Below are 71,826 nucleotides of genomic sequence, written 5' to 3'. Positions count from 1 at the left end.
AAGGAAATAGATACATCAGAGCCATTTCTTTTGGATCATGTAGAAGCCATATGTCATATGAGGCTCTTAGACCGCTCTCCACTGAGAGATGGACCAGGTTCAGTCTGGCCAGCTGCTCCATGATTATAGCTAGAGCTTGTGCTTCCATGCAGAGTTTCTGGGGCCACCAAAACTTGACTTAACTCTAATAGGGATGTCTGGCTCCCCCATGAGCAAAAGAGGCTACCAAGGTTTCAATGCATTCATATATGCCTCAATGATGGTAAGTGCCATCTCTGGGAGAGAGAAGGAAAGGAAGGGAGGGAATTTGGACCACATAGCTTCAGAAAACTTATGTGGAAAATTGTTATTATAGGTAATTGGTAAAAAAATATTTTTATTAAACTTTTAAAAAATTGATATATGCCTCAAGGCTACATGAGTATAACAAATCCCAGTGTAGAGATTTCCTCCACAGACACCAGTTGCAATCTATATATTTTCTAATCTTGGAGGTCTAGAAAAATTAAGGGCCAAGAATCATACCACTATTAAGTATCAGTAGCATAATTTGAACTCTATGCCTCCTGAGCACTCTCTCCACCACACCACCCACATTAACATAGTACAAAATAAAGGATACTAAAAGGACTCCTACCTAAGCCCAGAGAGAGTCAAAAAAAAAAATTCCCTCTCTGGTGAGTCTTGACCACTTGAGAGACCTATACTTTTTTATTTTTTAATTCTTACTTTCTGTCTCAGTAACAACTCTTAAGACATAAGACAAAGGTTAAGCAAATAAGGTTAAGTGACTTGCCCAGGGTCATACAGATAAGAAATGTCTGAGGCTAGATTTGAACCCAAATCCTCCCAACTTTAGGCCTGGTGCTCTATCTATTGTACCACCTAGCCACCCAGAGACCTGTACTTCCTCTAACAGAAAACAAAGAGAAGGGGATGACCAGGAAAGGATCAGTTTGAAAAAAATAAATGGGTATTTTCATCTAAGAGCAGATAAAACATAGGAGGAACATGATAGCTAAAAAGCTCATACTACTTTTATTTAATTCTAGTTGTTATAAGGGGCAGCTAGTTGGTGCAGTAAGATAGAGCACTCATCTGGAAGTCACAAAGACCTAAATTCAAATTGGGTGTCAGATACTTACTATCTATCTGGAGTGGTTTGCCGTCTCCTTCTCTGGCTCTTTTGACAGATGAGGAAACTGAGATAAACTGGGGTAAGTGGCTTGTCCAGGATTACACAAGCTAGTAAGTATCTGAGGGCATATTTGAACTCAGGGAGATAAGTCTTCCTGAACTCAGGCCCAGCACTCTATCCACTTTACCACCTAGCTGCCCATTTCTACTTTTAGACTACACTTAAGTGTTGGAAAGTATGGCCTTCCATCAAAACAAAAATTGCTCCTCTGCACCTTCCATTCTATTCTCCTAGCTCTGCCTTCTGGGGACAAAAATAGTAAGTCTGCTCAATCTTCCTGCCCCATGATAGCCCCTAAAGTACTTGAAAACAGCCATTCCTTGCAACCTCTCAATCTTCCTTTCTCCAAGTCCAAATTGTTCAGCCTGTATTTGTTATGGCATACTCTCTAGTCTCCTTGACATTATAGTTGCCCTCCTGAACTGAAGATCCACCAGATTATCTCCTTCTCCTCCATTGCTGACATATTTTTTAAAACCCTCACCTTCTATCTCAGAATTGATATTAAATATTTGTTGCAAGGCAAAAGAGCGATAAAGGGCTAGGCAACTGGGGTTAAGTGACTTGCCCAGGCTTACTCAGCTTGGCAATGTTGTGAACTTTAAATTACTCCACCCTAGATAAAGTTGTAATCTCCTGATTGAACAATGAAGGTACTTAGTTCTCACCTTATAGTGAAGCTAGAACTTTAAGCTAAATCTGCTTTTAGATCTTAATACAAAAAGATGTTAAGTAACTATAGAGGTTAAATTAATCACAAAAAGATCAAGTAACTAACAAAAGGTGAATTTAACAAAGAAGTAACTCAAAAGATATAATCTAATCAAAGAAGATGAGAACTAAAAGTATGGGCAGTCCTGGAGAAAGCCTTTGATGTGATTGGTAGATGTGAAAATTTAGAGGAGGAGATACAAGGGTGAAAGGTCTATAATATATTTGGGATTTTTCTTCTCTCAGCAAACTCTCTTTCCCTGATTGATGGTGGAGAGTTTGCTGAGAGCAGCATGCTGAGCTTTCAGCATCTTAGTGTGGCTACAAGCTATTGTCCCTTTCGGTGGTGAGTTTCTGGCTGACTTTCCTCCTTTACTTTCCAGCTTTATCCTCTTAGAAGTCTCTAATCTTCTTCAGAGACCTAGAGGTGGGGATTTTAAACTCCCCCTGGCACAAGCCAGGCAGGAGAAATCCTATATCCTCTTCCCTCCTTCTCCTTAAATTCCTTCCCTCTATATTAATTAAATTACCTTAAATTTCCAAACTGACTTGGGTATTTTATTTGGTGACCAATTAAATCTATATTTTTAAGTCACAACCCTAAAATCATTTTTACAATATTTAATTCCAGATTTGGACCCAGGATCTCCTATCTCCAGGAATGGCTCTCTACCCACTGAGTCTACCTAGCTGCCCCTCCACTTATTGCTAAAATTCAGGGATGAGGTCAGTTCATCACCCAAGGACTCAGCTCCCACAGTGGCCAGAGCAACACTCTACTTAGCCTTGTATTCATGCATTACAAAAGGAAAAGAAGAAACTGTCCTTGCCCTGAGGAGGTTTCCTGCTAGATAGAACATGCACATTATCTGGGGAGGCCAAATTTAGATATTTTGACTGAAGAACATTTACAATGTAATAGGAAGACATGCCAGTAAGCATAGAACAAGCTGAGGGCCTCAATGATAAAATGGCTCTGAGAGAAGGAAAACACATGTAGCTTATCACAGCTTTGCTGCTGTCAACTGTATTTTTGGAACCCCAAGTTTGCCCCTGTCCCTCCCTTGAGAATTTGCCTTAAGGGAAGTCCCAGGCTGACCTGTTCTCTGACTGAACAATAAACCTTAAAGTACTTAGTAATCCCAGTTTAGGTGGGATTAGTAGATAATCAAATCTTAAAATACCCTATTTTTCTTAGAAGTCCTCTCCCAGAGTGGAAATACCGAGGAAAAGCAACTGCCTGAATACAGAGGTTGAGGGGACATGACAGAGGAGAGACTCTAAATGAACACTCTAATGCAAATACTATCAACAAAGCAATGGGTTCAAATCAAGAAAACATCTAATGCCCAGTGGATTTACGCGTCGGCTATGGGGGGTGGGGGGGAGGAAAAGAAAATGATCTATGTCTTTAACGAATAATGCTTGGAAATGATCAAATAAAATATATTTTTAAAAAAATAAAAAAAAAGAAGTCCTCTCCCAGGTAGCCCAGCTCCTGACTGGAATCTTCCTTTTTGTATCCATTGTAAAGCATCAGCCTCTCCCTAATAATCCAGCCCAGGACTCCTCATTCACTCGTGGCCATTGGAAAGCTAATCAATCATACTTCCCTACCCTTAATTACCCAAAAGGTATATAAGACCCTTGTGTTCTACTATTCTTTGGAAAATCATCTTTGGTGGTGCATTTTCCCAGTGACACTGTTGCCAGAGTCCCAGAGCTTGCTTGACACTGTGTGGCAGTCAAATATTGAGCATTATCTTGTCCTAATTAAAGATTTGGTCTTGCTGACTATGTTAGTGGTTCCCTGTTTTTCCAAGTTGACACCATTTACTATCAGTCTAACCTTGGATCAATCATTTTATCCATTTACTTCACCGGGCCTCAGTTTCCTAATCTGTAAAATAATAAGAATGGACTAGAAAGTATATGAAGTCTCTTACAGCTTTAGTGCTATAATCTTCAATTTTCAATCCCTGAGGTACCTTGAACCTGTCAGCTGGGTTTTTTTGCACAATTTGAGTTTGCCTTCATCCCTACCTAAGCCCCCTGAGAACTCATCTCCAGAGAAATCCCAGACTCACCTGTTTTTGACTGAACAATAGACCTTGAAATGCTTGATAGACCCCAGTTTGGGTGGGACTAGTGGACATGGTCAAATGTTACATACCCTTTTTTGTCTTAGTAGCTTTTCCCATTGTATTAAAGTCCTCTCCCAGGTAGCCCAGCCTTTGGCTTGACCCTTTCCTTTTGTATTCATTGTAGTAGATCATTCCCTGATACCCCCAGCTGCTGGCTCCAGCCTCTTTTCCAAGTCTGCTTTCAACTTGTTAATGTATGTTGGCTGTACCAAGTTCCCCGAATGTAAAAAAAGATCCCCAAGTTCTGTTATTCTTGGGAGAATCATCTCATAGGTGATCCTCCCAGAGATACTGTCCCCAGAGCCCCAGGATTCCAACTCTATAGATTTTGGCACTTGGCTCTGTGATAGCGGCTGATATTTGGACCTATCTCTTTCCTGATTTTGCTGACTACTTAAGTAGTTCTGTTATTTCCAAGTTAACAAACCTCAGTTTCCTCAAGTGTAAAATGAGGGTGTTTAAACTGCATGGTTTCTAAGATCCCTTCCATCTAGAGATCTATGGTTTTATAAGCCTTCTGGTTGACCTTTGGCAAATCACTTGACTTCTCTGAGCCTCAGTTTCCTCATCTTTAACAATGAGATTGAACTAGAGAACCTCCAAGATCCTTTCTTAGCTCTAAGTAGATAAACCCATAAACCTATAGATATAAGATGCTGCTTGTCTCCCTTCTCTCTTCAGCCTCCTAGCTTGCTTCCTAGGGTTTAGTACGCCTAAGCAGAAAAATCATTTGACTAGGAATCCAAGGACTGGGTTCAAATCCTTTCTTTGGTGCTTCCTACAAGTCACTCCTTGCTGAGCCTCCAGTTCCTTAGGGCTGGAAAAGCCCTTCAAGGGCATCTAGATCCACCCAACCACAGCCACCTCACTTTAGAAAAGAGGAAATTCACGAATGCCCAGGGAGGCTAAATCTGTGTGCTACAGGCTGGGCTTCCCACAGAACTCCAAACCAGAGCTGTGTGCATGATGAGATCCAGGAAGGCAAGTTACTTTGTAACCTGAGCTCCATAAGCATGAATTGTTATTGTTATTCCTGATATTCCCTGAAGGGATGTTTCAAAGATACTCAGCAAGAAGCTACTTTTCTCAGCTCTTCCCCTCCCCATCCCAGGTGTAGAGATTCTTTTAGTTTAGCCCCACCCCAGCCTCCCTCCCTTCTTCTTCCTCCATCCAAGTACCTGTGGAGACACAGCCTGGCCTTCCACCCACTCACAAGGCAGCCTCAGAGTAGACTTAAATCCAGAAACTGCAATTGTAACAAATTCTGGTAGCAGAGATTAGCATAGTGGAGAGAAAGTCAAAGCAACAACCATTTATTAAGTGTTTACTTGGTGGCTCAGTGGAGACCTCAGAAGGTAGTGGGTTCAAATCTAGCCTCAAGTACTTACCTCTATGATTTTGGGCAAGACACTTAACTCTTTCCTCTTGGAACTGATACTTAGTATCTATTATAAGGCAGATTATATATATAAAAATTATTATAAAACAGATTATATATATATATAAATTTTAACATGTTATATAGTATAGCATAATACATTTTATATAATAATATGTTATATATGTCATAGTACAAAACTTATACCATAGTATATTTATATTATATAATAACATTACATATATTATAGAATAGTCATCCCTCACTATATCACAGTTTACTTATCACAGATTTTAAAAACATATATCTAATTCTGTATCGCAGAGTTTTTGATATATAGTGGGATTTTGCAGATGAATACCATATTGTACACAATGGAAATGCCCTACCTCATTACCACTTGCACAAGTTTGCCAGTGTAAGATTGTACATGGCACACTATTGGTTGAAAGGCAACCAATCACAGCACTATGTTCTGTATCCTGGGCACTGATTGGCTCACTGTTTATAAGCATGTAAGAAAGGTTTATCAATGTGGAAAAGGTTTATAGGAGAGTGGGAAGAGTTTATAAAGCCGTAAAATATATATACATAATAAAATAAATATAACACCACTACTTCTTGGATTTTCACCTATTGTGAGGCTCTCTAGAATGTAACTCCCTCAATAGGTGAAGGATAATTGTAGTAGTGGTAGTCTCTCGGTGACCGAGAATGACAATTGTCTTTGTGCATTATCATCTATTGATGTACCCTCATATGGCTTTGGAGTCCAAAGGCTGAGGCGCAGAGTTTGTGGCACATGGGGCATGGTGTAAACCTTAAAATTTCACAGACTTAAGAATGTTAAAAATTTTACTCCACATTGAGGAATCCTCAAATTCCCTACTGAGAAACATTCCCCATTTTGATGTGAGAACTCACCAGGATCAGAAATGGGAGGACCTCTATTCCACACGTACTTAAGAATGCTTTAAGGCAGAAAATTCCTTGCTAAACAAAGAAAGTACTTGGATCCATGCTTATGGTGGGGCAAGGAGTTCTTTGAGCCAGGCCTGTTTTTAGAATTGATACAATGGGATGCTAGGTACCTAAAAGGGTCAAGCAAGTTTTCTCTTAATGAGATTAGTTGACTCAGCTGTGTTTTCTCTAGTTCAGACTTATTGAGGAGATTGGTTGACACAGCAGCATTTTTTCTGATTCAGACTTACTGAGGAGATTGGTCGACTTAGCAGGAATTTAGATGGGCAGTCCTTTGGAAAGTAGGGACTTGGGGGAGGTGACATGGGAGAAAAAACCCTATATAAGAAAAAGCAGAATCTCTTGAGAGATATCCTTTTGGAGGAATTCCTTTTGGAGGATCTCTGATGAGGACCGCTTGGGAAGAATCTCTTGAGAGAGGCTCTGGAGAAGGGAAGCTCTTGGAGGACAATCTCTAAGGAGGTCTCGCTGGAGCTCTCTCTGGTGAAGTCAGCTGAGATGGAGCTGGCCTGGTGTCACTAGAATCCTTGTTTAGGCAGACCTTGTGGTGAGTGTTAAAAGAGTGACTGACTGATTCTCTCTCTTAAGACTCAGGTCTAGACCATATTGGCTTGAGGCCCTTCATAATTATTCCTTTCCTACTCTTTCTCTCTTTCTCTAATTCCTCATTATATTATTAATTAAAAATCTCTATAAAACCCAGTTGACTTGGGTATTTGAATAATTGGGAATATTTCCCTGGCGACCACCTTATATTTGATTTAAAAACCAAGACACTGTAGTGAAACATATTCCTGCGGTCAAATTTACTCACCCTCCCTTATATCTATCACAATTTATATCTTCCACCATTTTAATTCACTACAGTTTATGGGCTTCACTATTTTAAATCTCACAATGGAACGCCAGTTGTTACGGGAGGTGCTGTTGTGGCCTGGTGTCGGTGTTCATGCACAGCGGCAAGACATAGACATCGCTCATCCTCAAAGGTGGTGATGACATGGTGAATGTGGGTTCACTGCTTCTGTCAGAGGCAGCAAGTTCTAGTTGCTTTGGTGTAATGCCAGCCAACTTCAAGTTTGACTTTAGCTGATCCTTGTATCTTTTCTTTGGTCGGCCTTGTTTCCCAAGTCCAGCTGACAGTTCACCATAGAATACCTGTCTTGGTATTTGCTGTGGGTCCATGCGGATGATGTGTCCAGACCATCATAGCTGGGTTTTGAGAACCATGACTTCGATGCTGGTGGAGTTGGCTCTGTCAAGGACTTCCTGGTTGGTGATTCGGTCCTGCCATCGGATCCTCATGATTGACCAGAGAGAGCGTTGGTGGAATTGCTCCAACTGCTTCATGTGCTTCCGGTACAATGTCCATGTCTCACAACCATACAGGAGCGAGCTGAGGACCACTGTGTTATACACTTTGAGCTTCATCGCAGTGCTTACACCTCTGTGTTGGAGGACTTTGCAGCGCAGCCGCCCAAGTGCCTGGCTGGCCTTTTGGATCCTGGCATTAATCTCGTGGTCTAGGGACCCGTCGTTGGCGATGGTGCTGCCCAGGTACTTGAAAGTGTTGACATTAGAAATCTGCGTGCCGTCAATAGTTATGCACGGCTGGTTAGCTGGCCTCCCTGGTGCAGGTTGGAACAGCACCTCTGTTTTGCTGAGGCTGATAGTCAGGCCAAACAGTTTTGTTGTGGTGGAGAACCTGTCCACAATGGTTTGGAGATGATTTTCTTGGTGGGCCATGAGAGCACAGTCATCTGTGAAGAGAGCTTCCAGGATGAGTCTCTCTGTTGTCTTTGTTTTTGCAGTCAGGCGGCGAAGGTCGAATAGTGAGCCATCCAGCCGGTATTTGATGTAGACGCCCAGGTCTAGATCCATCACAGCATGTTGTAATACTTGGGTGAAGTATAGGTTGAATAGTACCGGAGTGAGGACACAGCCTTGTTTCACGCCATTGGAGCTGTTGAAGCGATCGGAAGTCTCTCCACCAGATAGGAGTTCCCCTGTCATGTCGACATGAAAGAGCTGGATCAGTTTGACAAATTTTGCTGGGCAACCGAGCTTGCTGAGGATCACCCACAATGCGTCCCTGTTCACTATGTCGAACGCCTTTGTCAGGTCTGTGAAGACAATATAGAGACTTAGGTTCTGCTCAAGGCATTTTTCCTGCATTTGCCTCACCATGAAGACCATGCCGATGGTGCTGCAATCTGGTCAGAAGCCACATTGTGATTCAGGCAGGTTCTGCTCTGAAACAGATGACAGGAGTCTGTTGAGTATAACATGGGCGAGGATCTTTCCAGCAGTGGAGAGTAGTGAGATGCCTCTGTAGTTGTCACAGGCTGCTCGTGAGCCTTTGTTCTTGTATAGGGCTATGATGGAGGCATCTCTGAGTTCTGGGGGCATGTCTTCCTCTTCCCATATGCTGGTCAGCACTATATGGAATGCCTGGAGCACCTTTCCATTTAAGGCCTTGTACACTCGGTTGGGATCCTGTCTTTACCAGGTGCCTTGCCTGCACTCATTTGTTGAATGGCTTTTTGGACTTCCTGAGTGATCCCTCTTCTGGTAAGCGTGTTTTGCTTAAGGCTGCGATGTCGATGTTATATCGTGCCAGTTCTTTACCGATTAGAGCTATTCTTCTCTCAGGTCTTGGGGTATTCTCTCTATCAAGTAATGTCTTGATGTTCCGTGCTCCTAGTAGGAGTTTCTTTGTACATTTGTATTTGTATACATTTGTATATAATACATTTGTATTATATAATAATATATTACATGTATTATAATATAATATACTTATATGATAATATAGTATATTTATATTATATGATATTAGATATATTATAGTATAATACATTTATATTATATATTATAACATATTTATATTATATGTTACATATATTGTAGTATAATACATTTATATTACATAATATATTACATATATTATATAACATACTTATATCATATATATTTATATCATATAATATATATTGACATTTATATTACATACTATATATATATAAATTTTTAAGATTAAGAAAGTCTTCTTGAAGAAGGTAGGATTTTAGTGAAGACTTAAAGGAAGCCAAGAGGTCAAAATAAGAAGGGAAGCATAATGAAAGCCAGGGAAGGAAATGCACAACTAGCAGAGGGAAGGTTGTGTCCCAGGAACAGAGAAGCAACCAGTATCTCTTGATCAAAGAACACATAGTGGAGGGGAGGGTAGAGTAGGATTAAGGTATAAGAAGTCTGGAAAAGTAGAAAGAGGCCAGGCTAAAAAGGGCTTTAACAACCAGAGAATTTTAGGTTTGGGAGTTAGTCTCAATAGCCCATGAAGCCCTGAGTTCAAGTCTCTCCTCTGAGAAACTGGTTGTATAACTTTAGAGCTAGGCTTTTAACTTCTCCATGATCTAGATCAGTGATGGTAAATCTTTTAGAACCTTTTAGACATTGTGTGCTGTGCCCTACCCCCTCACCCCCAACTGCATACTGTGCTCCTCTCCCCCAGACTAAGTCCCTTCCCCCCACCTTACCCCAGACAAGGGAGGGGAAAAGGGAGGGGAATGGCCTGGGCACTCTGCTCAAGGGAGTGAATAAGTGCTTTCATTGGGCTGTTGGGCAGAGGGGTGTGGAGGCATGGTGGAGAGAGAGAAGGAAGCAGCTCCAGTAGGTGACAGCTCACATGCCCACAGAGAGGTCACTGCATGCCATCTTTGGCACACATGCCATAGGTTTGCCATCATGGGTTTAGACCAAGAGTATCAAATTTAAATTGAAATACAGGCCACTAATTCCTATGTGAGGATCCTGAGGGCCACATATTGCTTTAATTTTAAAATATATGGCTATCTATATTTTATTATATTTTTAGTTTGTTAACTATTTCCCAATTATATATTAATTTGGTTTACCTGTACTCAGGAGTGTTGCCCTGTAGCCAGCATAGTTTGACCTTTCTGCTCTAAATAACTCTATAAGAATAGAAATAATAGAGAAGATACTGAGTTGTATTAGTAGGAATTTTCTCAGCCAAAAGGGAAAAGTTCAGACTTTCTGTACCTAGAATATACTCAGGAATACCTATTTTCAGAATAGTCAAAATTTCTTTCTTCTTTTTCCTCCTCTTCTTCTTCCTCTTCTTCTCCTCTTCTTCCTCTTTCTCTTCTTCATCTTCTCTTCCCCTCCTTTTCTTCCTCTTCTCCCTCCCTTTCCCTCCTCCTCCTTCTCTTTTTCCTTCTTCCTCTTCTTCTTCCTTGTCTATTTCTTCTACTTTTATTTCTTCTTCCTTCTCTCTCTATGCGTCTCTGTATCTTTGTCTCTATATTGTCTCTACCTTTGTCTCTATCTCTTTGTTTCTCAATCTCTCCATTGTCCAACTCTGCCTCTGTCTTTGTCTCTCACTCTTTCTCTCTTTCCCCATTCTACTCTCATGTGTTCTCAAATGTTAGAGATTGAGAGTTTGAGGAAGAAGTGGGGTGTGTTGTTCTGAAATGGGAAGCGGAGACTAAAAAGAAATCAAATTCCCTTTTCTGCTTTGAATAATGCATTTGCAGTGCTATTAGTTGTGCAATTTAATACAAAAAAAAGGACTTTTGCCGGAAGCTTTAATAAAATGATATTTTAAAGAGAAAGTTGCTGGTAACGAATTAATAAGGAGGGAGAAATGAATACATTAGCAGTACCAGGAAAGGCTGGTACAACATCTCCTGTAGCTAGAAGCAGTGCCTGCCTGACGTGCCACTCTCTGGGGTGGTAGGAGCCCAAATAAATGATTAGCATGGCATTGGGAAACTTCAATCAAAGCCCAAGATGTGAACATTGAGTTTGAATGCCCTGGGGCACTGGAGACAAGTGAACACAAAGCATAAAGGTAACAAATATTTTAATTACCATTTAAGGTCTATCATTGATTAATGATATAGAGTAAGAGTGACCCAACGTAAGAATGGTAGATAGTTGCTATTGGAAGAGAGGTAGGAATGCCATTTAGAAACAGTCTGCTGTTCAGTTGAAGAAGACACAAACACCACTTTCTGCTAGGATTGAGTTTCCACTTGCAGGGTCCATCAGCCTAAGGAGCTGAATGAGAGGAGTTTCCTAATTAACTCAGTGAGCTTATGGGGTGGTAAGACCTTATATGGAATGTTGACCGTAACTCGATTAGAGATATATTGATGGAATGTATACAAAGGAGGGTCACAAAAGTAATGAGGGACATTCAGACAACTCCATATTGAAATGGTGAAAAGAACTGAGAAACAGAAGACAGTTGGCATGTGGAAGAGAGATTAGACTTGTTCTTCTTAGTTCTAGAGGGCAGAATGAAGACCGAAGGGTGGAAATCACAAAAAGCCACTAGCTCAAGGCTGAGGCTTACTATAAAGAAAAACATCATAAAAATTTTAGCTGCCAAAAGGGGAATGATCTATGTCCCAGCCTCTCCCTGGGTTGGGGACTTAATGGAGTTTTTCACAAATAAGCCAGTTATGTGGAAAGTAATAGGTCTTTAACTCACACGAGGGAAGACCAGGGACCAAAACTGACACTTGGGAGCAGGGGGGTGGAAAGACGGAGAGGGGGGAGAAGAAAAGAGGGTTTCAGCTTAACAGGTCTCAGTGGCCAGATGGAGGAGACACCAGGGCCTCTTTGGAAGAAGACTTGAGTTCAAATTCACCCTGAGATAAGGTTGCTCACCTGTATGATCCTAGATAAGTCATCTTACCTTTTTGAGCCTCAATTTTCTGTTAAATGAGGGAGAAAGGGAAAGAACATGACCTCTAAAGTTCCTTCTATTTATAGAACTATGATCCAATGAGTCCAAAGATATCTAGGTGCTTTTCTCCTCCATGCCAACTCAAAGCCATGGCTTTCACGGAGACAGGGATGAATTCTTGCTAAGATATATCTAATCGGTTCCCCAGTATGACATAAAGGTACAAGGTACTAGGGAGAGGGACTACATTATACAAGCATGGAGCATGGAAGGTTCCAATATGGGATAAGCACATGATAGGGGCATGAGACCAAAGGACTCAGGTGAATTCAGAGCAGGGGCAGCCTTTTGCAATGAATTCTATGGATTGTGAGTATCTTACATCCTAAGCTACGGACATTGGATTTTACTGTAGGCACTGAAGAATCACAGCTTTTTAAATGGGGGAATTCCATGATGAAAGCCATGCATCAGTACTTGGCAAAGTTGTTGTTCAGTCATTTCAGTCCTATCTGACTTTCTGACCCAATTTTGGATCTTCTTTGCAAAGATACTGGGGCAATTTGCCATTTCCTTCTCCAGCTCATTCTATAAACAAGAAAACTGAGGCAGAGTGGATGAAGTAACTTGCCCAGAGTCATAGAGCTAGTATGTGTCTGAGGCCAAATTTGAACTCATGAAGATGAGTCTCCCCGATTCTAAGCCCAGCACTTTCTGATCTGTGGTGAAACCTAGCTGTCCCTGCCTGGTACAGAGTGATAGAATGCCTTTTTTTTTTAATAACTCTTACCTTCTGTCTTAAAAATACACAGTTCCAAGGCAGAAGAGAAGCAATTAAGGTTAAGTGACTTGCCCAGGGCCACACAGCTAGGAAGTGTCTGAGGCCAGATTTAAATTTAGATATTCCCATCTCCAGTCCTGGCTCTCTATCCACTGTGCTATCTAGTTGCTTCTTAGCTATACTTTCTCTCCTTATTCCACAGGGGTTTCACCCTACATTCTAGAGACTGCCTTTGAGGTCTCTTGACATCATGTGGATATGCATGCAGCACCCAGGCTATGATCACTCATCCATCTCTCTTACTATGGACCAGTTTTTTCTGATGGTCCATCTCTTGGATGACATCTCATATATTGCTTTTTGCATACAGTTCACTGTTGGCAAAAAGTTGTCAATGAGGGAGGCCAAATTGACCAGCCTTGAAAGTTCAAGAAGACCTGAACAGGGAGCTGGCTAGCCTTGGGAGTTTGTCAGAACCATAAATATGCCAAAGACCCCAGCTGCAGTGGGTACCAGATAAAGGCCAAGAAGACCCCAATAACATAAAATTGTCAAGGTCCCAAGAATAGTATGTAACCGATAAGGGCTGAGGGGAGCCATACACGCCGGCAACGTGTATGTAGCAACAATGGTATGTAGCAGATAAGGGGCTGGAAGGGGGACCATACATGCTGAAAAGTACTTAAGGCCCAGCCTTTCAGAAGCAAACTCAGAACTCTGATGGTAGAGGTTCCTACTGGTGTGTGTACCAGTTCCATAATAAGTGGCCTTTTTCCTTGACTGATTGCATTGTCCGCGGTCTTCCTTGGTGGTGGGTGAAATCCCGGACCTTAACATCACCTTCTTACATTCATCATGCATCACTTTGTTCCCCTTTAGACAACCTTAAATGCTGGTTCCTCAGAGAGGGTGGCATACCATCTAGTGGCATCACCAGGAAAATATTGGTGTCAAAAGGATGATTTTGTTCTGGATGGAAATATGGCAATGTAGCACTGCACTGAATGTAAGAAGGAACCTTATATAATGTGGATAATTCAGAGAGGGGCAATCAGAGCCTTTGCTGATAAGTTAATATATGTGACAGATTTACCCTATAAACATCTGCTTAAGATCTTCAGAAGGAAGGATATGTGTATATATGTGTATATACATGGATATATATTTTAATCTAAATATGTATATTTTTCTATATAATAGATATGTGCATTATATATTTATATATTATATTTATGTATTATTAATTCTTTTTATTATTTATATTATGCATATCTGTGTGTAATTATAATTATTGATATAATATTATATACCATTATAATAATTAAAATATTCTATGAATAATTACTAATTATTAACTGAATATATTTGTATTCTATGTAATTATATGTATCTATACATAATTATAATAATAATGCCTAGATATGCATAATATAAATAATAAAAATGAATTAATATTAATAATATATAATATACATATCTATCTAGAAAAGATAGATAGATTAAAATATATATCCATATATAATATATGCACAAATATGTACATATCCTTCTGAAGATCCTAAACAGATGTTTATAGGGTAAACCTGTCACTGATATATATATATCAGCTAGATAGCTTAGAATCAGGCCTAGAGATGAGAGGTCTTGAGTTCAAAAATGTGACCTCAGACACTTTCTCACTATATGCTCCTAGGCAAATCATTTAATCTGAATTGCCTAACCCTTACTACTCTTTTGCCTTGGAACCAATACTTTGTATTGACTCTAAAATGGAAGGTGAGGACTTTAATTAAATATATATATATTGTGAAGATTGGATTTAGCTATCTCCTAACTGTAACAATGAAGATACTTAGCTCTTCCTTTATTGGGAAGATTGAATTGTAATCCGCAATCTATTTTTAGATTTTAATCCCCAAAAGTGTTAATTCAGTATTTAAAGTAGATCTACCCATTTTAATCTACAAAAAAGTAACTAACCACTAAAGGTGCTAACTAACTACAAAAGATGTGATATAACCAAAAAAAGGTATAATCTAACCAAAAAAGGTGTGAACTAAAGAGTGGGCAGTCCTGGAGAGAGCATCTGCTATGATTGGTAGACATAAAATTTATGGGAGGTGACACAAGAGAAAAATATCTTTAAATAGAGAACCACAGAGGCCAGAAGAGAGAGATCGAAAAACTTTGACTTGGAGTTGGACTGGAATATCAGTCTCTCGAGCTTGGAGTGAAGAAAAGTCAATCTGAGGAGAGACTGGAAGACAGACATTTGAGGAGTCCTGGGAGCCATCAGGCCACGATGCCTTGACAGAGTCATGTGTAGAAGCTAAGGAGACCACAGAGTGGTCCTTGGCAAGATGTGATTGCCCACTCTATCCCTTTTACATGACTTCTCTCATCAATACCCCTTACCTATGAATTGGCATGATTATTATTCCCCCTGGTCTCAAAAGAAAGAATGCAAGAGCAAAACACCTGTACCCTAATTCCCCAAAACATCACCAAAAAGATCAGACCCTTAAACCCAATCCCAAAAAGACTATCATGGATTAACTTTTACTTAGGTACATAATTCCCAGCAAAACCACAGCTACAGGCCAAGCCCAAAACTTTCCCACTCACAGAAACCTAGTCTCATGAAGCCAGCACACAAATCAATCATAGAGTCCCATACAATAAGTACAAGTACATCAAGTTTCAATATGCCTCAGTGACTCGATTTCACAAATCAGTAACTCAGGAACTCCCTAGTAAGAACCCTGAGAAATGGCCAGTCTAATGTTAAATTTGAATTGTGTTCCCAGTACCCCTCAACCTCAATGATATGATTGTTGAATTGTCTTTTAAGAACTGCTGATTAATTATTCCATTTTATTAAAAGCAATAAGTAATTTTCCTTGACTGTTTGTAAACTCAAAACTTCTCACAGGGTAATGAGAAAATTAAGCCACCTGTGACAAAATCATTTATCTTGTGTGCAACCTTTATTCTGTCTTTAATCACAATATAAAAATATAGAATGTTAATCAAGTTAATCAATTTGTTAAAAGTTAATGTATCACTTCTCCAACTATCCCTCTTTGATTATGTGTATTTGAGTGCCAAGAAAATGGGCATAAAAATAAAAACCAAGCCTGGGCATGGTGGAGCAGCTATCAGATGCAAAGCAGTCCCATGGCCGTAATGATTAAGCTGTCTTCCGTTTGTTATTTTTTTGACTGATCATTCATCACCTGTCAGGAAACCCTAGAGTCATGAGTAAGGCTGGACCCCACCCGTGACATTTCTGGCACCAGAACAGGACCATTCCCAGCTAGGTAAGTCCCCTTCCCCTAACCCTAAAAGTTTCAAACAGATCAGGTTCTCTCCGCCCCCCCACCTGGGACCCCCTGTGGATGGAGCAGGATTTGGGGGGAAGTAATCCAGGGCTCCCAATATAAGAGGAGCGGTTCAGAACAGGTAAAGGTAGGAGAAGAAAAGGGCTGCCATAGGACACAGTGAATTGAAAGAAAGCAAACTATTCACTGAAATAATTAAACACAGTTTTCAGAAAAGGAGAGTAAAAGGGAGAAAAGTGAGCAAGTCACAGCTGACTAAGCTCTTGGAGTTTATTCAAAATTGCAGTCCATGGTTCCCCAATGTAAGGATGGTAGATTTAGACACAAAAGAAAAAGTTAGACCCAACTTAAAATTTTATAACATTCACATTCAGGCTAGACAACCACTGACAACCCCCCCACCTGAGGGAAGGAGAATGAGGAGAATGGTCAGGAATGAGGGGTCCCCCTTCTCCTCTTCCTCTACCTCCATGACCCCCAGATCCTCGGCTCTAGCAGAGGAAGAGCCCATTTTTCAATCCCTTGTCACCTGACTTTTCAAATGTTTACACATAAGGCTTCTGGAGCCAAAAACTTTTTTCACCTCTCACAATTTTAAAGGGACAGTACTTTAGAAACAGCAAGATGGATTTTTTCATTCTTTCTTCTTCCTTTTTCTTTCTTCCTCAAGATCTTGAGTAAACACCTTAACTCTTAAAAGCATGCTTCCTTTAGTACATGTTTAATGTTTCTACCTGGCTCAGAGGAAGCCAAAGTTTTTTCTCTCTCTCTCATTCCTTAATATCTTCCCTCTATCGTAAATAAACTACCATAAATTCCATTTACTTTAATAATTCATTTTGGGATTTAGAAATAAAATCCCTGGCGACCACCCAATTTAATATTCAAGTCCAACCAATAAATCTAACTATGTATATATATATATATATATATATATATATATATATATATATGCATGGGTGTATATAGGGTCATTAGATGGCATAGTGTATAGAGCAACAAACCCAGAGTCGAGAAGACCTGAATTCAAATCCAGCCTCAGATCCTTACTAGTTGTGTGTGTCTTTGGGTAAGTCATTTCACCCTGTTTGCCTCAATTTCATCATCTACAAAATGAACTAGAGGAGGAAATGGTAAATCACTCCAATACTTTTGCCAAGAAAGCCCCAAATGGGATCATGAAGAGTCAGACACAATTGAACAACAATATTTTGTATGTATGTATGTATATCTTCAGAAAGGAATACTCTTATAGCTCTCTTTTTTCCAGGGCCAGGATTTCTAGCCTCCCTAGAATTAGGAGGTTAACATATCCCAATGACTTAAAAACCAGAGGCTAAAGACTATGCCATATGGAGGCTGGAGATGAACTTAGAGAGATATAGAGGGAAACATAATAATTCTCTTTAAGTGTAAAAAGGGATGTCAAGTGCTAAAGTGATTACACTTCTGCTTGGCCCTAGAAGGCAGAACTAGAAGCATTAAGGGGAAGAAAGGCAGGGAAGATGGTCAGTTGATTGATTGATTGATTGACTGACTGACTGACTTAAAAGTTATATGCATATTTTAGCTGGATATAAGAAAAAATATCCCAATGATCAATTTTCCAAAAGCAGATGCTGCTCCAGGGACTAGTGAGTTCCCTATCACTGATGATCTACCAGAAGAAGCTAGATTTATCAGGTGATGCTATAAAGGGAGATTCCTATTCAGGTATAGATTAGACTAGATCATAAATTCTTAACCTGGGGACTATAAACTTGGGTTTGAGTTGTGTTTTTTTTAATATTTTGATAACTATTTCAATAAAACTGATTTTCTTTGTGACAATGTATTTTATTTTATGCATTTAAAAATATGACTTCTGAGAAGGGAGTCTATATATAGGCTTCTCCAAACTGCCATTGGGGTTCAGGGTTAAAAACTCCTAGACTAGATAGCTTTGTGGTCCTGGGAGATTCTGTAATTCTGTAAATGTCCATAGGAGGCACTTGGGCTGGATACAGAAGGGGATGGTTATTTAATGTTGAAAAAGGTTACTAAGCAAGATTGTAAAATTCCCTCCTGTCGAATTCTTGAAAAATATGGCCCCGTCCATTTTGGATGGCCCAAACACAGGCTCTTGAAGGAGACAAAAGCCTCAAGGTCTTTCTAGCCCCTCTGCCTCCACATGGCTAAAGTCCGTTGTTTTCCAGGTTCTTTCACTGACTTTGTGATGGATAAGGATCAGGCCATGGGTGTGGTTAGAGACTGGTCACCTAGGCTGGCTTGGAGTTAATGTCAAAGGAAAATTTTCCTTTGAGGAAAATGTGAGAAACCTTTACTCCCAATCTGAAAATCTGCTGGTATCCTGGATGCCCATTCCCCATTTCTGGGGGCTGATGCTGACAAATGGGGATCACCCACCCTCAAAGGTGAGAGACAACAGATGAAAGCTCACCTTCCTTTAGCTCAGGGCTGATGCTCTATGCAACATACCCCAAGCAAGTGCATAAAGATTTGGGTGACTGGGCCTTGTGCACTGGGGCTTTGCAAAATATCTGTGTGGCATGGCTGGGAGCCAACACAGATTAAATGCCCTCCTTCCAGCACTTACAATAAGGGGATTGCATTGCCGATCTTTCAGGATACTGGCCGTAACAAAACAGCACCCAAATGGTGGAAAATTCCACCCCCTGGCTGATCTGGCTTGGGTTGGATTTGTTCCACGCTCCACAGGGTACCTCAGGTTCTGCCATCAGATTTGTTCAGCATGAAAGCAGTATTGGGCTACTGCTTGGGAGCTGGTTAAAAAGGAGAAAACAAAAAAAAAAGATAAAAATAACCACAAAAAAAATAAAGTATATTTAAAAAAAAAAGGAGAAAACAAAAAACACTCCAGCAATCAGTTCTCCAAAAATGGAAGGGACTGCTGCTTCAGGGAGTAGTGAACTCCCCATCACTGGTTATCTTGCAGCTAACACTAAAGCATTTCAGCCTTGAGAGAGAAGCTAAAGAATCTGTCTTGAAGGTGGATCCCAGGAGCTAGACAGCAGCAAAATGGAAAGCCAAGAAGGGCATCAAACACTCACAAAGGGAGAAATTGATCATCACGGCACAAATGGTCCAAAGGGGCACATTGGCCAAAGTTGATCTGATCTAAGAAACCTTCAAAGAAAGATCAGAAATTAAGGACTCAGGGAGGGAGAAGAAAGAGACTCCTATAAAAGGTGGCTTCCACAACTGCTCAGGGGCTTCTGTGCTTTTGTCAGCTAATCTCTGTCTCCCTAGCAGACCCACCCTTGCATCTGAAAATAAATAAACCTTTCTGGGTTCTGGGCCAAGGAATCATGAGAGCTCACATTTAAATAGTACTTTAAAATCTACAGAGTGCTTTTTCCTCCAACAACCTTGTCATAGTATATAAGTAATAGGTGTATTTTTTTTTTACATTCTTACCTTCTGTTTTGGAATTAATGCCAGTGCAGAAAAGCAGTAAGAGGTAGGCAAGGGGGGTTAAGTGACTTGCCCAGGGTCACACAGCTAGGAAGTATCTGGACAGACTTGAACCCAGGGTCTCCCAGTCTCCAGACCTGATGTTCTATCCACTGAGTCACCTGGCTGTTCTAAAGCTAGCTCCTTTTTTTTTTTTAATAATCTCTTCATCAAGTAAGTTTATCAAGTAAATTCACATAGTTTGAAAAGTCAAAAACACACTTTCTCCCTGACTCCTCAGAGAAATACAAACATGGTGCAAATTCTTCATAAATACTCATGGATCACAGATTCACAAACCTTCTGCCTAACTTCATAGGGAGAAATATTACACATAATCCCAAATTTTTCCCAAATGATACTTTAGATTCTCTATACAAAGGATATCTCTTCTTATATTTTAATTCTTAAAACTATAGTAACAATCTCTGAGCTCCTAAAGAGATAGATAGTAAGGATCACCATGCCATGGGCATAGAAAAGAAGGGTGATGTGAATAAGCATATATAAAATAATTAAATACCATGAAACTGGGGTGGCAGTGGGGATCAGTTCCTAGAAGGTAACAGGATCAGGAAAGGCTTCAAGTATAAGTTGACACTTGAACTGAGTTTTGAAAGAAACAAGGGATTGCCATTTTGTTGTTGTTGTTGTTATTCAGTCTTTTCCAACTATTCATGACTCCATTTGGGGTTTTCTTGGCAAAGATACTGGAGTAGTTGGCCACTTTCTTCTCCAACTCATTTTACAGATGAGGAAACTGAGGCAAACAAGGCTAAGTGACACTCGGCTAGTGAGTGTCAAAGGTTGGATTTGAACTCAGGTCTTTGGACTCCAGACCCAGTGCTCTATCCATTGAGCCACCTCACTGTCAGAAAGGAAAAGGTACATTCTAAGAATACTTCACCAGCACAGAAATGGAAAATAGAGTATTATATGTAAGAACTAATAAAAAATTAAGTTTGAATGGACTATAGAGGGTAGGAAAAGGAGTAATATAAAATATGGCTGGAAAAGTATTATAATGAAATATTTTCAATTGTATTGCTCTCACCGAAATATTAATATTTTAAAAGCAAAAAGGATTTGTAAAATTTATAAAATGAAATTTAAAATTATTTTAAATTTATTTTATTTTTATTTCTATTATGTGTATTTTAAAATATATTAGTATAGTCATATATTTCAGATGCTTTCCTTTATTGCACTTCAAAAAGAGTGCATTTTTTCCAAATTGAAGGTTTATGACAAGTCTCCCACAAGTCTATCGAGTCATTTTTTCCAATAGCAAATGCTTATATCAGGTCCTTGTGTCACATCTGGGGGATTCTCAAAATATTTCGAGTGTTTTCATTACAACTCTCCCTGTTAAGGTGATTTGTGATTGGTGATCTTTGATGTTCTTATTGTAATTCTCCTGCCTAGCTCCCTTTCCTGGAGCCACCCTAGCCCCTTGGAAATCGGGCCAATGAATAACACTTCCATGGTCTCTAAGTAGTCAAAGGAAAGGAAGAATTATTCGATGCAGCAAATTTCATTGGTGTCTTACGTTAAGAAATTGTCACAGACACTTCAAACTTCAGCAATCAGCCAGTAGCCATCAGCAATGAGACCAGCAAAAAGATTATGACTCACTGAAGGCTTAGGTGATGGTTAGCATTTTTTAGCACATTGCATTACAGTATATACATTGTTTTTTTAGACATATACTAGTGCACACTTAAGAGGCTACGGAATAGTATAAATAGAACTTTTATATGCATTGGGGAGCCAAAAACTTCATTGAGGTGGTCTGTAACTGAACCCACAACATCTCTAAAGTATGTCTACATCATGTTTATATAAATAAATGTGCGTATATTGAAGGGGTTTTGGTTTTTTAGTCATTTTTCAGTTGTGTTCAATTCTTCATGATCTCTTTTGGGTTTTCTTGGCAGACGTGCTGGAATGGTTTGCCATTTTCTTCTCTAGCTCGTAGGACAAAAAACCTGAGGCAAACAGGGTTAAGTGACTTGCCTGGTGAGTGTCTGTGGCTGGATTTGAACTCAGAAAGAGGAGACTTCCTGACTCCCAGCCATGTACTCTATCTACTTCACTGCCTAGCTGCTCACATATTGGGGGTACATCATCACATTTTTTAAATCATTTTAGGAATACTGTTTTAGATGATCAGGGAACAATAGCCTCCCAACTGTCTTCCCAGCATTCAAATGCCAAATTAATATTTATAAAATGCAGGTCTGACTAGGTCACCGTCCTACCTAAGGAGTTTTGGTAGCTCCCTATAATCACTAATATGAAATGCAAATTCCTCCATTTTTCATTTAAAACTCTTCAAAATCTTACCTTTCTGGGCTGGTTACACGTTACTCCTCTGTCCTACTTAGTATAACCCAAACACGACCATCTACCTCCCGTCTCTCCCTTGGCACAGGCTGTCTGACTCCAGTACCTGGATTTCTCTTCTTCCTCACTTCCTCTCAAAGCTCAGTACAGGTGCTACTTCCTGGAGAAATCTTTCATGATTTCCCCAAGTATTAATTCCTGGTCTAGTTATTTGATATTTATGGGAAATGACTTTTCACAATTCTCCTAATTATTCATTCCCCCATCTTTATTTGGTATTTATTTTGGATGTAGTAATGAGGGAGAGGAATAATTAGATTAGGGTATTTCTACCACTTCTATTTCTTGTATAAGCCTACTGACTCTTTGTTCAGATGGGTTTCCTCATATAAACCCACCGCTCTACTCTGGGAAGTTAAGGGAAAAGGAGATGCAGAATTGTAGCCTTGGGGTGGTGGGTAATAAAGCATCTGTCCTGACATTCCCTGTGTCCCATCAGACCCACGTAGCTTCATCCCATGATCCCAGCCACTCAATATTAAGCATTGGCTCCAAGGCAGAAGAGCAGTAAAGGCTAGACAACAGAGTTAAGTGACTTGCCCAGGGTCACACAAACGGGGAGTGTCTAAAGTCACATTTTAACCCAGGTATTCCCATCTTTAGGCTTTAAACTTCTCTAAACATTAGATTAGCTTTCCAGCGGGCAGTATCACACTGTTGATTCAAATTGACTTTTCAGTCCACTAAAACCTGCCAGCTACATCCATGGACCGCAAACCATGGAAGAGTGGAGACCTCAGAAGCCACTGATCCCATCCAGGCTTGCGCAGGAGTTTCTTCTGTATAACCTGGGTCATATCTTGAAAAGCATAACATCATGGCTAGAGGACTAAATGTGGAGTCAGGGAGACTCGGCGTCCAGTCTCTCAGATGCTTACCAGCTATGGAACCCCAGTCAAAGCACCTCTCTGAACTTCAATTTACTCCTTTAGGAAATGGAGACCATAATCGTCCCTACCTCCCCAGGTGGTCATGAAGACCAAATGAGATAACTTGCACTGAGTCATTTGGAAACTCTAGAAGTTTCTCAATATCAGAACATCACAGGCACAGGGCTGAAAAGAAGTTAGGAACCACCTGGCTCAACCCTCTCATTGTACACATAAGGAAACCAAGTCATAATGAGGTCAAGTGACTTGCCCAGGGTCACATACAATGAGGGAGCATCCAAGGTGGGATCTGAACTCAGGCCCCTCTCACTTCAAGCCCAGCACATACACTCTCCCACCTTACTGTGTTGCTTCTATTATTGTGATGAGGCATAGCAGAGTGAATAGAGGTCTGCTCTTGAAATTAGGAAGTCCGGGTTCAAGTCTGCCATCTATTGCTGTGTGACATTTGGCAAATCAATTAACTTTTCAGTGCTTTAGGCAATTCTTTAAGACTGTAAGTTGCAGAGGTGGTTTGCGGAGTAGGGGAGGAGAGATGAAAAGAGACAGATAGATAAACAGATAAAGAGAGATAGAAGAATAGGTAGATAAGTAGAGATAGATGGAGAGAGAGAAAGAGAGATGATAGATAGGTAGACATAAATAGATAAATGGATGGATGGATAGATGAGAGATAAATAGATCAATAGATAGAGATGGATGGATGGATGGAGATATATGTATATATTATATATACACACATATTTTTACATTAAGACTTTAGGGACACCCTGGATTTGGAAATTAAGGTAATATAAAAATAAAGCCATTTAAAATTACCTTTTTACATTTAAATGTAAAATTATGGAACATATTTCCTCAGTTGGGAGTTTCCTATACCAATTAAGTCAGAGTTTCAGTCCATGAACTATTATTATTAATACTTTATTCAGGGACAGCTAGGGAGCCTAATGGATGGGGAGCTAGGCCCAGAGATGGGCAATCCTGGGTTCAAATTTGGCCTCAGACCCTGGGCAAGTCACTTAACCCCCATTGCTTAGCCCTTACCAGTCTTATGCCTTGGAATCAATACACAGTATTGATTCTATGTTTTGCATGATAATCTGTGTATAAGCCAGATCAAATTGCTTGCTAGTTCTGGGAGAGGGAGCAAAGGGAGGGAGGGAAACAATATGGTTTCGATAATTTCAGAAAACTTAAGAGGAAATTTGTTATTACATGTAATTGGCAAAATAATATGTCTTTATAATAAAACAATATTGATTCTAAGACAGAAAGTAAGGGTTTAAAAAAAATAGTTCAGGATCCTATCTATGTGACCCTGGGCAAGTCACTTAGCCCCCACTGCCCAGCCCTTATCTCTCTTCTGCCTTGGAACCAATACACAGTATTGAGTCTCAGATGGAAGGGGAGGGTTTTATATAAATATCTGGGCAACCTGCCCCCAACTTATCTCTGTCTTGTTGGTTATCACTCACACACTATTCAGCCAAATTGCCCTTCCTCTTTCTTGACTCCCTAACACTTAGCGAGGTTCATGGCTCTGTTAACAACAGTTACTGTAGCTGTTATTTCATTATGAGAGCAAAAAAGAACATTTTAATTAATAAAATGAATACTTAGCATTATTATTATCTTGGCAGTGTCTTCCCAACCCTGTGAGAAGTTGATACAAAGCAAGTTCACATTCCACAACAATCCTAAGAACATCTCAATTTAGGAAGTCATCTGGCAGTTCGCTTGAGACTTAGAGTCACACTGGCATGGATTCCCTATGCTAAAAGAAAGGAGTCCAGAGCTTTAGACTAGATTTCACCAGACTATGCTTCTGAGCTGGAAAGGGACATAATCATGTGGTCTTTGACGCCACCTGCTGGCACGAAGGGGGTAGCTCAAGCCAAGAGCAGATGTGGTGGTGCTGGAACTGTCAGATTTGGGGAAGTCCAGGGCTTGGGCTGGACCTTTACAAGACACATGGCTTTATCTTGTTTGCTACGTACAGACATCAGCCAATGAGAAGTGGTTTTAGGAAATCATTTCTGAAACCACAAGAGCATCATTGGGGAAAAAGAAAAATATTCTCCTTGCAATTGCCTAAAATTGATGACAAAAATCTCCCATCGAGGTTTGTCTTCTAGTTAAGTACAGTGGAAAGTATACTGAATTTGGAATCAGAGGATCTGCCTTTCAATCCAAGAGATGAACTTGGGCATTTTCCAATCCCTCGACTAGACTCTTTTTTCCCTGTAAAATGAGAACTGAACGATATCATTTTGGAGGTCTCTCTGACTTTAACTTATATGTATGACTTTGGTCAAGTGGCTTAATCTCTCTGGGACTCAATTACCCTATTTGTAAAATGAAGAGTCTTGATTGGAATAAAATATAAATGCCTGGGGGCATCTAGGTGGCTAGCTTTATATAAATGTCTATGCAACCTGCCACCAACCTATCTCTATCTTGTTGGATATCATTCATCCACCAATCAGCCAAATTGCTTTTCCTCTTTCTTCCTAACCTGACTAGTGTAAAAATAAAAGGCAGAAACTATAAAACTAATGGGCAATGAATTGATTATTGGTTATAAATTGATTTGATACTCTGCTTGCTGTGCTTACAAAAGTATCTTCTGTTTATATCAGTGAAGTGAACTCTTCAGGGCCAGGCACAAGGACACTAAGGAGACTCTTGTTATATAAAAATAAACTTTTTATTGAAAATATAAGGATAAAAAAGGATTTCTAACTCTAAGGGATTCTAAATCCACCCAAATAAAACTCCCTGGTTCCGCAAGGAACCTCTTCTCCTGTTCCCACAGGCTACACTGATCCTTCCTGATCTAACCCAAATTTTCCCTATTCTACACAGACTAACACTCTTATCCTTATAATTCTTAACTTTGTCTCCAAGTTATAAAAATAACAAAGGCCAGCTAGCTGGCTGAGCCTTAACAAGAACCAAGTTAGGACTCTGAGCCTTAACAGACTCGAGTCCAAGCCAAAAACCAGGTCTTTCTTTGGTCTTCTCAGAGATAAAACAACCTTTGAACACAGCAATAGATAATCACTAGTGTTTCCCAAGTTGGGAAAAGGAAAACCATTTCGCTCCTTCAGGTCTTTCCCTCCTTTCCTTCTACCTCAGACAGTGAGAGAGAGCGAGATAAGAAAAAGGCCTTCTCCAAGCCCTCAGAGGGAGAGAGTGACTCTGCCAACTGCCAGAGACCAGCTGCCACAGAAAAACCATTAGATTTGAAACTGACAGTCTCAGCTCTGTTCGAAACGCCAATTCTTTCTCAAGCCAGCTTCTCTACTTCTTATCTCTAAACTAATGCAAGAGTTATTTTCTAATATCATCCTTATAATTGCAATACTCCTATCTTGTGTTTCTCTGTTTTTATACTGACTATCCACCCCCCTGGCCAGGATTGCGTTCTCTCCTTCCCTCCTCCAGATGAGTTCCTTTCCCTTAATACACAATGCAGACACCATTTTTCTTTATGAAGCTCCTCACCATCTCCTCCACATCCAGTGCCTTCCCATAATATCTTAGATGGACTTAATTATCTTATGTGTATGTGTCTATGTATCTTTATTAATTTTCCATTTATGTTGTACATGTTTCCATGTTCTTATCTCTCCATTAGAATGCAAGATCATTATAAATAAGGATCACTTCACTCTGAACTTGTCTCCCTAACACCTAGCAAATTGCTTACTCCTGTCAGGACCCTTAGGCCAAAGCAGAGAAGCAGAAAAGGGTCACAGGATCAAGAACTAGAAAGAACCTTAAAGATCTAGTCCAATCCCAGCATTTGTCAATGAAGAAACTGAAGCTTAAGGAGATTGAGTACATTGTCCAAGATTTAACGATTATAAAAGGGAGTAATGTTAGCTGCCTCCTGAGAGGAAATGGGCTAGAAATCAGGGATGAATTCTGTTTTGGCCAATGTGTGAATTTGTCTTGCTTGGCTATTTTGTTGAAAGAAAGGACTTACGGTTTAGGTTGGGGAGAACATTGTTTTTGTTTTTAATTTGTAACAAGAGGTTTGAGAAGAGGGTTAGTGATTGTGATGCCCAAAAAATGTTTTAAACAAAGTCACTTAAGTATTCTTTTAAAATGGCACAAAGAAAAAGAAATTTGAAGGAAAACACTAACCAGAAGGATAGTTTTAAAACTAACTTATTGAATTTCTCATTTATTTTAAACCCTTACCTTCTGTCTTAGAATCATTATTGTATATTGGTTCTAAGGCAGAAGAGCAGTAAGAGCTGGACAATGGGGGATTGTGACTTACCCAGAGTCACACAGCTAGGAAGTGTCTGAGGCCAGATTTGAACCTAGGACTTCCCATCTCTAGATCTGGCTCTCAATCCACTGAGTTACCCAGCTGCCCCCTGACCAGCACTTTTAAGAGGCAAGATTAACTTCTTGACAGAGAACAGACCTTGTCATCACTTGTAGAAAGCTCTAGCTCAATGCTTCACAGGGACTGAAAGGATCATTTAGCTAAGTTAATGAAAAGTTTGTTTAATTGACCACAACAGGCAAACGTCTTGAAACGTTAGTTCCCGAGACCTTTAAAAAAAGATTTATATCTCAATGAAGAACTGGGAAATATCTTAGCTGTTTCATGGGATAATCCAATTCTACAAAATGGAAACAGAAAAAGTAAATCCTCGGTTGGGAAAACTTAGATTTAAAACTTCCCTATAGACTAGACTATAAGCCTGGATAAGTTATGGCCCAGGAAACTCTCCATATATTGGCAGCTGCTAATATATATTAATAGAAGAAATTTCCTTGTTAGGAGTTCTCTACACCAAGGAAAACACAAAGTCCAGTTTTTAAAAAGTGCACTCTGGATAAAGAGAAAAAAAAGCCAGTCCCTGCCTGAGACAACTAAAAGACCCGAGTTCAAATCCAGCCTCAAATATTTACTATGTGAGCAAGTCACCTAACTTGACTGTCTCAATTTACTCAACAGTAAAATGGGGATAACAATAGTACTGTGAATTTTAAAATCTCCATCTTGCTTGGTCTAGCACCCACACTACACGGGCATGCGCTAGTCAATGACAAATCAGAAATAACTAACTGCCCACCTGGGCTGTCCTAAACCAAGCTTGAGCCACCATTGGCACTTGTGAGGCACAGGAAGTGAGGTAGGGAACAGCCTCTGGAATTCGCTCACTTCCTGTGGACAGGGCTAGGCGCCAGTTCGTGCTAGGAGCTAGAGCAGGGAGGAGGCCCACAGACAGCTTTCCTTCAAATTGGTCATGTGAGTCAAGGTCTGATTCTCTTTACCTTGGCTTTTGGGCCTAAAACTCCCTCTGGCTCTGCCAGGAGGTTGAGTTAACCTTTTTCCCCTTTCTCCTTTCTCCTTCTTCTTACTCCTGTTGTGATTAAACCACCATAAACTCCATTCTGACTTGAGTGTTTCATTTTAGGAATTTCATAAGTAAATTCCTTGGTGACCATAAATTAATATTATAACAATCTTTAAAGGTGATTTTCACCATAACAGTACCTACCTCTCAAGATTGTTAAGGATCAAATGACAATATTTGTAAAATATTCAGTACAATGCCTGGACCATATTCCTTCCTTTAAATAGCTTACATTCTATCAATGAGTAACAGAGATGCGTTTAAGTAAATGAGATTAAATAATCAGAAAAATATTAATGTTCATAGGTAGAGTCAATATAATTAAAATAACAATCCTACATAGTCTACTTATTCTATGCCATCCCAATTAAATTACAAAAAAATATTTTATTGAGCTAGAAAAACAATTTTTTTTTAACCCTTACCTTCCATCTTAGAATCAATACTGGGTATTGGTTCTAAGGCAGAAGAGTGGTAAGGGCTAGGTAATGGGGGTCAAGTGACTTGCCCAGGGTCACACAGCTGGGAAGTATCTGAGGCCATATTTGAACCCAGGACCTCCCATCTCTGGGCCTGGCTCTCAATTCACTGAGCCACCCAGCTGCCCCCAAAAAATATTTGGAAGAACAAAAGGTCAAGAACACCAAAGGAATTTTTTTAAATGTAAAGGAAGTCTAGCAGTACCAGATATTAAACTGTATAACAGTAACTATCAGAACTATCTGATACTGGTTAAGAAATATGAAGTTGGATCAGTACAATAGAACATAGAAGAAATAATAGTAAAATATTATAAAAATTTTGTATCTGACAAAAGTATAGATTCAAGTTTTGGGGTATAAAAATTTACTGTTTCACAAAAATTGGGAAATTTGGAAAGCAGTTTGGCAGAAACTAGGTATAGAACAATATCTTATATCATTTACTAAGATGGAATCAAAATGAATGTGACCTAGACATAAAAGGAGATATCATAAGCGAATTAGAATAGAAGAATAGGGATCACATTATCAGACTTATGGATATGAGAAGAATTTAAGAATAAACAATGAATAGAAAGCATTGTGAGATATAAAATGGATAATTTTGATTATACCAAATTATAAAGGTTTTGTACAAATAAAACTAAGGTAGTCTAGATTAAAAGAGCAAGAAAATGGTGAAGGATTTGTAGGCAGTTTCCCAGATAAAAGTCTCATCTCTAAAATACGTAGAAAAACTTTGTCAAAATTGTAAGAATATAAGCCATTCCCCAATTGATAAATGGTCAAAAGATATGACAAGACAGTTTTTGGATGAAGAAATCAAAGCCATATATACATAGGCATATAAAAAAATGGTATAAATCATTACTGATTAGAGAATTGCAAATCAAAACAATTCTGAGACATCATATCATGCCTATTGATTGACTAAAATGATAAAAGGGCAAAATAACATGTTGGAGGGATATATGAAAAAGTGAGGCTATGTACAATTTTCGTAGAACTGTGAACTGATCCAACCATTTAGGAGAACAACTTGGAATTATGCCAAGTTATAAAACTGTGTTTGCCCTCAGCAATAACACTGTTTGGTCTGTATTCCAAAGTGATCAGGGAAAAAGGAAAAAGAACCTATATGTTCTAATATATTTATAGTAGGGAGTAGAAACACTGAAGAAAAACAACTACTTGATTACATGGGTCAATGGGAATATGATTGGGAATGGAGACTCTAAATGATCATCCTAGTGCAAACATCAACAACATGGAAATGGGTTCTGATCAAGGACACATGTAAAACCCAGTGGAATTGCATGTCACCTACAGGAAGGGATGGGGGAGGGGATGGAGGGAAAGAATATGATTCTTGTAACCAAGGAAAAATGTTCTAAATTAACTAAATAAAATTTTCAAAAAAATAAAATATTTATAGTAGCTCTCTTTGTGGTGACAAAGAACTAGAAATTGAGAGGATGTCCATTAATTTGGGAATGGCTGAACAAGTTGTGATATATGATTGTGATGGAATACTACTGCACCAAAAGAAATGACGAGGTTAGTTTTTTTAAATCATGTAAAGTGGATGGAAAGCCAGGCCTAGAGGGAAGGTCCTGTGTTCAAATCTAACCTCAGACACTTCCTAGCTGTATAACCCTGGAGAAGTTGCTTAACCCCCATGCCTAGCCCTTATTACTCTTCTGCCTAGGAACCAATTCAAACTATTGACTCTAAGATTGAAGGGAAAATTGTTTTTAAAAGAGAGAAAATGAGAGAGAGAGAGAGCACAAGTGCAACCTAATAAGAGGGATCAGGAAGGCTGTCCCTTAAAGATATGGGCACAGTAGAAAAAGCATCAGCTCTGGAATTGGAGAACATGGGATCAAAATCCATTCCTGATACTTATCTGATGACCTTGGGAAAAACATCCTCCCAGGGCCTCAGTTTCTCCTTTAAAATGAGGTTGAACTTCTCAAGTCCCTTTTAGTCCTAAATCTGATGCCTTTACTAGGAAAATTCAGCAAGAGCTGAATTTTGACAAAAACAGAAATCTAAGAGGTATAGATAAGATGAAGAAAGCATGTGCAAAGGAAAGAAACGGAATGTCAAGTTCAGGGAATACCAAGTAATCCAGTCAGCCTGGAACAGACTGTATAAGGGGGAATAATATGAAATGCATGGAAGGAAAGGCTGGAACCAGACTGCAGAAGGCTCTAAATGCCAAGTGTAGTTTTTTCTTTTTTCCTGGTGCCAACAGAGAGCAGCCACTAAAGGGTTCTCAAACATGGGAATGATGCACCCTTAGGAAGGTCATTTTATAAGTTGTATTGAAGATGGTTTGGAGAAAGGCACCGTAAATCTAATTAGAAAGCAGCTGTAGGAATTTAGATGGTGTGGTCATAAGAGATAAAGGCACGACTGATTTACCACCGAATTACTGTACTGGACATTAGGGGAACAAAAATAGCCCCTACCCTCCAAGGCCCCTATATTCTAACATTTTTAAATATTAAAGAGATACATACAAAATAATAAAAGGTTTTGGGGGAGACTTCCAAAGAGCTTCATGTAGAAAGTGGTATCTGAGCCAAGTTTGGAAGGAAGCTGGGGAATCTATGAGGCAGAAGGAAGGACTTTCATACCATTCTCAATAAAAGTCAATAGCTAATTAAACACTGACATCCCTGTTCCTCTAAGAACAGCAGAAACCAGCAATCAGGTCACTGACTTCACAAAGTCCTCCCTCCCCTACTCTCTTTCTGATCAACAGCATCAGAACAATGACATGAAAAAGCAGCAGGGCTGGTAAATCTCCAAACTTTTACTTTAAAATGTGAAGAGGGAGGCATAGGAAAGCCATGAGCCCAAGATGGTTCAGATGCAGTCAATTAAAGAGTGGTATTAATAAAAGCAACATTCTGATTTTTCAACTTTTATTTAAGAAAAAAAAAAATCACCCTCCAGGATCCTCCCCCACTCCAATATCACAGAACCCACCCTTTGTTGCAGGCAAGATTGTGCCAACAAAACCCAAAAGAAAACTGGAGAGAAAGGCTTTCCCTTCTTAAACACAACAGTCTGTGAAAAATGCAGCAGCTTCCAGAATCTGTCCCAACACCTTTCCCCAGTGTGAGAACCCACCTCACAAGCGGGCACGAGGGAATGTGATAGACAGGAAGAAGGTCAAGGGGAGCCCCATGGCCCAGCCCACAAGGCAGGAAAGCATCCTGAAGTTTCTGATCAGTCTTCAGCATCATCAAACTGCCCGGTCTCAAAGACCATTTTGGAATAGTGGGGAGTCAAGGGGGCTGGGTGGTGCCAGCTTGGATCATAAATCAAGTCTCCTTGCTGGGCCCGAGGTGCCCAGAGACAGAAGTCTTGAATGCTGGCACGGTGGATATCTTCGGCACCTGAAGAAAGTTCCAAAAAATAAATTAAAGGAGAAGAGCCCTCAAGGATGAAAGGTGACTAGAGCATCCCAAGCTTGCTCCCAATACATTGGAGGTGCTGGGAAAGCTAACACCAACCCCAAAAAAGCACTATACCTACCATACGGATTCCCTTGATCCAATATCAGCTCAGTGTCCCAGTCCTCCTTGACAGGAGGCTCAGCCCTTGGCTCTGGAGGGAGGCTGTTCTCCACTCTATCTTCTAGCTCCCAGTTCAAGTCTTCCTCAGAGTCCCCATAGTCCTGCACCTCATCCTCATCAGGATGGTCAACTTCTCCTAAGATGGGCACATTCTGGGCCCCACAGGCTAAAAAGAGGGGAGGAAAAGGTCAATTAAACATTGAGCAGACACAAAAGTGGCCACCAGGATGTTCTGAATTCTTTAAATAAAAGCAAAATTCCAATGCAAAGGACAGCAAATTCCCAAATAAAAGCACTGAGAAGAGTAATGATATGGATAATATAAAAAATTTATTTCTACCAACAACATGGAAATGGATTCGAATCAAGAACACATGTGAAACCCAGTGGAATTGTGCGTCAGCTATGGGAGAGGTGGTGGGAGGTGGGCGGGGGGAGGAAAAGAAAATGATCATTGTTTCCAATGAATAATGTTTGTAAATGACCAAATAAAATAATGTTTAAAAAAAAATTATTTCTATTTTGCTTTGGAAGATGGTCTGATATTTTCCCCAAAAAAAGTGTTAAATGTAGATATCTCTACACATAAATCACCCATCATCACTAGTTTTCCACCTATAAAAAAGGAGGTCAGACAAAATCAGCAGTTCCCTACCTTCATTATAGACCTGAAGGAGCAAGGGACTTGTGAATGCCCCACCCAACACAAGATCCAAATATACATCATGACTTGCTATTAAGTAGACAAATAAGCTTCTGTAGACTAGACAGCATCTCAGACTTTTAAATATTATTAATTTTTCAAACCTATATAGATGCTGTTGTAGAACTAACCTCTTTAAAAGTATTACTGAATTCAGAGTAGGCTTTTTGTCATTAAAGGATACAAAGAGCAGGGGGGTAGCACATCACAACACAAGAGGCATGGGTTAGGCACACAGGAGAAACCATCAGTGTTACTCTAATTCAAAAAGGCTTTATGGAGAAAGTAGGAATTTAGGAGCCATTTAAATGATGAAAAGAAATAGTCACGGGAAAGATAATAGAGTTCCAGGCATCTGACACTGCTCTGGCAGATAATCCTAGGGAGCACTAATTAATACACAAAAAGAAAGAAGCAAAGCTCAACAAAGGCAGGGCTAGATAGGACACTGGAGAAAAAAAGTCAGGGCAGAGATACCCAGGTTCTACCCAGGATCTCAGCTCAGATCCCAAGAGGGACCTGTAACTTCAGGAGCACCTTTAATCAGGCACCCTCTAGGAACCACCAAGTATAGGAAGTGATCTCACCATGGCACTCAGCAGCAGCTCTCCAGGTCAACTCCTACCCCCCACAGCACACCCAACATTGGGGTCATCCAGCTGTTGCTTGGAAGCTACCAGAGGGTAGCCCGTTCCCCTTCTGGGAAGTTTATCATTTTTGCAGACGTCAAACCTCCATCTTCATAGTTTCCATTCACTGTCCCTGGTTCTGGTCTCTAGGGCCACACTGAACACACAGAGCAAAGCACAGTGATTGGAGGACCACTCTCTCCACTACTTAACACCAAGCTTCAGACCCTCAACATCCACCCAGAGATGGTTACTTGCCTAGTTTGGGTCTCCATTTCATGACCTCATCCTCATCTCCTTCCTTCTTTTGATAGAAATGGTCAGACATGGCCAAGTTGACCTGCACAAGGAAAAACAATTTGGAACTTTGGCACCTCCACATTTCCTCTTAGCTGAAAGAAAATAATCATCACTTAACACTTTCATAAAATGTTGTAATTTAGATAGGGGCAGATAGGCGGCTCAGTGGATAGAACTAGGCCTGGAAATAGGAGGTCCTGGATTCAACTCTAACCTTAGACACTTCCTAGTTATATGACCTTAGACAAGTCACTTCCCCTCTTTGGGTCTCCATTTGCTCATCTGTAATAGGAGATTGAATTAGTTGTCTCCTGAGATCCCATTTATCTCTACATGCTACAAGCCTCTACACACATTTCTCCCTGCCCAGTCTGGCCATAGAATGATGATAAAAATCTGCTCTAGTCTCCTCCCATTCCCAATTTATCCTTCCTCTTCAAAAAGGTTTCTCAACTTAGGGGTTATACACTTGTTTTTATAATAGTTTAATCACTAAATTTCAATGAGTTTCTTGTTAATATACTTTATTTTGAACAACATGATTCTGAGAAGAGGAAGCCCTGATTTCACCAGACTGTCATAGTAATGGTGAAGAACATTTGTTCTGGAATGCACTTATTCTCCCCCCCCCAAATATTCACTTAGAACACAAAAGAATACAGATTAAATATAATAGCCAGGGATGAAACAGCCCTCCTCTCTACAGGGAGGTAAGAAGACACCAGCCCAAAATGTTGTTGCATGTGCTCTCATATGACATGAGAATGATGTGAAAAGGATCAATGAATAATTTAAAATATACAAATAAGAAAAAAGGATTCCCTTGACTCCTTCATTACTCAGCTCAAATTTAGCCTTCAGCAGAAGTCTCCCCAGCTGCTTCCCCTGGAAATTACTTCGATCCTTTCTGCATATATGTTTTACTTAGATATTTACATTGTCTCCTCCAGTGGCTGGCACAGTACACAATAATTGCATAAACCACCGTATCTTGTTTACTACTCTGGGATAGGAGGCAGAGTTTCCACACATTCATTGCCATTCTCTCACTAGGGCCAAAAGAACAAGCCCTCAATAGCCTTTCAAGGACTGAAGAATCTTGATAAGGAGCCTTTACAAAAGCCCACTAAACCTGGCACAAAGTTAGTTAGGCCTAGGGCATACAAAGCCAATGTTTTGTTTTCTGAATATTCTGCAAGTAACCAGATAATGAGAGTCTCTTGAGTTATAGAAGCAGGGTCCCCCTGAGGTCAGGATCTGATCTAGGACTGAATAGTTTCCTACCACCAGTAGGGGCTTTCAAAGACTTTAAAAAAAAACAAAACCTTACTTTCTGACCTAGTAACAACTCCCAAGACAGAAGAGCAAGGGCTAGGAAAAGTGATTTGCCCAGGCTCACACAGCTAGAAAGTGTCTGAGGCCATATTTGAACCCAGGTACACCCAATTCCAGGCCTGGCCCTCTATCCACAGACCCACCTTTTTTAATATTTTCTTTAAACCCATACCTTCCATCTTGGAATCAATATTGGGTATTGGTTCTAAGGCAGGAGAGTGGTAAGGGCTAGGCAATGGGGGTTAAGTGACTTGCCCAGGGTCACACAGCCAGGAAGTGTCTGAGGCCACATTTGAACCCAGGACCTCCCATATCTGGGCCTGACTCTCAATCCACTGAGCCACCCAGCTGCCCTCATTCACTTTCAAGGAATGAAATGAACTCTTGGAATCCAGTAGTGGGCTACTTGCTTTGATAAGGATAAAAACATCCCAGCCAAAGGGTGGATTCCCCAAAGCAGTTCTTAAATCTTTTTGGTGCTCTGCATTGTCTTTGGTAGCCTATGAACCCTTTTGAGAATCATGCTTTTAAATGCATAAAAATATGTAAATTACAAAGCAAATCAATTATACTGAAGTAAAGATGTAGTTTTTCCTCATCCAAGTTCAGACCCCTGAGATCTATCTACAGACCAATAGAACTCAGGTTAAGAATGCCTGTCCTAAAAAAGCCTTAACAAAATAAGTCCTCTCATTTCTTCCCCCTGAGCATATTAGACCAGTGAACCTCCCAGGGGCCGGGCTTCAGCCTTCTGGCCTGGCACCCACTCCACTCATTACCAGCCTTTGGGAATCCCAAGATCCCTGGCCCTCTTTAGCGAAACCCGAGGCCTGGGACTAGTGGGCTTAATAAATGCCAGGTGACAGACAGTTGCTTAACACTCCAATAGCGTAAGCCTCTTGAAGGTAAGGCCAGCCTTCTTACAACCCCTCCCAGTTCTGCCATGGGGCAGAGGGTCTCCTAGGGCCATAAGCAAATGGGGTCGCCAGCAGAGACTACATTAGGGAGAGAAGGATTGGCTGGGGGAGAGCGGTGACGGGTGACCTGAAGGGGGGGAAGTGAAAGAAAGGGTTAGGAGGAGACTGAGAAGGGACACGCAGGAGGCCCGTGGGGGGTTGGGGAGGGAGGAGAGGGGTTGTCTCCAGGAGAGCGGCCCGCGGGAGAAGTCTCCGGGAGAGGGGCCCGCAAGAGGAATTGAGGGGCGGGGAGGATGGCGGCCGCGGAAGGGGTCGGGTCAGCGGCCCTCGGGGCCACCTCCCGCCCATGGATGGGGCCACACCTCCCAACCCAGCTCCGGCCCGGAGGCGCCGCTCCCGGAAGGCCCGTGCGGAGATGTGGCGGTCCCGCGCCGGTCTCGATCTCGTCTCGCCTCGGTCTCGGGTGGGCGCGGGGTGGGGGGGGGAGAGAGGGAGGCTTCCGGCCTTACCGCCGCTGCCCTGGGCGGCTCCTCTTGCGGTTGAGGCTCCGGCTCGGGCTCGGACGGCGCCTCTTCTTCTAGGGCCCGTGCGGCTAGCGGCAACTGTGACTCTCCCTCCGAGGCTGCTGGCCTCCAGCCACCCCCGGTCCCTGCAGCCCGCGGCTCCATGCCCGCCAGTCCCTGAGGCGCCGGGGCCGCCGCCGCCGCCGCCCCCACGTGACGACCTCCCCATGCTGCCGGCCGAAAGGCAACACGGAACGGCCAATGAGAGGCAAGGGGCAGGGTTCTGGTCACGTGACCTGTCCTGGGCGGGGCCTGCCTGCCGCATCGGCCCATTGGTGGGAATCCTCCGTTAATGTCGGGGCCTAGTGGTCCCGAAGTACGCGAAAGGGCTCAGCAGGTGGTCGGCCTCTGCCCGGAGGAATTTTGCTCACGCCAAAGCCGGACTCCTCATAGTCCGGTAAAGGGGCGATTTCAGGGGAAGTCGTCGGTAAAGAGGATGGACCCATTCACGGCTCGAAGGGGTCTCGGCGGTTCTAGCGACGTGCCCCAAACGTCTGCACTGCCTCCAGGCGAAGCAAGAAGCCCGGCTTGATATTTAAATCCTTGGCTAGCCGGCCCCAGCTAGTCTGTCTTTTCGTGCATCACCTGGATCCGGCCAAACTGAACGACCAGGCTGGGCTGCTTTTTCTGCCCCTGACTCCTTCCTCTTCAGCAACCTAAGCCCGCCCAAAGCTCAACTACTGCCTTCTGCGGGAAGCCGGGCCCAAATGCAATCTACGGGGGCCCTTCTCCCCTACCATCGTATTTTTGTTACATTCAGGTCATAAGTTGTCTTCCCCAACACAAGGCCTGTGCCCTCGGAGCTTGGCATCCAGGGGTGCCTGCCCAATTCTGGTCATTTGCTGAATCTAGTGGCTTTGTCCTTAGTTTCCAAACACAAGAGGCTTTCCCTCCACCTCAGCCTCTGTCAAGGTGAGGACTTGGGCAGAAGTGAGAGAGCCTGTAAAAGCTTCATTAATCCCAAAACCAGAAGGAAGAGAGCCTTGGAAATCTAGTCGGGTCCCTTTCACTTTAAGAGAACATCGTTCCAAGCTGGGGAATTGCCAGGGGTTTATTCTGTGGCAGCTGCAAGACTATAAACCAACCTACAAGCATTAATTGTCTCCTTTTTTTAGGCAGACATTAAGTGACTTGCTCTGTGATATGCCAGGCACCATGCTAAGTGCTGAGGATAGAAATAGAATAAAACAATCCAGATTCTCCTGGAGCTTCCATTTTAATGGGAGGAACATCAAATTCATAGATGAACCTATAAAAATAAGAATAAATGTCAAGCACTTAAATAATAGTTCTAGGTAAATTTGGGAGGTAGAACCTGGAAGATGAGAGAGCCCATCTGAAGTCCAAGTGAGAAGACAGTGCCTGTAGAGGGAAAGGCCAAAACAAAGACATTCAGATGGGAGATTTTGCATCACTGTGAGGCTGAGGCCCAGCTCAAGGTCTGGAGCAGAGTAGGAGTAATGTCCAGTGGGCTTGGAAAGATAGGCTAGAGCCAAGAGATAAAGAGCCTTAAAAGTGACACATAGTTTATATTTTCTCATAGAGGCAGCAGGGGGGAAGAGTGACCCAGTCAGATCTACTTTCATATATGGTCCCTCTAAAGGGGTGGAGGTGGAGGCAGGGAGCCCAACAGTTCCCAAATATTTTAACAATTATATGATCCTATAATATTCTATTCTCACCTGCAACATTGTTAATCCCTTTGGAAGTGTCTCATTGGTACCTTCTATGGAGTTCAGTTCAAGCAGTCCCTTTTTTCCTTAAACCCACACTTTTCCCACCACTATGTACCCTACAGTAGACTGGGCTAGCCCAGCCACAAGACATCTCTGGGGGATATTCCTTATTTGTTTTTTCCCATCCTGACCCAGGCTTTCAATCATGATCTTCAGCTGCCACTAGATCCAAAGGATGAGGGTAAATGAGAAGAATCACACTGTAGGTAATACTTGGACAATGGCTCTCTCCATGGAGCTGCTAGGTCCTGGATTGAGTCCTGGATTGAGAGCCAGGACTGGAGACAGGAGGTCTTGGTTCAAATGTGGCTTCTTCAGATGCTTCCTAGCTGTGTGATCCTGCACAAGTCACTTAACCTCAGTTGCCTAAGTTACTCTTACCACTCTTCTGCCTAAGAACAATTCTAAGTCAGGAGGTAAGGGTTTAAAGATTTTTTTAGAGAAAGAAAAGAAAAACTTAGGACACACTTCTAGGCAAGTCACTTGACCCCATCTGCCTAAAAAAGAAAAATTTCCAAACAACTTTGCCCTAGACATAACAGGCTTGTGGCTTTAGTTAACTGTGACCCAAATTCCATCTACACTCTCATTCCTTCCCACAGCATGTATTTCCACCTATGTCCACTTTAAATCTCTCCCTGGAGAGGCATTTATAAATGTCTATTAGATATCTCTACCTTGATGTCCCACAGACATCCCCACTAGCATCCCCAAAATATCCTCTTCCTCTCTAAACCCTTTCCTAAAAGCTCCCTGTTTCAGAATTAGAGCCAAAAACATAATCTAATACAATCTTGACCTGAAGCAAGAATACCCTCCCCAACATTTCTAACAATTGGTTACATATTTGGGATTGAAGATTATAATAATGGGGAGTTCACTACCTCTTGACAACTTTAGGAATGGACAGATAGCTCTATAATCTTTAAGAAAATTCTCTCTAGGGGGCAGCTGGGTGGCTCAGTGGATTGAGAGTCAGAACTAGAGACAGGAGGTCCTAGGTTCAAATCTGGCCTCAGACATTTCCCAGCTGTGTGACCCTGGGCAAGTCACTTGACCCCCATTGCCTAGCCCTTACCACTGTTCTGCCTTGGAGCCAATACACAGTATTGACTCCAAGACGGAAGGTAAGGGCTTTAAAAAAAAAATTCTCTCCAAAAGTAAAAAATCTACCTTCTGTAAATTCCTAACATTATTGATTAGTTCTGCCCTCTGGGGACAGGCAAAAGAAGTCCAATCCCTATCCTACATGACAGCCCTCCAGATACTTGGAGGTTGTTGTTTCACCCCACTACCCATACAAGTCTTCTCTTCTTCAGGTTAAACATCCTTAACACCACCATTTTCCCAGGCTGCAAACTTCAGGTTCACCTCCCTTAGGCCTAGTTCCAAACCTCAATCATTTTTTCCATGCCTAGATCTCTGAAATGTTTTGCAACATTCTTTTGTATACAATCTGCCCTTGGTAAGAAGCCATACTCTTATTATGGCCACAAAGCATTCCTCTGCTGCTCTTCAAGTAACTCCTAATCTTGATACTTCAGGGATGGGTATTTCATTGGCTTATGGCCATATATAACATAAATGGGTAATATTTGCTAAACTGAAGTTTCCTAAAGTATGAGGATCGCCTGCCCCAAAATCATGCCTTCCTCTAGACCTATAATATTTCATGATCTCCTAAGTGTTTTCCAAAGATAGGACAGACAAATATGCCTTTCCCTCCTTCCTCCAGCAAACTACACAAGCTCAAATACATCGTAGGGGCTTTTCAGAAAATTAATTTTCTTGTTTTTCAAAACAGAAACAAACAAAATGCAGAAAGGTCAGGACTGAGGAAACGAGAACAAAATTTATTCCCTCAGCTCCCAATGACCCCTGACCTAAATCTGGAAGGGAAGAAGAATGATATTACAATTTTATCAGTTCTGGAAGTCTGTGGGGCAGAAGAGGTTTGCTTTTGCTCTGGACAGACAACAGCATTTCACTAATTCTCTGCTCCAGATTGAAGATACAAATGGGAAACACAGATCAAGTGAGCCTCCAGATCAGGAGTGAGCCAGCAGAGTTCAGTATTTATTAGGAACCAAAGATAAACATCTGTACAAAAAATAGATTCTACCAAAAGGATTTATAAAAAGAGTTCATGAGTTTGGCTGTGCAGCTCCTCCTACAGCTGGCCAATCTGGAGTAGGCTGTACTTGGCCACAAACTCCTCCACCAGCTCCCCTTGCAGCATCTTCATGGCTCTCCAGTGGATTTGCCCACAGTTCTCTGGTTTGCCAAAAGGGTGGCTCAATTCTTCCTTGATGTAATCCAGCCAAAGGTCTTCAAAGAAGAAAAATCAGTTACATAAGTGCATGTACCTCTGGCCTGCTGTCCCAGCACTAAGCAAACCTTTGGCCCCAAGAGTTCTGGAGGCCAAAAGAGTTTTTATCAACTCCCCCAAAATGATGCTCTAGGCCAGAATCCTTCTTTCTCATATAAGTATGTTCTGATTCACTGCACAGCATTACAACTGGTTTCCTTTGAAATCCAATGTATTTTAGGCATTTTATAAATGTGACACCAAGAAAGAGCTGAAGGCTTCACCAGACAGACAGTCCAAGGGGCTCAGGACACAGGTAGATTAAGAATGACTCCACCCCTCTCCAAAGATAAGGTCCCAGAGGCCCAGATTCCAAAAATGTGTTTACAGGAAAGTCCTACCCACATGTACCCACCACCACATACACACTTCCAGTGAAGAAAAGACTCCTTACCAGAATTCACAGAACCAAACTCCCGCAAGGCTCTCTCATAGTATTCTCTCAAGTTCAACATTTTGCAGGTTTCCTAACAAAAGAAGCAAAGAGAAGACCTCAGGATACAGAGCAACCCTTCTCCAAGGGCCTAATTCAGCTCTTTTAGCTACTCTAAATCCAAACTATTCCATCTCAGATTCATTTCCTTCTCATATTCTCAAGAGAAGTTGATACAAGCAAAAATGAATAATATGGAAATAGGTATCAAGTGACATTTGTACAACCCAGTGGAATTGCTTCTTGGCTCTGGAAGGGGGGAGGGAAAGAAAATGAAACATGGAAAAATGTTTAAAAAAAATAAAATGTTGAGATTAAAAAAAAGAAACTGATATATATTACCTATGCCTTCATATAACAGAAGCCTGTCCTTCTCTGGTGCCTATCTCTGCTCTGGGGCTGTTTTCTATATGTAGGTAGGGAAAGTCTGCTTTCCTAGCATGGTGATCCTAGTATCTTTTGGAACTTTTATTTTATTTTGAATTGAAAATTTTTATTTAAGAATATTTTTCCATAGTTATATGATTCATATTTTTCCCTCCTCTCCTCCACCCTCCTGTAGCGGACATGCAATTCCACTGGTTTTTACATGTCATTGATCAAGCCCTATTTCCACATTATTGATAATTGCACTAGGATGATCCTTTAGAGTCTATATCCCTAATCATATCCCCATCAACCCATGTGATCAAGCAGGTGTTTTTCTTCTGTGTTTCTGCTCCCACAGTTCTTCCTCTGGATGTGGATAGTGTTCTTCCTTATAAGTCCCTCAAAATTGTCCTGGATCATTGCATTGCTGCTAGTAGAGAGAATGTGGCACATTCGATTGTGTCACAGTATATCAGTCTCTGTCTTTAATGTTCTCCTGGTTCTGCTCCTCTCACTCTGCATCAATTCCTGGAGGTCTTTCCAGTTCACATGGAATTCCTCCAGTTCACTATTCTTTTGAGCACAATAGTATTCCATCATTTTGGTGCTTTTACATGGAAATTCAATTAGCCTTGAGACACAAAATCCTGGGTTCAAATCTGGCTTCAGACACTTCCTAGCTATGTGACCCTGGGTAAGTCACTTATTCCTTAATGTCTAGCCCTTATCAAAGTCTTAGATTCTGTCTTAGAACCTATATACAATACTGTATATGTACTCTAGGATGGAAGGATAAGGGGATTTTTTAAATTGCATTTGAGATTCACCAGAGAAATTTCTACAATGCAAATGGAGGAGGCTATTTAATTTATGGACAAGTGAAGTCTGAACTTTCAGCCAGGCTCAAACTCCCTTGTTTTCCTCCTATGTGTTCTAGTTTCTGATTCTTCTCTTCTCTTTTCTTTGGTCTACACTGCAGAAAGACAGAGCCAAGGGACTTCCTAGACAAGCTTTAGCCAAGTCTCTTTCTTATCGTCCCCCACCCCCAACCCAGGCACGGAGCTGGAGCACTCTCAAAATAACTAGGAGGCAGGGAGGCAGTGTGATCAAAGGGCCCCATTCACATACCTGCTCCTTTTCGATCTGAATCATCCTTCTAAAGAACTGAACAGAAAATGGGCGGTTTTCATGCAAACTAGAGAAAAGAAACATGCTTATTTCTTCTATGTGTCATCACTGTGGAAGAACATGGCCTATAGCAAGGAAAGCCCACACAACAAGCAGCAGTGAACCAGACCTGATGGACCAGCTCAGGGGCTCAGGCCTGACAACCAGCAACTGATCACCAGGGTTTTCAATTTGCAATGACTTCCTCTTTGTCCTCACCCTATTTCCCATTCCATCCCCATTCTTTCTGGTATCCCTCATGTCTCAATTTCAAGAATCAACTTAAAAATCCCTCATTCTAGACATAGACTTGCTGTTTTGGTTTTATTTAGCAAAATGTTATGAAATGCCAAGTCTCTCATTAACTGTCAGTTAGAAGCCTATTGCATCTGCCTGCAGACACCAGGGCTCCAGTGCATCCCTACTACATATTGTATAATGGGGCCCAAAAGGTCACAAACCACTTTTTCTGAAAGCAGACATGAAAGAGTATTGCAGAGTTCAGCTATGAGGAGAAGGCCAAAGCAGGGCATCTGTAGGGGCAGTCTACCTGATAAAGACTTTTTTTGCCTTCTTGTGGCCGCCAGTCCGATAAGCCCAATCCAAGTATTTCTCTTTCATGATAACAGAGTCAGCAGGGACAGTAGCAAGGAGAGATTTCTGCCATGTGAAAGAAACCATACACAATCTACATAAGGAGAATGCACCAAAATGTCACCCCAAAGCTAACCCACTAGAGAGCTAGAGGATTCAGACTACAAAGAGACTAAACTGGCAGCCATAGAAACAGCCTATTTGCCAATGACTGCCTGAATGAAAAAAATCATTTGTTGGAACAGCTAGTTGGCTCAGAAAGCCAGGTCTGGCAGCAGGAGGTCCTGAGTTCAAATCTGACTTCAGATACTTGCTAGCTTTGTGAACCTAAGCAAGTTACTTAACCCCCATTGCCTAGCCCTTACTGCTCTTCTGCCTTGGAACCAATACATAGTAGTGATCCTAAAATGGAAGACAAGGGTTTAAAAATAATCATTGATTCGAGGATCATACCTTTTGAGCTTAAGGAGACCTCAGATGGCACAGGAGAATGAAAACAGGGAGATATGTATCAGAGATGGGATTAGAACCTGGAGCCAGCCAAGGCTCTTCCTTCTCACACCCTGCCTTGTTTTTAGTCTCCATTGAGGATTACTAAGTTTATTACAAATGCAAAAAAAAGCAAAAGAAGAGAAGAAATAGCAAGTTGGATGCCTAAAGCTCAACCATCCACTACTGACTTCCCCCACATGGGCCCACACCTGAAAGAGGGCTTCAGTGTCTTCTTCACTGTGGGCACTTTCACTCCACTCCACCCACAAACTCCACAACGGCAAACAATCCTGCAAACAAAACACAAACTGAGAAAGAGCTCATGCCTGTAAGCTCCAAATTACAGGCACTCTGGGACCACCCATGAGTAACCCCCTGTGTCTCAGGCAAAAACTAACAGAATAGTCCCTGAACTGGAGGAAAAGTATGTGATCCCGCCCCCAAGGTGATGGCTGGTTTTCTCAGGAAGAGACAGCTTTAGGGAAACCTCCACCCATCTGCCCCCTGTGGATACCAGGTCACTGCCCAGACAGAAACCAGCTCAACCAGCTGGGTGCCTGTCAGGGGACACTGCCCTATGACCTCTCGGGCTGAAAGCAGCCAAGACTCCCAGACCTTGGCTTTCAGATGCTGAAAGGCTTCCTCAAAACGCTTGTGGACCTCGCTGTTCTCCAATCTGATCAGCAGCTGTAGCTGTAGTTGCCACATTGTGATGGAGTCTCCACAGCAGTCTGTCATGCCCAGGGCCACTCCCAGAGCCACCTCAGTGAGGCCCAGGCCCATTAACAAGTCAAACTACAGAACAGAAAAGAGGTGTAATCAGTCAGCTACTCTATGGCCATGGATAAGGGAAGGAGATCAAAGTCTCCAGAAGAGCCAGAACAGTCAGATGGGAGGGCCTCCTTCTTTCAGCTCTGGTCTATTCTTTGTGGGAGGGGAATAAACATAACCCAAAAAAAGGAAAGAGACCATGAGAAAGGAACAGGAGACAGAGAGTCATGATAATTTAGGCTTGGATAACTGATTTGTTGAAGAATAGGCTGGACTAGAACCATGGATCCATCCTTTCCTCCTCAAAAAGAAAAAAAAAAGATAAGCCTGAGAAGCTGCCTCGTGGAGTAATCGCAGTGCTGAATTTAGGAGTCAAGAAAACCCAGGGGCACAACCCCAGACAGGGATCTAGTAGAAAAGAGGTGTGATACCTACAGCACTGTTCCCGCCCACCTCCCATCCAGGGCTGCAGTGAAGCTCCAACAAGAAGATGTTTAAGTAAAGCAGCTGGCAAATGTAGAGGGACCTAAGATCTGGCAAGGCTGTGCAGATAGACTGCTTGGTCAGGACTCAAAGGACATGGGCTCCAATCCAACTGAGCTGCTAACTGCAGGTCCTTGGGGGAATCCCTCTATATCTCTGGGTCCAAGACTCCTCAGCTATAAAACTCAAGGGCAGCTGAGATGACTTCAAAGGCTCCTGCTACCCAGATCTCTTCCAATGCCAGGAGGGTCAATTATGATTCTAATATACACATCTACTCCAACCAAGGTAAACCCTATCAACGTCTTGTTTTTGTTTTTTAAACCTTACTGGCTTAGATCAGTTCCAAAGCAAAAGAGCGGTAAGGGCTAGACAATGAGTATTAAGTGACATGTCCAGGGTCACATAGCTAGGAACTATCTGAGGCCACATTTGAACCCAAAACCTACTGTCTAGGCCTGGCTCTCTATCCATTGAACCCCCTAGCTTCCCTGAATGTCTTGTTAATACTGTTCACATACCATTGCTTCAAAAGAAATATGAAGCAATATATCAATAAATTAGGATGACCCCACAGAGGGTGTGTAAGCAGACCTCTGTCACAGGACCTCAGGAGCTGGTCTTTGAGAAGTGTTGTCATCCCCCTAGGCCTTGATTCCCCCCACAAGAGATCACAAAATGAGGAAAGAGACCCAAGCACACAAGAGTATTCACAGCAACCCTCTTTTGTAGTGGCAGAGGAATGAAAACTAGGGGAGTTTCCACCTTTTGGGGAATGGATAAATAAACGATGGCATATGTATGCACTGGAATACAACTGTGCTGGAGGAAACGATAAAAGGGATGAGTTCAGAAAAGCCTGCTAAGACTTGTATGAACTGAGGAAGAGCAAAGGGAAGAAGAAAACCAGAAAAATCACACTGTGAAAGACAAAGTACTGAAGAGTTAAGACCCCTGACTGATGCCATGTCCAACTAGGACCCCAGAGGACCAAGGCTGAAGCCTGGCTGCCCATCTCCTGGGGGAGCTGAGGGACTTGAGAGACAGGAGACATACTCCCGGCTGTGGCCAGAGAGAATGTGTTTGCTTGACTGCATAACTGTTACAAAAGGAGGAAGACAAAAGAAATCTTTGTAAATGGGAAAAAAAATGAAAGAAAATTTTTTTCAAAGTAACAAGTGTTGTGGGCAAAATCGTTACCATCCTGTGATACAGCTGGCGAGGAGTCTCTTATGAACACAAGTCCCGGGGTTACAGCTGTCTGGTTCTTCACCAGGCCCAGCACAAGGCACAGCCTGGCAGGAGCCGAGGAGCTTGTCTGCACCTCCCCCCAGAACCCTCAAGAGCTCAGCACCACTTCTGTTTAGCAAGAAAGCATCCACAGAGGGCTGGAGTGGAGCACAATTCATTCAAGTGGCTGCCAAAGACAACACTGTTACCCACTTCCTTACCCACGGCTGGTACAGGTCTTCAGACAGCAGTCTGGCTTCATGGGCCCTCTGGAATACTGCCACCACCCTCTCTTGCCTCTGAAATCACAAAGGAAGGGTTCAGAGTCCTTTCCACAGAACTCGTCAAAGAGCCTGAAAACTTGAATAGGAGCGGTTTGGCAATATTCCTAACAATGCAGAAAGGGAAGCTACTGCTCCCCAGTGGTGAAACTGCAGTGGAAACAGAGGGGGAATATAACATAGTTGGATGGATGGACAGACAGATAAATGGCTGGATGGGCAGGTAGATAAACAGAGAGATAGATAGATAGATAGAAAGATATATGGTTATAGACAGACATCTATTAAGACCTCATTACGTGCCAGGCACTTTGCTAAAAGCTGGAAATAAAAATAAAAACAAGAAAAACAATTCTGCCGGCCCTTGGGGCATCTACATCCTAACAGGAAGAGACATGTAAAAAAAGAGCTGGAAAGCAGGGGGATGGACACCTGTGTTGGCAAGGCATGAAAAATAGCCTAGAAATGTGGTAGGATCCTGGAACTAGGGAAGTAAAAGCCAAAGATGACCCCATGATTTGGTGGGGAAGAGGCAGAGACTATGACAGGCTATCACAGGATCGATCACTGGAGGGAAGGCCCAGGGCCAGCACTTCAAGGGGTCTTAGAGACCTTCTGCCAATGCCTTCATAACCCTAACCCTAGATTCAAGGAGAAAAATGAGGTCTAGAAAAGCTGTAGGATTTACCCAGGGAAGTAAGTGACAAAGCCATTGTGGAAGCCAATTTGGAACTGTGCCCCTAACACCAATATCCTTCATTAATGTGCAGACCTTGACCCAAGCAACACCACTACTAAGGCATTTACCCCTAAGAAGTCAAAGAGAGGAAAAGAACATATGTATATAAGCATATCTATAGTTGCTATATTTGTGGCACAAAGACCCAAAACCAAGGGCTCCTCTCATGTTCTGGTAATGTCACAAAATTATTATTATCCTGTAAGAAATGGTGAAGGGGATGGTTTCAGAAAAACCAGGAAGATTTATACAAGCAAAGGGAAATAAGCAAAACCAGGAGAATAACCGGTAAAATAACATTGTGAAAACAAACAACTTTGAAAGCCTTAGATTCATGAAACATCCAAACCCACCTTCTGACACAGAGGAATGGGGCATACTGTTTGAACATCACCAAAATACAAACATTTTATTTGACTGTATATCTTGGTTACAAGGGTTTTATTTTCCTTTATTTTTCCTTAATGGGAGAGGACAGAAAAGAAAGATGGATTTAATGTGTACAATCTGACCCAAATGACAATGGTTTTAAAATTTTGTTGGTCTGCAGAAAATCACATCTTATTTAAGGCAACAAGGCTCTGAAAACAGGATTATGAAATGAGCTGCCCATTTTCAGAGAGGTGGTTGGTTTTCCCTGGGTATCAATAGGTGGGTCCAACCAAGTGATATGACTTAAGTCTTACCTTCTCTTTTAGCTCCTTGCTATTTGTTTTCCTATTAAATCGCTCCAAGCAAAAGGTGATGTAACACTTCCACATGGCCTCTATAAAGACAGAAAGATCACACATTGATGATAACTATATTTGGAGTTCTGTTTTGTTTTGAAACCCTTAGTTTCTATCTTAGAATCAATACTATCTGTTCCAAGGCAGGAAGGACTAGGCAAAGGAGGTTAAGTGACTTGCCCAGGATCTCACAGTTAGGCAATGTCAGAGGCCAGATTTGAACCCAGAACCTCCATCTACAGGCCTGCTTCTCTATCCAATGAACCACCTAGTTCCACCATTACTTCTTGGCAGAGGAGAATTTAAGTTACCCCTCTCTATGTGGTGCACTGTAGTTATTGAAAAAGTAGTTTATTACCCCAGGTTTCTCGAAAGGAAAACAAGGAATCCCAGTGATTTTGCAGAGCCAGGGACGAAGAAATACCATAAGGGTAAGAAATTCTACTCAATATATATCTTAGAACATTATCAAAAAGGAAGGATAAATGAAAGGTCTTTTAAAACATATTCTAAAATAAAATAACTATGGCAAAAAGGAGAACTCTACCCATAATTCCTCCCTCTTACATTCTCAAGCAAACCTACTACAATTATAGTTATTGCTTCCACATTGTGGCCTATGGGGCACAATACCCCTGAGATCTGGAAAATCTGAATAAAATTTTTTGGCCCTCCCTTCATACAAGAGAAGAATTTTTCTTTTTCTTTTATAGGGTGTTTATAGTACCTATTGTAAATTTTGGGTAAAGAATGCATTTCTAAACACTCTTCTATATCATTTGCTGGTCTTTGCCTTTCATCTGCAGCTTCTGCAAAACTCCCCCAAAATTTCCATTTAATTTCTTATGGCAACCTGCAATATATCGAAACCACAATGGGGAAGGTCACAATGTGGAAGAGATACCTGTACTACTATCAACGTTACTCTAGGAACAAAATTTCAGTAACTATACAAAAATCATTGAGAATAGTCTGGATGGAGAGAAAGGAGAACAGAAGAGAGAGGATTAAGCTAGAAAAGAGAAAGAAGCAGGTCTGGAAAAGAACCCAGAATATAAAGGTTTTCTTTACTTGTTTGCTGCTTGCTAATTCATTTGGTTCTAGTTTGTTAAATGTCGTGTTTTATAGAAAAGTTTATCCCTTGCTGTATTATATGCATTTTATTATTTTTGTTGAATTAATTACTCCTCCTAACATATGTACTATGAGAGTTTAGACCTGGGGTCAGGCCCTGCCTTGACATAACGGTGGTTGGACCCTAGGCAGGTCACCTAATCTCAGTGACTCGGACAACTCCCTAAGGCTCTAAGTTTCCTAGGAGTCACTGGTCTGCAGGTCTGAATTGAGAATTTGAAGGTCTGACTTGGCAAAAGAGATTCACAGGATGAAGTTAGGTAGTACAATGGATAGAGTGCCAGCTCTGGAGTAGGAAGGACTTGGGTTCAAATCTGATCTCAGACATGTCCTAGCTCTGTGTCCCTGGACAAGTCACTTAACCTCTAATGCCTAGCCCTTACTGCTCTTCCGTCTTAAAATACTAAGACAGAAGGTAAGGTTTTTTGGGTTGGCTTTTTTTTAAATGAGATTCCTAGGTGTCTAGGTCAGGGATGGGTGATTACAAATTTAAAACCCATCCTTACCTTGTAAGTTGTACAACCAAGAGATAGACAGGCCAGAGCCTGCCTGGTCTAGACAAAAAAAAAATGTCCTGCACAGTGCTAGTCATTGAGAGAAATGGAAAATCATAAGGTTTGTAGACATCATAGTCACAGAATGACAAATCTGAAGCCAAAGTTCCAAGAGTATCCAGTCCAACACACTCACTTTATAGATGGGGAAGCTAAGGCCCATTTAGGGAGAAGTGACTTGGCCAAGATGACCCAGGCAGGATGCAAGTGGCAGCGCAGGATTCACACTTGGGTCCTCAGACTCCCACAGCTTATGCCTCCACATAAGAGCTACCCCTTAAATCTTCTGGTGGAGGGCAGGGTTGGCACCACTCACCATGGGAGCTCAAACCCATTTCAAGCATAGAGCCCAGGGTTTATTTCTTCACTGGGGCCAGAACAAACCTGTAGCCAGAGAGTCAATGGCCTCCTCGTAGACAGCACATGAGCGCTCCTCCCTCCGGGCCACCTCTGTGGCCTTCATAACTTTCCCTTGTGTGGATGCTTCAGGAAGCTGGGAATCAAGCTCCAGCTCTCGCCGGGCTACAAAATCCCAGGTGAGAGGGTCCCCTCCATGCAGAACCTGCAGGCTGGAACACACAGACAGCTTTCTCCTGATTGGCCTGGCCTAAGAAGTTGAACTCCACTGAGAAGGAAACAATGGCACAAGGCTCCAGCTGACCTTTTAATAACTTCAAACCCATCACTATAAATGGGGAATATGGAAACATATTGCATGAAAGCACTGATCTAACCAATATCAGATTATTCAGCATGGGAAGGGGGTAATGGGGGGGGGGGGGGGGGGCAAAATGCAAAATGTCACAAATCATCAAAAATTGTTTCAACAACTAATTGAAAAACAAATTCAATTAAAGATTCCCTGAAAATTTCAAGCAATGTTGTCCATTTGGGCTCCTTTAATGCAGGGGTCCCCAAACTTTTTTACACAGGGGGTCAGTTCACTATCCCTCAGACCATTGGAGGGCCAGACCTAACCCTAACCTTATACCTCATGCAGTATATACACAGTGCGGAATCCCCTCCCCCAGATAGCCGCTCACTATGCTGACATTTTCCATTGTGCAACCACATAATCCTTTGCACTTTGCAAGGCGCCTCATTCTCAGAACAAAGCACCATGCCAAGTATTATGTCACCAGAAGTAGTACTACACATGAGCAAGGCCACGCTTGGTGGCACCACCACAAACAGTGCTCCTCTAACCGACCATCAATGAAAGGAGGTGCCCATTCTGGAAGTGCGGTGGGGGTCGGATACATGGCCTCAGGGGGCCACATGTGACCCAAAGGCTGTAGTTCAGGGACCCCTGATTTAATGTCAATGGACCGGAGCAGGAAAAGGGAGGGGAGAGAAGAGAATAAGCATTTATGTGGCACCTACTATGTGCCAAGTATTATGCTAAGCACTTTACAAGTATTATCTCATTTGATGCTCACAAATGTCCCCATTTTACTGTTGAAGAATCTGAGACAGAAAGGTGTGAAATGATTTGTCCAGGGTCACACAGCTAGCATATTTTCACTTCCTGACTACAAGCCAAGTGCTCTATCCACTACACACTAGAATTGAAAGCCCTGGGCTTCAATCCCAGTTCTGGCCCTTACAGCTATGTAACTTAGGGAAAGCAGAACCTCTGTGCCTCAGTTTCCTCCTCTGTAAAGGCTGTCCACTGCCCAATGTGGCAGGAGCAGTACACAGGGCACTGCTACCCCTCCACATGCCTGTCAATCACTGCCCTGGAACCATGCTGCCCGGCTGGAGCACCTCTCCCAATGGCAGGTGGCCTCTCCCAAGCAGCTGCTCATCTCCCCCATCTTCATGATTATCTTGTGTTCTTACATCCACTCCAGGCCTAACACCACCCTCCCCCACTTGTGTCTTAGAACAGCCCCAGCACTGCAGGCCAGGGTGGCAGTGTCTAGAGCATCAGAGGGTCCAAGCTGACTAGGAAGGCAGGGCAGGGCCTTCCCCAACCGCCCTCTGCAGTCACACTTGGTCATTCCATTTTCCCAGCACTCAGCCCCGCTTGTTTGGTTGCTGCCTGTCCATTCTACATGGTGGTAGTCACGGCCTTTAGGTGATTCAGTGGCTATAGTAAATCTGAACTCTGGTGTTCCTGGGTGGAGCACTTGGAGTCAGGGAGACCAGAGCAGGAATGCTGCCTTGGATTCTTTCTAGCTTTGTGACTCTGGACAAGCCATTTAACCTCTCTGTGCCTCCACTACTTTGCATGTAAAACGGAGAGAACAGTGCCTACCCTGAAGTATGACTGTGAGCAACGAATGAAACAAGTTAGGAGAAGCACTGCTTGAGCCTGCAGACCTTCAAGCTCTTTCTAAATGCTGAGGATGAGGATGAAGATGAGGATAACACTTGCTTTCCCTTCCTCAAGTTCTCCCTAGCTTAAACTTGCTTTGTTAGATGTCGGGTAATGGCATTTCCCCACCTCCTCCCTTAACTTACTGATCATAAATCTCTTTCTGAAGATCTTGTGCAAAAATAAATAATTTTGCAATTGAAAGTAATGAGAGATGAAATTCAGCCCCTAAAAATAAAGATAACAGAGGAAGAATTGATGTCAGTAAGTCTACAGAGCAAGGAATGGCCTTTCTGTGCTGGGCTTTGATTTCCTGTTGACTTTCAACTTATCTGTATCTTCAGTCCTTTAGTGGCATCCCACATCAGGCCCAAACTTCATCCAAATCTCCCTTGCTTTGCCTGGCACAATACTAGGCACCAGGCACTAGCTAAATACCAGTTGAATGTGTAAGTAGGTGCCAATGAAACCAGGCATTTTCCAAGGATAATCTCATCTCAGGACAGACCCTGGCTCTTGGCCTGCTTCCACCTAGCCTGTGTGTGATTCCTACCAAGGGATCCCCGCTCCCCACTACAGTAGGAGGCATACCTTTGATTTTACTCACAGCTTCTTTATAAATAATTCGGGCCAAACCACCATTCAGAATTTCCTCTGGATAATCCAACTCATCCTAGAGAGTGTTACAAACACAAACTGCTTGAGAGGTAGCAAAACACAGCAGAAAAAACAGAGTTGCAACAGCTGGCTTGGAAGAGCAAAGTTCTTGGTCTGTTTCCTCAGCTATAAAAGAAGACTAAACTAAACAGTCCCTAAAACTCCTCTTTAAAATGATTCCTATCATGGCAGCTAGGTAGCACAGTAGATAGTATGCCAGGCCCCGAGTCAGGAGGACCTGGATTCAAATCTGAACTTAGATGTTTCCCAGCTATGTGACCCTGGGCAAGTGACTTAACCCTGACTGCCTAGCTCTTTTACTGCACTTCTGTCTTAGAAAAGTGTTTAACAAAAATAAAAATAAAATAAAATTATTTCTGTCTCTGATCTGCTCATTATGAGGACAGGGGAAAAGAAACAGTGAAGGATTGGCAGAGTATGTTTTAATCCACATCATATCAACCCTTCAATTCTTTAAAAATAAAAGGAAATTAAAACAAGTTTTAGGGAACTTTAGTCATTCTTTACCCAGTGATTTTATTTTTTGTTTGGCCCTTTGTAAAAAATCTCAAAAGTTTCACCTAAAAAATTTCACCTTTCTCCTAGTTCTATTTTCCAATCAGCTCTGCCTCACACCCACATGGAATCCCTCGTCCCCTTTTCAGACCACTTCAATGAGTACCTTTTGGTGAAGCACCTATAGGTTTTCCTGTCACAGCTGTTACTAAAACCAAATTTGTGGAGGACTCTCTTCCATATCTGTCACTTTCCAAGTAAATTAACAATCTTAGTTTTATAAGGACAAGCAGGGCAGGTACATCAATGAACAGGGGCCCCTGCAACCACCACATGGACTTCCACAGACATTTCTGACAAAGGCCCCACCCAGTTGCCCAAGTTAAAGATCTTACCAAATCTATTTTGGCTCGTTCAAATTCCTGTTTCTCTTTCCTCTGTTTCTCAGCATTCATTAGCTCCATCCTAAAATACTAAAGATGGGAATGAGAAATAACTTTGAGGAGAAAAAACACTTCCCCCACCCCGAAAACCAAGCAAAACTAGCACCTACATGACAGCCCAGGTGTCATATGGGTAAACAAAGAATCAAAGCAACAAGTTTCCTAGAAGCTGCTGAACCTGAACCAAGTACTGAACCTGATTTGGCCTACCTATCAGTAGTGTGTCCCTGGAAGTCACTTACTCTTAGACTCAGTCATCTAAAAAGTGGGGCGATAGCCATGAAACAACCTACCTCACAAGGTGTGTAAGGATCAGATGAAAGGAGGTACGTAAAGTGCTCTGCAATCTTTGGCCAATTATTATATTATTAATGACAATCATATGGTTAAAATTACACATTATTTCAAACAAAATATTTACATTTGTCTTCTGCACCTTGGTTTTCAAGATAATACTACAGCTTAACATGACTGCTAATTTCCTAGAGAAATACTGTTTTTCAACAGCATAAAGAAAATAAAGGTGGATGTAGACCTTCAGAAAGGCCTAGAAAGGGCCAAAGTACAAATGCTCAGGATTTTTTCTTTGTTTGTTCTGCTTTAAGTGCTATGGGTTTAGTGCAACAGTTCTTCCATATTTCATAAGTGTATTTGATGATATGATTTCATTCAGAATTAAGTTTGTAACTAACAGGTGTGTTAATAATAAGAATCATTGATTGATTCTAAGACAGAAATTAAGGGTTTTTTAAAAAGAAAAGGAAAAAAATGAAGAAAAGTCATTGATAAACTGAGCCCTGCTGCCTGGATTATATACATGCTCAGTGTCTAAGACAGCCTGAATTCCTGCTCTAGTTGGCCTAATACCCCAACATGGGAGAAATTCCCCTGTAAACACTGACATTCATTTATCCAGAGAGGGACTGGCCAACCACATCCTATGGACCCCAAGGAGGGAATCATAAGCAAAGCATGGTATTGTCCCAAGAAGAGGAAAGAGGAAAAGAAGGAGAAAAGGCAAAAAGGAAACAGCTCAAGAAGGAAGGAGGAAAGGAGCAGGAAGAGACCAGGGAGGGAGAAGTAAGAAGAAAGGATGACTGACCACCATGCTCACTTTCCTCCTAGGGGGCTGGGCTCAAGCTGTACAGCAAGAAGGCTCCCATCTCTAACCTGGCCTGAGGTCAGCACCCACCTAAGGAACAAACAGCACAGCAGGAACCAATTCAGCCCCAATGCCAGGGCTCTACTGAGATCTTTTTTGTTTTTTACAACCTCACTGGGTGTAGTATAAAGAAGTCTTTAACCTAGGGTCCAGGAACTTGGTTTTGTTTTTTATAAGATATTTTGATCAGTGGGCTTCCTTTGTAATCTCATATAGTGTCCTGCTACGCCTTGGGCTTTTTTCCCTTTAGAAGAGGCTGCACTTTTAAGGTGTGGCTATATCCAGAGTAATACAACTCACCTATTAACAGGCACCATTAAATAAGCACAGGGGCTTTACCATTACCAGATCCCAAGTTGAAGCATACTCACTTCTTGAAAAAGTTTGGGAGACTCTGGGTGAAAACGCAGTGCCCGAAGAAAGAGATGCCTGGCACTTTCTGAAGAGAGGCAATCCTCCATCTCCCATTTGGCTGCCATGATCCACAATGCTATCCAGTTGAGGGGGAAAAAGCAAACCATCTTCCACCACTGACAGTCAATAGCATCCCCCCATCCACAGCAAGAAATCCATTAAATCTTTTTATCCCTCATAGCCGTAATAGCAGAGTTCAATACTAAATAACTCAACCAGCAAGTTGGAAAATAAATAAATAAATTGTTTTTAATTTATTTGTAAAGGACAAAATGCTGTCCTTTAAAATCTAGGTCAGTCGTTTTCCCTGCTCCTTAAATCCTACTTTCTCAAGGAGAAACATGGATTCCTTCAAAATCCAGCCACTTACACTCATCTACATCTGTTAAAGTAAGGTCTTTGGAGGTGATCCAGGCAGGCTGGGTGAACCTCCTTCCTTCCTATTGTTGCTGGGCCACAGAGATCCATCATGCCCTCTAGCCAGGAGTCACTTCTAAATGTATATTTCAAATAGCTAAGTCTTTACAAACCAACACATAAAAAGAGCCCTGATCCACCATACCTGGTTTGTTTGGATGAATGGCCAACAAGGAAGAGAATATCTTACTAATTTGAGTTTTGTTATTCTGAAAGAGAAAAACAATTCTGCTTTAAGTGCAAAGAATTATCACTATCCACACCCCACCCATCTTTCTCTGATTGGCCACACCATTTACTCCGGCCCCTTGACATTGGAGATGCTCACAATGAGGCTCCAGATCAATTTTCTTCTGCTGGACATCAGGAGGTCAAGATTCCCAAGAAACCACACATAAATTTTAACCAAGATGATTTCTAAACACTCCAATTCCATTGACAATGTAAATAGAAACAATGCCATAAATAATAACTGCCATTTACAAAGCCCTTTACACATACAGAATGTCGTCAAAGTGTTAAGTCATGCTTTAAAGCTATCAAAGCTTTAAAACTCCACTAAGGTTTTTAGGATAGGTCATATTATCTCCTCTCCTCCTCTAAACAACTCTAAGAGTTGGAAGGGCTAGTTGGCAAGCAGCTAGATGGCTAAAGATTGAGAGTGAGGCCTGTAGATGGGAGGTCCTAAATCCAAATATGGCCTCAGATATTTCCAGGCTAGGTGACCCTGGGTAAATCACGTAACTCCCATTGCCTAGCCCATACCACTTGGAACAAATACACAGTATTAAGTCTAAGATGGAAGGTTAGGGTTTTAACAACAAAAACAAAAAAAGGGATATGGGCTATTATTCCTTTCATTTTACAGAGGGGGTTGAGAGGATAAATGACTTCCCCAAGGTCACAAAGAAAGTTGGGGTCTGAAATGGAGTCAGATTGTTCCCTATGTTCCAATCTTCCTAGAGCAAATGAAAGCTACATTTGAGTTTCCAGGCCTTCGCTTGTAAGAGTGGTTCTTGACCATTTTTGCACCATGAATTCCTCTGGCAACAGTTTGGGGAAATGTAGAGACCTCTTCTTAGAGTCATGTTTTTAAATGCACAGAATTAAAAAGAGAGCCAATGATATTGAAATATAGTGATCAAATTATTTTTAAAACCCAAGTTCACAAACCCCAAGGTAAAACCACTGATTTATATTTTTAAAAGAGAGATTTTTATGACTCAAAAAGAATTAGGGTCCAATTTAAGATGGCAGAAGATAGGCATTTTTCTCTTCTTTAAGTCTAATCACAAATTGTGTCTACCTTTTAATGTATGAGGCAGGGGAAAGCATAGCAACATGGTCAGAAGACTAAACGGCCAGACACTGTTGGGCAAGTCACTTTTCTCTCTGCATGGAAGCTTCCTCTTTTGTAAAATGGGGATAATTATACTTCTTACCACCTACCTCTGTAAGAATTGAAATAATATTTCTACCCAGATATATATTTTATAAAGTTTATTAGAAAGGGTAGACAATTATTCCTTTAAGTAACCTGACCATGTGTTGCCTAGGCTGCAAGTCTCTTCCTCCTTCTCTCTCATCTGCTTGCTCTGTTCCAACTTCTTTCTTCTTCCTTCTCTTCTTGCTTCTCCCTCTCCTCAAGCCCAAAGCCTTAACTTTTATTGACGTACAGCACATACAGGGATGCGAACCTGGCACAACTATTTTTGATGGACAGGTCAAGCTACTCAGGAGGGGAAGGGAATGAACTTCCTTGACATACCTCATAAGGCCACTGGAGGAAAGTGCTCCATCAACTCCAGAGTCCCATAGTCAGTAAGATAGGCTATGAAACATTACTAAATGCCATATCCCAGAGAGAGCTGTTTGGCCAGGATTTGCCCAGGCTCTAGGGGCAGGGCCTGTGTCTGCTGTAGCTCACCCAGCATACTGAGTTCTGCTTATAAGACATGCTTTACACTACCTGAACTAAGTGATGGGAATTTCTTCCCACCCACAGTGAAAATAATGAGGCTCTGCAATCATATATATGGCCAGGGGGTAGGAAGACATTATCTAAAAAAAAGAGAGCCAAGGAAATACAGGGGAAGGAGGGAGAGAGAAGAAAGTAAATTCCATCATACTTACCCATTTCTTACAAAAAGCTATATGAGAAATCCAGAGCTGAATATCTTCCTATGGAAAATACATAACAGAAATGACAATCTTTATTAGTATTTTATATAGTCAGAACAAATTTTTAAACCTTGATCTTTTAAATCACCTTCATTTCCAAATATATCTTTCTCATACCTCTAAGCAGTAATTCAATCCTCAAAACAAAAGTTAAAAAAGAGACAGAAAGATTGCCCCATCCCCTTCATAAACTTCATTTCAATCTAGGGGAGGTACAATGACAGATGGTAACAAAGAACAGTAGAAAAAGTTCTAAATTTGGAGTCAGATGACCTGAGTTTGAGTTTCAATCCTGCCTCTGCCCCTAACAAGCTCTGGCAAGACTCTTGAGTAAATCCTTTCCCCTCTCTGTAAAAAAGATCAGCTCTGAGAGAATGCTGCCTCCTACCCACCAAAATTAGTTGACATTTATTTTAGACATATTTTGCATATATCTAGGCTGGAAGGGGCCTAACCAACCAAAGCTGTTCACTGTTCCACTTTTAAAAATCTAGATAGAAGTCTAGGTCTACCTTCACCCTCTCCCTGCTCCCTACTCATTCTTCCTCCCCTTTCCCAACTCAGTGGATGATAAACTAAAAAAACATAATAAAATATAGTCAATCTTTTATTACAAAACAACAAAAATGTGTCTGGGTATGGCAAAAATCACCCCAAGTAGAGTCCTATGGAGTAAAATCTACCAGGCAGCTTTGTGCAAATTCTTATGCTCTTGGATGGCTTTTTAAAATTCAGTCCTTGACTTTACATGCAGGTGATACCTCCCACCATCCACAGAGCCCCAAACCTGCTGACCTTCCACTTTGATGTAGCTCGACGGAAGAGGTTCTGTATTCTGTGCACAATTGAAAACTCGATCTCATCCTTCTTAAAGATGTATCTGGTGCGCTAAGGACCAAAAAGCAAAGCCTCAATGTCCAGTATAGACCCCATAGCCCCACTGTCAGCCCAAACACCTGCTTTGCCACTACCAAATTTTTCTAACTCATTCCCTTCTTTATGCTTACCCTCAGCACCACCTCCTTTCCTCCTGTGCAGTTTAGGCCTTCCTCTACTTCAACTGCTATGATTAAGAACCTCCTCTAATTAGGCACAGGTCCAACCACATCACTTCCCTAATCAAAATCTCCCTCCAGGGTCTCTAGATCTGCCAATCTCAATTTTTTTGGATAGCATGGACCCTTGGGCAATCTGGGGAAGTACATGGACCCCTTTCTCAGCATGTTTTTAAGTGCAAAAAATAAAATACATAGAACAATAAAGGAAACCAATTCTATTGCAATACACTTGTCAAAATATTAAAAACAAAAATGTTTCATAGATCTAGCTTCAGAACTCCTTCCTCCATATCCTTTTCTACAGTAAAACACAAACTCCTAAGCCTGTCATGAAGGCTCCCACCTAACTTTTTATCCTTATTCTGAAGTCACCTTTCAAGAAACTTGGCATTGCAAACAAATTACATTCTTAGCTAATTCCTAAATGAGGTATTTTCATGTCCCTCTCCTGGAAGAGCCCTTTTCTGGGATGGGAATGCCTTCTCTCCCTCCCTCCTGCCCCTCCTCATCTCTGCCTTTCAGAGTTCAAGGTTTCCTTAAAGGTTCAGCTCAGTGGGTACTTTCTTTGGGAAACTGTTTTATTCCCAACGCACATACATTTCTGTGTGCACTCATCTACATATATACACATATACATGTACACACACACACACTTGTAGTTTTTGCTCCCTCCTCCATTTTCTTTGTACTGTACTTATATATGCTCCCTCCCAACTTGTCCCCATATGTAAGCTGATTTCAGGCAGGGTCTACTTTCTTTGTGTCTTCTGTGTCCCCAACCTGTAGCATAGTACCTTGAACATAGTAGGCTTTTAATATTTGTTGGATTAAATGAATAGAATTAGAAATGGCCATTTGCGGAGTTTAAAAAATAGATTGATCTCTCTAGAAGTCCAGACCTATCCCACCAGACAGAGGCAACACTTTATGAACAGATTATTTCCTATTAACAACTGTCAAGCAAACGGAACCAAATGTAATAGGATGGATCTGTTTATATGTGGCCCAGTTAGTATACCTTTATGTCTGTAACTAGAAAAATGCCCAAAAAAAGGCTGCCTGCTACCAGCTGTCTTGGCTCACTAGAGGCCACCTTGGCCTCACTCAAATCTACCTTGACTAAAAACTGCAAACACTTCAAGGACAAGAGAAATATTTTCATGGACCCATTGGAGGTGGGGGTATAAATCATTACCATTACTCCTATAGGAGCCTCAGGGTGACTCAGTGGATAGTGTGCCAGGTCTCGATCCGGGAGGACTTGGGTTCACAGCTGGCCTCTGAAACTTCCCAGCTGTGTGATCCTGGGCAAATCAAATTGCCCAGCCCTTACCACTCTTGCCTCCAAACCAATACTCATATTGATTCTAAGCCAGAATATATGGGTTTAAAAACTCTTGTGGTATTTGTAGACTAAAAGCACTAAAAACTGAATATTAATTGATGCCTCCTGAATACTCAGGAAGCATACCAATGCTAGCTGCCTGCCCCTCCCAAGTTCTAGCTGGCTAAGGGCAAATTGCCTTAACCATATGCTATGTTTTGTTGAGGTTTTCCCCCCAAAAGTCGAGAAATGCATTCACTTACTGCTCTTCTTTTCTTGATCAGTTCCAGAAGATTGATTTCATACTACAGGGAAGAAATAACATGGCAGTCAGAACACACACAAAGAAAAGAGGAATAATAGTAGAAATTCGATTTTCCAAAACAAAAAGAGGTGAAACTAACTATAACTAGAGAGCTAAAAGCTATAGACAAGGTCTAGAAGGCATAAAAATCAAGGCCTATGGCAATCAAGGACTTCTGACTAATAATTCTCAGAAAAGTCTTTCGAAATCTACATCTGATGATAAATGTTTACAGAATTGAATCTAATACAATCAGTAGGCTCCCTGTACAACTGGTCCCATTAGTCAGTACTTCCAAAGCCAAGGAAGTTGGTTCTGATTAAATACCCATGACTAAGAATCAGAAGGTTCAGAGGGCAATACCTCATGCTTCCCAACTCATTACAAACCTCCCACCCAATCCCTGCCTCCTCCACCTATTCCTGACTGGGCCCAGAGGTCTAAGCCACATCCCCAAAGGCCTCTTTTATCATGAGAGATCACTGGTGTTGAGAAAAGGAGAGTCATGAAGATTCAGGTAACCACCACCTATTTATCCTAGGTCAACCACAACAAAGAGTTTTAAAAACCATTGGCTGACTCTCTTCTACCACAGGACAACACAATAATAGCCAACAATTAGACAGTGCTTTTTAAGGCTTGCAAAGTTTCACTTTACATACATATATTCTCATTTGACAGTCCCTTGAGGACCTGAGATTATTCTCATAATAAAACAGGATCAAAGATGTGAACCTGAAAGGGCCCCTCAAAAGTCATGAAGTCCAACCCCTCATTTTACAGTAGAGGAAATTGAAGCTCAGTGACATGAAGTGATTTTCAAGGTCACAGACCTACAAAGCATCTGAGACAAGATTTGAATCCATATGTTCTGATGCCAGAGTCATAGCTCATTCATTCCAACAGCCCAAACTAAGTTTTTTTCTTTCTGAAGCTATATATCTCCTGATCCCTCAATAGGTTCTCATGATACTTTCTAGATCTTTCATCCTTTCATTTCTCTGAATGTGTTCCACTTGACTGGTGTTCATCCCTTTTGGGATTGAAAGCCTAGGACTGAATTTTATTAAATAACTATTGAAAATACTAAATCTTAATTCCTCTGATCAACTCTTCTTGAAACATGACTTGTTCCAGTGAAACCACATCCTGGCTGCCTTTTATTTTCTAAATGTTTCAGGTTAAGTATTTTAAAATCTATTCTAAAAAAGTAGCATCAATGCCAAGTCTTTCTTCAGTTAACTGAAAAAGGAATAAAATTTTAGGGAAGAAGTAAACATCAAGAGGCAGGTGGGTGGTTCAGTGGACTGTGTCAGGCCTAGAGATGGGAGGTCCTGGATTCAAAAATCTGGTCTCAGATGCTTCCTCACTGTGTGACCCTGAGCAAGTCACTTAATTTCAATTGCCTAGTCATTAATTGTGCTCTTCTGCTTTGGAAACAGATATTCAGTATCGACTCTAAGACAGAAAGTAAGGTTTTAAAAATATGAGTAATCATCAAAAAATCCACTCACCTGGATATAATTGATAAAGTCTTCCTTAAAAAGTGCTCTTCTTTGTACTTTCTGTTCTAGTGCTGAGGCCTTCCTAATGACAGCCCTGGGGAAATAAAGCAGTTTAAAAGCCATAAAGTTCATAAATAGCTAGGCCTTTTAAAATTCAAAGCCACATTTTAAAATATTTTTAAACTACCAAACAGCAACAGTTAAAATTTCTTTATTCCCAGAAGGGAGTGACTGTTGTATGCCTTTTTCGGGTACCTATTCCAGTCCTTAGCATAGTGTCTAGCATTTATAGTAAACATTTAAAGCTTTATTGATCCTTTCTATATCTCATTTGAACAGGGTTTTCTGCATATGATCTCCCATTAGACTATAAACTCCTTGAGGGCAGAGGCTGCTTTTGTCTTTATATTAATTGCCAATGCTCAACACAATGCCTGGCATTTAAACTTTTAATAATACCTTATCTAGGGGGCAGCTAGGTTGGCTCAGTGGATTGAGAGCCAGGCCTAGAGAAAGGAGGTCCTGGGTTCAAAAATTACCTCTGACACTTCCTAGCTGCTTGACCCTGGACAAGTCACTTAACTCCTATTGCCTAGCCCTCATCACTCTTCTGAAGGTAAGGGTTTAAATAATAATAATAATGCTTTATTTACCATCTATATCTTATTTGTTGGGTTGTCTGCCTACTTGCTCTCCATTTAGGTTTTAAATTCCTTGTCCGTCTTTCTATTTATTGTCTTTCTCTTTATTCCTATATCTTGGCTCAATGCATTGCATACATCTGGCGCTTAATAAATGCTTGCCGATTTTGATAATGCTGACGACACTGGGCAGCTTCCCCAAGGTACCAGGACCATGTTTATCCCTCCCTCCAGGACTGTGGGCACCAAGCCTTCTGCACCTATACAGAGGGAGGGGCTCTATGCCTCAGCGCCAATTTACAGACTCTGCCACTATGGGGCGCCAGTACACCAGAGAGCCCATCAGCCACCTAGTGCAGCAACTGGCAAGAGGTTGCCCACGGCCCCCAGCCCAGGCAGGATAGGATGCCTACGTAAGGCCAGGGGGCGGCCCACGCCATCTCCCGCCGCGAGGGGCGAACGTGACGTAGGCCCGCCGCACGTGGTCCGCAACCTGCATCGCCGCACCCTCCGGGATACACCCCCAACCCTGCGGCGAGCTCACTTAATCTCTTTGCGCGTGAAGAGCCCGACCCGCTCCAGCTGTAGCAGCTCCGGGAGCCGGTCCTCGATATGCTGCTCGATGACCTCCGCCATAGTTTGAGCTTCAAGTTGACTGACAAAGCGGAACCGGCACCGACACCTGCGCGTGCGCAGAGCCTCAGCCGGAAGGGCTCTCTAGCCTTTGCCCTACGACCTGTGGGACGAGCACGTGGTCTACCATTTCCCCGGCCTCCGCAGCCGGCTCTGTAGTCGCTCCGCAGTTGTTTCTATCGCTACAGTTGGCGGAAGTTCGCAGGCACAGGGGCGGACCGCTGGGATGGGGCGGGACTTGTGGGACCCTACGCGCAGGCGCAAAAGAAGGAAGGAAAGGCGTGCTTAACTAGAGGCAAAATTTAAAAGTCCAATTGAACACGCGGACCAATCAATCTGCAAACAGTTTTTTTTTTTACTTAAGCTTTTTTACATTTTCATTTGCTACAATTAAAAGAATTTTAAAGTTTTATTTTTTAATTAACGAGCGTCTATTTTGAAGGGAATTTTTTTTGTCAGCAATTTCAGTCAGTACCATGTATTGAAGAGCGGTAAGGGATAGGCAGTGCGGATTTAGCCACTTGCCCAGAGTCACAAAGCTAACAAGTTTTTTGAGTTAACATTTGAACCCAGGACCTCCCTCTCCAGATCTGACCCTCAATCCACTGAGCCACCTATTTGCCTCCTTCAAATTTTTAAATTAAAATGTTTTTACCATTTCAATTAACATGCATTTTTAAATATTTTTTAAATATACGTTATTTTCATTTGGTCAATTTCAAACATTCATTGGATATAAAAATCAATTTTTTCCTCCCTCCCCTCAGGCCCCCTCCCCCCATAGCCTTAGCCCAATTCCACTGGGTATTGCATGTGTCCTTGATCTAACCCATTTCCATGTTGTTGGTATTTGCACTAGGATGTTCATTCCCAGTCCACATCCCCAATCATATCCCCTCGGCCCCTGTAGTCAAGCAGTTGCTTTTCCTCCGAGTTTTTACTCCCACAGTTTGTCCTCTGCTTGTGGATAATGTTTTTTCTCATAGATCCCTGCAGATTGTTCAGGGACATTGCATTGACACCAGTGGAGAAATCCATTATGTTCTCTCTGTCCAATTATCAGAGATTTGGAACACTTTTTCATGTACTTATTAATGGCTTTGATTTCTTTGACTGAAAATTGCCAGTTCATGTCCCTGGCCCATTTATCAATTGGGGAATAGCTTGGTTTCTGGTACAATTGATTTAGCTCTTTGTAAATTTGAGTAATTAAACCTTTGTCAGCTGTTTTTGTTATGAAGATTATTTCCCAATTTATTGCTCCCCTTCTGATTTTAGTTACATTGGTTTTGTTTGTACAAAAGCTTTTTAATTTGATGTAGTCAAAATTATTTGTTTTACATTTTGTGACTCTTTCTAAGTCTTGCTTGGTTTTAAAATCTTTCCCCTTCCAAAAGTCTGACATGTATACTATTTGTGTTCACATAATTTACTTATTGTTTCCTTCTTTACATTCAAGTGGTTCACCCATTCTGAGTTTATCTTGGTGTGGGGTGTGAGGTGTTGATCCAAGCCTAATCTTTCCCACACTTTCTTCCAATTTTCCCAGCAGTTTTTATCAAATAGTGGATTTTTGTTCCAAAAGCCTGGGTCTTTGGGTTTGTCATGGACTGTCTTGCTGAGGTCACTTACCCCGAGTCTATTCCAATGATCCTCCTTTCTGTCTCTTAGCCAGTACCAAAGTGTTTTGATGACCATTGCTTTATAATATAGTTTGAGATTTGGGACTGCAAGGCCACATTCCTTTGTATTTTTTTTTCATGATTTCCCTGGATATCCTTGATCTTTTGTTCTTCCAAATGAACTTTGTTATGGTTTTTTCTAATTCAGGTAAAAAAAGATTTTTGAAAGTTCAATGGGTATGGCACTAAATAGATAGATAAGTTTGGGTAGGATGGTCATTTTTATGATATTAGCTCATCCTACCCATGAGCAGTTAATGTTTTTCCAATTGCTCAAATCTAGTTTTAGTTGTGTGGAAAGTATTTTGTAGTTGTGTTCATATAGTTCCTGTGTTTGTCTCAGCAGAGAGATTCCTAAGTATTTTATATTGTCTAAGGTGATTTTGAATGGAATTTCTCTTTCTAATTCCTGCTACTGAGATGTGTTGGAGATATATAGAAATGCTGATGACTTATGCCTGTTAATTTTGTATCCTGCAACTTTGCTAAAGTTGTTATTTCCACTAGCTTTTTAGTTGATTCTCTAGAATTCTTTAAGTAGACCATCATGTCATCCCCAAAAAAGTGATAGCTTGGTCTCCTCATTGCCAATTTTAATACCTTCAATTTCTTTTTCTCTAATGGCTACAGATAGTGTTTCTAGTACAATGTTAAATAATAAAGATGATAATGGGCATCCTTGTTTCACTCCTGATCTTATTGGGAATGCATCTAGTTGATCCCCATTACAGATGATGTTGGCTGATGGTTTTAAATAGATATTGTTTAAAATCATGTTTAAAATTAGATGTTTTTAACTTAATTATAAAAGCATTCTTAAGCTTTTTCAGATAAGCATTTTCTCTAATGGCTACAGATAGTGTTTCTAGTACAATGTTAAATAATAAAGATGATAATGGGCATCCTTGTTTCACTCCTGATCTTATTGGGAATGCATCTAGTTGATCCCCATTACAGATGATGTTGGCTGATGGTTTTAAATAGATATTGTTTAAAATCATGTTTAAAATTAGATGTTTTTAACTTAATTATAAAAGCATTCTTAAGCTTTTTCAGATAAGCATTTTAAACTTTTTTGGCTTAATTTCAATTAGCAATTTATTTGGATTTTGTTATCTCAATTGGAATTCTAAAACTTAAAGTTTTTAAAGTTCTGGGTTTTTATTTAACTTTTTAAAGAAGCACTATCACCTTCTGGCCTGGGATCCAAATTCCTTTCTGCCCCTTGGACTTTCTGCTAGATCCTCCTGTAGATATGCACCTCCCAGTTTCACCCAGATAAGCTTTGGGTGGTACCTAATCCAATCATTTCCTAGAACTCCATAGATCATCCATTGTGCCTCAGGACACAAACCATCACCCCCCCCCCACCTCAATAAATTACCTCATTCCTGATTTACTTCATTTCCATCACCCCCTATCCTATAACCCCTGTAGACAAAGATATAAAAAGCCCCGACCCCATCTCCTCTGCACACACACTCAACCTCAACCATTCCATTGACTTAATTGTTGTCTGGGAAAAAACACAAAACTATTAAATAGTCAGAAAAAACACTCTTTAAGGAAAGGGGGACAGTGCTGAGTTAGGCCTGCCAGCCACACTCCCTAGGAGAGTCTGAGGATTGAACTCTGGTTGCTCTAGTCACTGACCTGGGGGAAAGCCAACCACAATAAATTTAACAATTCCAAGAAGCCCATAAAGTTAGGGAGCTTAAATACTTTTCTTGGGGAACTTGAGGACTAAGGATAAGAGGATAATTGATTGGCTTTACAATGGTAACAAATGAAAAATGAAGAGTTCCAAACAGGAATAACAGTGAGGGACAGATGCTTTACAATGGACACAAAAGAAAAAGACCCAGCCAAGGGCTGGGCTACCAAGGTAAAGGACTTTGGCCTCAGGGAAGAAACCATTGGGACAAAAGAAATACTTAACATCTGATAGGATTAGCCATCCTCACTTAAACTCCTTTAAGGTCTATTGTTAGTCTGAGACTAGTGAAGTTGGACTTTCCCTCAGGGAGGAACTCCCTGCTTACAAGGTCAAACCTGGGGCTAAGTAAACTGGGGGTCATTCAATCTTTCTAGGCTTCAATTTGGGGGGTTTCTAGATTCCACCTTGACATAATAAATCTTCCATTTTTAAGCTTACTTTTGGAGTCTTTCATTCCTGACAAGGGCACCTGTCTAGATCCAGGTGTCAACGTGGAATCTAGAAGTCCCTTGACTTGTAGTTTAGAGGGATTTGGTGATCCCCAGTTTATTTCCTTTGGAGGCAGAAACCCCAGGTTTTGACCTTGTCACAGGAGAGTTCCTCCCAGAGGGAAAGTCCAACTTCACAGATCTCAGACTAACAATAGACTTTAAGATGTTTAGTGACTCTTCTAGTCTCCAGAAGCCTCTCCCAGTATATCACATCCTCCTTCCTTCAAACTCTGGACCTTCAGCTAGAAACATTGACAGGCTGCCTACAGTGCCAAATCTTAAAGTCTATTGTTAGTCTGAGACCAGTGAAGTTGGACTCTCCCTCTGGGAGGAACTCTCCTGTGACAAGGTCAAAACCTGGGGTTTCTGCCTCCAAACTAAATAAACTGGGGATCACCAAATCCCTCTAAGCTACAAGTCAAGGGACTTCTAGATTCCACGATGACACAGGGTTTTATTTCAAAGCTCTCCCACAACACTTCTACCCCTTCAGAAAAGAAAAATTAATAAATAAACCCTGCTTAGCCAAGCAAAACAAATTCAGGCATAGACTTTTTAGTTATTTTTTTATTTGGTAAAATAACCTAATTTAATAAGGAAGTTGGGGCTTTCTCAGCCTAGGTTCCCTGAGAACCCAGGGAGAAAATCTCCCACCCACAACTAGACTGAAAGTCAACTAGAGCACCACTTAGCTTCCTTCCAAGAGTTAAAACACTATAAGAGCCTATGGAAGAAAGAGAGAGAGAGAGAAAGGAGGAAGGAAGGAAGGAAGGAAGGAAGGAAGGAAGGAAGGAAGGAAGGAAGGAAGGAAGGAAGGAAGGAAGGAAGGAAGGAAGGAAGGAAGGAAGGAAGGAAGGAAGGAAAAGAAAAAGAAAGAAAGAAAGAAAGAAAGAAAGAAAGAAAGAAAGAAAGAAAGAAAGAAAGAAAGAAAGAAAGAAAGAAAGAAAGAAAGAAAGAAAGAAAGAAAGGAAGGAAGGAAGGAAGGAAGGAAGGAAGGAAGGAAGGAAGGAAGGAAGGAAGGAAGGGAGGAAGGAAGGAAAAGAAAGAAAAGAAAAGAATTTACAAGATCATTTTAAGTAAAACAAAGAGTGGTTTATTAATGTCAGTTTAGATAACAGGGATCTTGTCCCATCATCTTTGCTGGAGTTGTCTACCAAATGAAGTCATCTGATTCTGGGAAAGATTTTTCCCTAATTAGTCTTTGTCTGAGGGGTCTGTCTTGGGCCACCATCCTCAGTCTGGGGCAGCCAGTTTGTCTGTGAATCATGACCTTGAAGATTTTAACTTTCATGTCAGTTGTTAACTGAGATGGGCCTCTCCACCTCTTTTTTTTTTTTTAAGGGCTAAGCAAATGGAGGTAAATGATTTGCACAGTCAATCCATTTTCCAGTTTCTTCCTGGTTCCATCCCCGCTGCTGTGGTTCCCCAGGAAATGCTGTTCAAACCTAATTGATGACTTAGTAGGGGGCAGCTAGGAGACTCAGTGGATAGAATTGCCCAACCCTTACTACTCTTCTGCCTTGAAACCAATGCACAATATTGATTTTAAGACGGAAGGTAAGAGCTTTAAAAAAAAAAAAGACAATATATTTCTTGTTGTTGTTGTTGTCATGTCCAGTTGTGACCTCAGGGACTGTAGCTATCTGAAGGGTTTCAGTAATAATGAATCATGAAGATATTAAAAATGTATTCAAACTCTGACTCTATGAGCAAAGTGTTCAAGGACCAGACTTATGAATGTATTTCTAATAATTCACAGGATTCCTTAAATTGGATTGGACTTAAATTTTGTTGAACTTAAAAATTAAGCCTCTATTATTATCTGTGGACTGAAAGCTAGCAAACAAACATCTTCTAAAGGTTCTTTGAAATGTCAAAGACTTACCCTTAACATCTGAAAAAGTGGTCAAACTCTGAATTGGTCTGGACCTGGGTTCCAGGAAAAAGATTTGACTTTAGTCTGGAAGGACTTGCAAATGAGTTTCTTTCCCAGCCACCTGACTATGGGTTCTTTATCTTTCTAATTGCTCTAGTAATCTTATGTAAAAACGTCTGGTACTTCCCTAGTTTGATTGACATCCCCAAAACCCCCAATCAAGAAATCCTATAATAAACTGTAGAGTCAGGGGCATTCTCGGTGACCTGGCCTGTTGACACAATGCTGAAGATCTGTCTCTCTGTGTCTCTTGTCTGTTTGTTCAACCCATACCTCTTCTTTCCTAGTCTTTAGCCTCTACCCATTGCTCCTCAGTCTTTGGCTTCCCTCCACAGGTGATTAAAACCCCCACAATAACTTTTTTGTAGTGGCTGGTGGAGTTTTCTTTGCAAAGATCCCAGAATGGTTTACCATTTCCTTCTTCAGTGGATTCTCTGGTCAAATGATCAGAAGATAAGTGACTTCTCCATAGTCACACAGCTAATAAGTGTCTGAGGCCATATTCAAGTCTTAATCACTGAGCCATAGAAAAAGGAAAGAAAAGCAGCTAAAAGCAAAGATGTGGAGATGTAGGTCATGTGTGAGGAATGGCAAGGAGGCCAGTGTTGCTTGTTCCTAGGTTACAAGATGAATAATAAAATGTAAGAATTCAAGGAAGCTGGAAGGTGTCAGCTTATGAAGGGCTTTGAATGCCAGAGGATTTCATTTTTGATCCTAGCAGTTATAGAGAGCCACTAGAAATTCTTGTGAGTGATGGAAAAGAATAGGGGTCCATCCTCTATCAAAACTGAAGGTCAGGAGAGATCATCTGCATAGATGGATTCAGGAATCATCTACATGGGAACGATATTTGAACTCATGAGAGATAATATAATCCCCAAGCAATATAGTTAGTCTATGGAGAGAAATAGACAGTCGAAAAAATGGTCAAAGGATGTGAACAGGTAGTTCTCAGAGGAAGAAAGTAAGGCTATCCATTGTCATGAAAAAATGCTCCAAATCACTATTGATTAAAGAAAGAGAAATGCAAATGAAAACAACTCTCATATGCTACCTCACATCTATCAGAATGGCTAACATGATCAAAAAGGAAAGTGATAAATGTTGGAGAGGAAGTGGGGAAAATTGGAACACTAATACACTCTTGGAGGAACTGTGAATCGATACAACCATTCTGAAGAGCAATATGGAACCACAATGGAAGAGGCACAACATTGTGTTTGACCCACTACTGGGTCTGTATCCCAAAGAGATCAGAGATAAGGGGAAAGGACCTACCTGTACCAAAATGTTTTTAGCAGCTCTTTTTGTAGTGGCAAAGAATTGGAATTTGAGAGATTGGCCACCCTTTGGGGAAAGGATAAGCAAGTTGTGGCATATGTTTGTCATGGAATACTATTGTGCTATAAGGAAAAATGAATAAGATGACTTCAGAAAAACCTGGAAAAAACGTATATGAGCTGATGCAAAGAGAAGTGATTAGAACCAGGAGACCAATGTATATAGTAGCAGAACTATTAGATGATGATGAACTGTGAAGGACTGAATCACTATCAGCAAAGCCACAAGGGATTCATGATGAAAAGGCTATATACAGCCAAAGAAGAAACTATTGGAGTCTGAATTCAGATCAAAGTATGCTATCTTCTTCCACTTTTATTTCTTTCATGAGATTTCTGTTACAGGTATGGCATGTGTCTTCTATCATGACATGAGTAATGTGGAAATATGCATTATATGAAAGTATGAGTATAACCTATATCAGACTTTTCACCACCTCAGGGGGATGGAAGGGAGGAAGAAAGTCCGAATTTTAAAATATCAAAAAACAATTGTCAAAAAGCATGAAAAAATGAAAAAAAATGTTTAAGAGAAGAGGACCCAGCACAGAGCTCTATACTGCTGATACTTGAATTTACTTATTTAGCTCTGCCCTAACCTCTCTACTGAACTCTAGTATCACTCCTGTAACTGCCTATTTAATATCTCAAAGTCACCTCAAAGTAGATGTCCAATAGACATTTTAAACTCAACATAAATAAAACTGAACTCCTCTTTTCCCTCCAACTCTCCCTTTCCAGAGCTCCCTAGTATTGTCCATGGTTGTGCCATTTTCTGTCACCTAGGCTATCATACTCAACATCTCACCCTCCATAGTCAAACTGTTGTCATGTCCCATCAGTTCTACCACAATAACATCTCTTTTCTATATCCTCTTGTGTCCTATGACACTTTTACCATCCTGGGCCAAGCCTGGGCCAAAGAGGAAGTAGCAGTTGAGTTCGGTCTAGTAGAAAGAACACTTGGACTCATGAGATTCAAGTTCAAATCCTGACTCTACCATTTACTACCTATATGACCAAGGATAGGTATCTTAACTTTTCTGCATCTCTATCTTCTCATCTATAAAATGAGGATGG

The 71,826-nt window shown here is 41.3% G+C and overlaps 2 protein-coding genes across 3 annotated transcripts; both read right to left on the bottom strand.

The window, feature by feature from the left end:
* Positions 1–31,805: 31,805 nt before the first annotated feature.
* Positions 31,806–37,214, bottom strand: COPRS (coordinator of PRMT5 and differentiation stimulator). Of its 2 annotated transcripts, none has more exons than XM_056819469.1 (4): positions 36,726–37,214; positions 34,070–34,151; positions 32,439–32,645; positions 31,806–32,299 (listed from the first exon to the last, which is right to left on the bottom strand). In XM_056819469.1, the coding sequence occupies exons 1-4, from the start codon at positions 37,197–37,199 to the stop codon at positions 32,130–32,132; spliced, it is 933 nt and encodes a 310-aa protein (XP_056675447.1). In that variant the 5' UTR covers positions 37,200–37,214; the 3' UTR covers positions 31,806–32,129. The 2 variants fall into 2 exon arrangements, with proteins under 2 accessions (XP_056675447.1, XP_007485633.1); XM_007485571.3 differs by having other exon boundaries at positions 36,873–37,214.
* A 3,503-nt stretch (positions 37,215–40,717) lies between these two features.
* Positions 40,718–63,790, bottom strand: UTP6 (UTP6 small subunit processome component). The gene is made up of 19 exons (XM_001374850.4): positions 63,492–63,790; positions 62,316–62,400; positions 60,761–60,802; positions 58,911–59,003; positions 58,068–58,115; positions 56,080–56,143; positions 55,475–55,593; positions 53,894–53,971; positions 52,917–52,998; positions 52,472–52,553; positions 50,390–50,574; positions 48,276–48,355; positions 46,791–46,868; positions 44,701–44,880; positions 44,295–44,375; positions 43,550–43,659; positions 42,961–43,027; positions 41,425–41,497; positions 40,718–40,990 (listed from the first exon to the last, which is right to left on the bottom strand). Exons 1-19 carry the CDS (start codon positions 63,581–63,583, stop codon positions 40,833–40,835), a joined length of 1,797 nt encoding a protein of 598 aa, XP_001374887.2. The 5' UTR covers positions 63,584–63,790; the 3' UTR covers positions 40,718–40,832.
* Between the last annotated feature and the right edge of the window lie 8,036 nt (positions 63,791–71,826).

The sequence above is a fragment of the Monodelphis domestica genome, chromosome 2, assembly GCF_027887165.1.
Source record: "Monodelphis domestica isolate mMonDom1 chromosome 2, mMonDom1.pri, whole genome shotgun sequence".
In the NCBI taxonomy this organism is placed as follows: Eukaryota; Metazoa; Chordata; class Mammalia; order Didelphimorphia; family Didelphidae; genus Monodelphis; species Monodelphis domestica.
The sequence above is the reverse complement of the archived record's forward strand: the minus strand, read 5'-3'. Positions and strand labels throughout refer to the sequence as shown.

Excerpts from the sequence above, each read along its gene's own strand:
- COPRS (XM_056819469.1), bottom strand. The coding sequence starts at position 37,199 with ATGGGCCGATGCGGCAGGCAGGCCCCGCCCAGGACAGGTCACGTGACC. Across the intron at positions 34,152-36,725 it reads GGCCGGAGCTGGGTTGGGAG|GTCAACTTGGCCATGTCTGA; the intron begins GTGTGGCCCCAT and ends TTCCTTGTGCAG. Across the intron at positions 32,300-32,438 it reads GGATCAAGGGAATCCGTATG|GTGCCGAAGATATCCACCGT; the intron begins GTAGGTATAGTG and ends AACTTTCTTCAG.
- UTP6 (XM_001374850.4), bottom strand. The coding sequence starts at position 63,583 with ATGGCGGAGGTCATCGAGCAGCATATCGAGGACCGGCTCCCGGAGCTG. Across the intron at positions 58,116-58,910 it reads GAGCTACATCAAAGTGGAAG|GAAGATATTCAGCTCTGGAT; the intron begins GTCAGCAGGTTT and ends TATTTTCCATAG. Across the intron at positions 43,660-44,294 it reads ACACTGAAGCCCTCTTTCAG|AAATCTCTCCTTGCTACTGT; the intron begins GTGTGGGCCCAT and ends TTCACATGGCAG.